Source organism: Mesoplodon bidens (genome assembly GCF_964165515.1).
Source record: "Mesoplodon bidens genome assembly, chromosome: 18".
In the NCBI taxonomy this organism is placed as follows: domain Eukaryota; kingdom Metazoa; phylum Chordata; class Mammalia; order Artiodactyla; family Ziphiidae; genus Mesoplodon; species Mesoplodon bidens.
In genome coordinates, this window is record NC_138175.1 from 57,773,277 (window position 1) to 57,834,224 (window position 60,948).

General features: G+C 55.9%; 7 protein-coding genes and 1 long non-coding RNA gene across 31 annotated transcripts; 5 read left to right on the forward strand and 3 right to left on the reverse strand.

Annotated features, from left to right (window-relative positions):
* Window positions 1-355: 355 nt before the first annotated feature.
* FIZ1 (FLT3 interacting zinc finger 1) lies at window positions 356-5,641 on the reverse strand (the record flags this gene model as incomplete). 4 transcript variants are annotated; one of them, XM_081215752.1, is made up of 4 exons in its annotated part: window positions 356-2,651; window positions 3,566-3,929; window positions 4,429-4,500; window positions 5,433-5,493. In XM_081215752.1, 2 exons carry the CDS (start codon window positions 3,887-3,889, stop codon window positions 1,452-1,454), a joined length of 1,524 nt encoding a protein of 507 aa, XP_081071878.1. In that variant the 3' UTR covers window positions 356-1,451. The 4 variants fall into 4 exon arrangements, with proteins under 4 accessions (XP_081071878.1, XP_081071877.1, XP_081071875.1 ...); XM_081215751.1 differs by having other exon boundaries at window positions 4,262-4,500; XM_081215749.1 differs by lacking the exon at window positions 4,429-4,500 and having other exon boundaries at window positions 5,433-5,641.
* On the forward strand, window positions 3,092-9,009 carry ZNF524 (zinc finger protein 524). 5 transcript variants are annotated; one of them, XM_081215753.1, is made up of 2 exons: window positions 3,092-3,123; window positions 7,954-9,009. In XM_081215753.1, exons 1-2 carry the CDS (start codon window positions 3,103-3,105, stop codon window positions 8,776-8,778), a joined length of 846 nt encoding a protein of 281 aa, XP_081071879.1. In that variant the 5' UTR covers window positions 3,092-3,102; the 3' UTR covers window positions 8,779-9,009. The 5 variants fall into 5 exon arrangements, with proteins under 5 accessions (XP_081071879.1, XP_081071880.1, XP_081071882.1 ...); XM_081215754.1 differs by lacking the exon at window positions 3,092-3,123 and adding an exon at window positions 4,529-4,618; XM_081215756.1 differs by lacking the exon at window positions 3,092-3,123 and adding an exon at window positions 5,592-5,646.
* Window positions 9,010-10,602: 1,593 nt separating this feature from the next.
* On the forward strand, window positions 10,603-20,713 carry ZNF865 (zinc finger protein 865). Of its 10 annotated transcripts, none has more exons than XM_081215907.1 (3): window positions 10,603-10,731; window positions 11,716-11,866; window positions 17,129-20,713. In XM_081215907.1, the coding sequence occupies exons 2-3, from the start codon at window positions 11,851-11,853 to the stop codon at window positions 20,299-20,301; spliced, it is 3,189 nt and encodes a 1,062-aa protein (XP_081072033.1). In that variant the 5' UTR covers window positions 10,603-10,731; window positions 11,716-11,850; the 3' UTR covers window positions 20,302-20,713. The 10 variants fall into 10 exon arrangements, with proteins under 10 accessions (XP_081072033.1, XP_081072038.1, XP_081072037.1 ...); XM_081215912.1 differs by lacking the exon at window positions 11,716-11,866 and adding an exon at window positions 16,263-16,443; XM_081215911.1 differs by lacking the exon at window positions 11,716-11,866 and adding an exon at window positions 16,355-16,443.
* A 3,131-nt stretch (window positions 20,714-23,844) lies between these two features.
* ZNF784 (zinc finger protein 784) lies at window positions 23,845-26,063 on the reverse strand. Its single transcript, XM_081215992.1, has 2 exons — window positions 25,970-26,063; window positions 23,845-24,764 (listed from the first exon to the last, which is right to left on the reverse strand). Exons 1-2 carry the CDS (start codon window positions 26,045-26,047, stop codon window positions 23,874-23,876), a joined length of 969 nt encoding a protein of 322 aa, XP_081072118.1. The 5' UTR covers window positions 26,048-26,063; the 3' UTR covers window positions 23,845-23,873.
* A 20,731-nt stretch (window positions 26,064-46,794) lies between these two features.
* ZNF581 (zinc finger protein 581) lies at window positions 46,795-56,038 on the forward strand. Of its 5 annotated transcripts, none has more exons than XM_081217444.1 (2): window positions 46,795-46,870; window positions 53,871-56,038. In XM_081217444.1, exon 2 carries the CDS (start codon window positions 53,890-53,892, stop codon window positions 54,481-54,483), a length of 594 nt encoding a protein of 197 aa, XP_081073570.1. In that variant the 5' UTR covers window positions 46,795-46,870; window positions 53,871-53,889; the 3' UTR covers window positions 54,484-56,038. The 5 variants fall into 5 exon arrangements, with proteins under 5 accessions (XP_081073570.1, XP_081073572.1, XP_081073569.1 ...); XM_081217446.1 differs by lacking the exon at window positions 46,795-46,870 and adding an exon at window positions 46,912-46,955; XM_081217443.1 differs by lacking the exon at window positions 46,795-46,870 and adding an exon at window positions 52,914-53,163.
* ZNF580 (zinc finger protein 580) lies at window positions 46,805-52,842 on the forward strand. 2 transcript variants are annotated; one of them, XM_081217448.1, is made up of 2 exons: window positions 46,805-46,870; window positions 51,885-52,842. In XM_081217448.1, exons 1-2 carry the CDS (start codon window positions 46,853-46,855, stop codon window positions 52,413-52,415), a joined length of 549 nt encoding a protein of 182 aa, XP_081073574.1. In that variant the 5' UTR covers window positions 46,805-46,852; the 3' UTR covers window positions 52,416-52,842. The 2 variants fall into 2 exon arrangements, with proteins under 2 accessions (XP_081073574.1, XP_081073575.1); XM_081217449.1 differs by lacking the exon at window positions 46,805-46,870 and adding an exon at window positions 48,531-50,658.
* Window positions 56,039-56,215: 177 nt separating the features above from the next.
* Window positions 56,216-60,537, forward strand: CCDC106 (coiled-coil domain containing 106). 3 transcript variants are annotated; one of them, XM_081217442.1, is made up of 6 exons: window positions 56,229-56,580; window positions 57,221-57,299; window positions 57,444-57,551; window positions 57,638-57,814; window positions 58,928-59,140; window positions 59,658-60,537. In XM_081217442.1, the coding sequence occupies exons 2-6, from the start codon at window positions 57,266-57,268 to the stop codon at window positions 59,972-59,974; spliced, it is 849 nt and encodes a 282-aa protein (XP_081073568.1). In that variant the 5' UTR covers window positions 56,229-56,580; window positions 57,221-57,265; the 3' UTR covers window positions 59,975-60,537. The 3 variants fall into 3 exon arrangements, with proteins under 3 accessions (XP_081073567.1, XP_081073566.1, XP_081073568.1); XM_081217441.1 differs by having other exon boundaries at window positions 56,216-56,584; window positions 57,221-57,551; XM_081217440.1 differs by having other exon boundaries at window positions 56,216-56,580; window positions 57,221-57,551.
* Window positions 57,545-59,045, reverse strand: LOC308606500. Its single transcript, XR_014013833.1, has 3 exons — window positions 58,920-59,045; window positions 57,900-58,011; window positions 57,545-57,744 (listed from the first exon to the last, which is right to left on the reverse strand). It is a non-coding gene; the product is annotated as an uncharacterized lncRNA (long non-coding RNA).
* Window positions 60,538-60,948: the final 411 nt, after the last annotated feature.

Consider the following 60,948-nt stretch of genomic DNA (forward strand, 5'->3'; position numbering starts at 1 on the left):
CAAACTTGGTTGCCTGGGAGACAGAGTCTAAGGGGCGGGGCCTCTTCCTAGGGGTAGGACGTCTGTAAAGAGTTTGGTTTTCAGGGGGCGTGTCCTGTGGGATTGAAGGTTTCTAAAGGGCGAGTCTGGTCCTAGGGGGCATGTCCGTCCATTGGAGGTGGTAGTTAAGATGCAGGGTTCCACTTAGATGAGATCTAAACCATCTCTGATATGAAAAGGGTCTTGCACCGTCTAAAGGACTCGAAATTTCTCAGGTGGAAGGAAAGATCTGCCTCTATTTAGGAGGCCTGTCCTAAATCAGAGGGGGAGGAATCCCCACCTACCTAAAGCCAAGGATCAGAAAATGAGACGGCAGTGGCTGACAGGACAAGGTTTATTGGGGTCCAGGAGACACTGGGGAGTGGGACAGGGGGCAAGGTCGAGGCTCACAGGGGGAAACCCCCTAGCCAAATCCCCCTTCCCCTTGCGGTTGGGAAGAACACAGAGACAAACTGACAGAGATGGAGAGAAAGACCAACAGGTGCTACAGCAGAGCGGGAGGGATACCCCAATGTCCCCCACCTCCCACTCGTGAGTTCACATAATGCGGAATGACGTGGACCTGCCCACACGCTAGAGGAAGGGAAGGAGTGTCTGCCGTGTGCGTTCTAAGGAGGGTGGGGCGCAGGTGGCAGCCTGGACCAGCCCATTCCAGTGGACAGGGCGTGGGGGTATGTGTATCTGGATCAGTCCATCCTACTGGGCGCAGGGATTTTGAACCAGGCTATTCTAGTTTTTGGGGTGGGGGAGATGATTAGATCCATTCCTTAGTAGGGGAGGGAGACCTAATTGGGGAAGGGGGTGAGGGCAGGGGGCGACTACCCTGGTCCTCTTTCCGCGTAGGGAATAAAGTCGGGGGAGGGGAGAGGCAGATTCCGGCTCTATCCTTTATCTGGGGGCACCAGTGACTCTGGTGGGTAGCATTTGGAGGGGATCCAGGGAAATCCGGGGACATGGTCCCCGCCCCCCCATTCTCCGGATCAAGGTCGTCGGAATGATGGCTCTTAGGGAGAGGGGCAGTCTTCCCTTGGGGGAGGGGTGCCCATCTTTTATTATTTGGGCCCTCAAGATGAGAAGTACTTGTGGAGACTCATTCCTAGGTCCCGCAGCTTAGGAGCCTACTGATTTGTGGGTGCTCAGCACGTATTCCAGGGGCCTGGAGCTTAGGAATCTCTCCATAGATCCGAGACCCTCGAGCTGAGGCATCTCTCCGTTTATTCACTGCCCCCCAGCTCAGGGGCCTGTGTGTTTGGCGGCTCCATGTCTCCAGCCAGGGTCCCCTCATCTCGGGGCCCGTGTCTGGGTCTGGAGGGCCGGGGCTTCCCTCGTGGTCCCTAGGTCTCTTGGCCCGGGCCCTGAGTCCAACCCTTGGGACGGGTGGTCTAGCGGAGGGCTCGCACGGCCTGGCCACGTCAGTCCATGCCCCGGTGCAGCTTCAGGTGCCTGGAGAGGTTGCTGAGCGTGATGAAGCCCTTGCCGCAGATGTGGCAGGGGAACGGCCGCTCGGTGCCATGCAGCAGCCGGTGGCGCTTGAGGTAGCACTCGTGGCGGAAGAACTTGCCGCACTCCAGGCACGGGAACGGCTTCTCGCCCGTGTGCACCAGCACGTGCCGCTCCAGGTCCCGCGGCGAGCGGAACAGCTTCTCGCACTCGGAGCAACCGAAGATCTTCTTGCCGCGGCCCGAGCCGGACGCAGGCTCCCCAGACGCGGGCTCCCTCTCCGGGGCGGGCGCCGCCGCCTCCTCCGCACCGCCTCCCTCGCCGTGGCTGGCGCGCCGGTGCTCCTCCAGGGCCGCCAGGGCCGCGTAGAGGGCCCCGCAGTGGCCGCAGCCGTAGGTCGCGGGGCGCGAGTGCGCCTCCAGGTGGCTGGCCAGCGCCGCCGCCGACGCGAAGAAGGTCCCGCAGTCGCACTGGTAGAGGGTGTCTTCCGACGGCTCGGCCGCGGCCGCGGGCGCAGGGGCCTCCCCGCCGCCCTCGGGGAGCAGCCCCCCCAGCTCGGGCACGCCGCCCCCGGCGCGGCCCAGGAGCAGCCTGCCGTCCCAGGCCGGCTGAGCCTCGCCCGCCTCCGCAGCGCCGCCCTCGCCGGCCTTCTCGGGCCCGGCGCCAGCCCCGGAGACCCAGGCCTGCGCGGGAGGCGCGCCCGGCCCCTGCAGGTCGTGGGTCAGCTTGTGCCTCTCCAGCAGCGCGGGGGCGTTGAAGTCGCGCTCACAGCGCGGACACTTGAAGGGCTTCACGTCGGTGTGCGCAGCCCAGTGGGCTGCCAGCTCGCGGCCCTGGTCGAAGCGCCGCGCGCAAGCACCGCACGCGAACGGAGGCAGTGAGGCCGCCGCGGCGGCCGCCGCCTCCGCCAGCCCCCAGCTCCCCGGGCCCGCGCCTGCACCCTCTGGGCCCTCTCCGCCGCCAGCCCCTGCGCCCCCGCACACCGAGCAGGGCCCCACGTTGCAGCAGACCGAGCAGGGAGCGCTCAGGGCGGGCAGGCCTGGGCCGGGCTGCAGGGGGGACGGGAGCACCCCACGGTGCTGGCGCTTGAGGTGGCGGCCCAGGCTGGAGCGCGAGGAGAAGCGGAGCTCGCAGACTAGGCAGCAGTAGGGCTTCTCGCCAGTGTGGACGACCTGGGAGGGCAGGAGGAAGAGCCCACCGTCAGGGCTGAGGGTCTAGCCCGCGGGACTGATTCTTGGCCTCCCAAAGAGATGCGGAGGAAGCTCCCTGCCAGGTCCACAGGGCCAAGATCTAGCTTCAACCCTCTCATTCTCGTTCTCTGCTTCCGGCCACGTTAGCATGCTTTTGGCCCCTCCAGCCTCAGGATCCTTGCACATGTTGCTCCCTTTGCCTGGAAGGCTGTTCCATGGTGGATTCCTGCTCTTCCTTCAGGTCTCAGCTCAAATATCACCTTGCCCTGACCTTCCCCCACCTTGTGTGGTAGCCCATAGCTCTCCCCTCTTTACTCCTACATATCAGATGGTTATTATTGCTGTTGTTGTTTTAACTTCCTTCCCAACGCTTCTCCTTTTTCAGATCATCCTTGCCTGTGTATCTGCTTTCTTGCTGATTGTCTACCTGGCTATGGACCACTCGCAATGGAATGTAAGTTCTCCGAAGGCGTGGACTTTATTGATTTCACCTTGGTATCCCAGGTGTTGGGAGCAGGGAAAACATTCAATAGGTAATTGCTGAGTAAAGGAATTAAGTACATACGTGGTAAATCTATCTTTAAAAACGGTAATGGAATGATGAGCACAAAGTTTTGCAGACGCTGGCATATGAGAAGGGGCACGGGAGAGGGGAGGTGCATAGCGGTGGGGCACATGTACTATGAATGTTTTAGTTCCTGGGTTGGGTGGAGACTGAAAGAGAAACAACTCATGCTTTGACTGGTCAGGGTGCTTCGATGGAGAGGGAAGGCGGGAGGTAGGGAGACAGAAATTTTCTTAGGGGCCAGCTGTCTGTTGCCCATAGTGGGTCCCCGGGGCTCCAAGGGCGAGTCCAGCCCAGGGAGGCCAGCTTGGGGCCGGCCTGCAGGACTCACCTGGTGGTGCAGCAGGCCGGTGGAGTCTCGGAACCCCTTGGGGCAGGCGGAGCAGCGGTAGGGCCGCTCGCCGGTGTGCGAGCGCAGGTGGTTGGCCAGGTTGAAGCTGTGCTTGAAGCCTTTGCCGCAGCGCGGGCACGCGTGGGGTTTGAGCGCAGTGTGCCGAGCGAAGTGGCGCCGCAGGTCCGAGCGGTAGCGGAAGCTCTTGCCACACTCACTGCAGTGAAACGGGACGCGGTGGGCAACAGCGGGCGGAGCCGGGACCGGGGCCGGGGCCGGGGCCGGGGCCGGGGCCGGGGGCGCTGGCAGCGGGCCGTCATCCATGGTGGCGTGGCGTGAAGGCAGTGGCGGGTGGGGGCTCTCTCTGGAGCGGGGAGACATGGAGTGGGGTGAGGGACCACGTCCCCATCAGCCTCCCCCTATCAGGCTCCTTGGACTCACAGACCTGTGAGGCCCGGCCTACTACCTTCGAAGCCACGCCCATCTACCCAAGCCACACCTACTGCCTTTTAAGCCCCTCCCACTTTCCTACAACCGCTTCCACCACTCATCTATCTTCCTAATCACTTCCAAGTCACTTCTAAGCCACTGAATGCTTTTAAGCCTCTCCCCTTCTTTGTGAATGAACTCCCGCCCAGCTCTAAGCCCCGCCAAATGTGGTTAAACCCCGCCCACTCGTGTTCAGGTCCCGCCTACCCCTTTCAAAGTCTCCACGTTGTTTCTGAAGCCTCTTATATGCCTTGACAAGCCTCTTCCCCTCTGAAAGCCACTCCCACTCTTTTTTGAAGATGAAAGTCATCTTCAGATGAAGATTGACGACATTCTTAGCCAATGACAGTATGAAAATTTGGGGCTAAGCGCACCTGAGTCAACCTTCCAGGGAGACCAGGACTAGTCCTGGAACCTTGGATAAAGCCAACTGATTCTCCTTCCATCTGCAAAATAGGAATAATGGGAGGACCTACCTCGTGGAGTGGTGGTGAGGACTAAGCAAATTTGTGGCCATGCATGCGGCGTGCTTACTGACGCTTGTGCACAGCAAAGACTCAACACGTAAGCTGTTTTGATCACCACTATCTGCTAAGTTCCTCCGAGTTTCCTCTTGAAGTCCCCCATCTCTTCCCCACTAAGATCCGCCTCCTGAACCCCACTCAAGTTTTCCTTTAAACTCAGCCTTTAAGTAAACCCCTTCCTTTCCAAGACCACCTGCCACTCTACCTCTCTTGCCATCTCAGCCCTTCCTCTGACACCCTCCCCATCCTAAGTCATTTCACCTGCAATATAAAGACTCCACTACGACGCCCCAAATTACACGCTTAAACCCCACCCCGCTATGTCCACCACTTCCTGAAAGCCACATCCCTAGACAAACTCCACCCCTTCTACTTTAAGCTCCTCCCACCTCCACACTGAAACCCTTTACCCCCCTCTGCCCCAATTAGGACCCTTCAACCTAGGGGCCCTCCTGCCATTCTCACTGAGCCACGCCCCTTTGTAAAACCTCACCCCTTTGCCTAAGCCCCTCCCACTTTCTACTCACAGTCCCGCCCATTTCCACTCTAAACCACGCCCACCTATTGCTCCGCCCCAGCCACCACTAAGCCCCGCCTCCTCCCCACCCAGTCGCCCGCGGGACTGAGCCCCCCTCCCCAGTCAGCTCGAGGACCCAGGCCCCTGGAGTCGGCCTTTTGTACCCCTCCCCCCTGTCCCTAAAAGGTGCGGCCCCGGGCGCCCGGGGCGGGGGCAGGTCAGGCTAGACCCGCAGTCGGGCGAGTCCACCTTGCTCGTACGGAGCGGGGGTTCTGGAGCCCTGAGGCGGCCCCGGGAGGCCGGGAAAGTCAGTCGGCTTTCCTCTTTAATTACTTACACCTCCCTCTGGGCGCCGACATTTTGGGCAGCGGGGGTAGCGTCACTTCCACCCGGGGGGCCCCTCGACTTCCGCCTCGGCTCCCTTCTCCCCCGCACTCCCCCTTTCTCCCGCCTTCTTGGCTTCCCTCCTCCCCGCCGCCCTCCCTTCTCTCTCTTTCCCGTCCCTTTCCCAGCTACTGGAGGTTCGAGAAGCCAGGGTGGCGCCATCTTGGGTGAGGGCATGGAGAAGGGGCGGGGCTTAGGGTGGCCCCCGGCGCCATACAGACTAAGGGCAACAAGCTCAGCGCGCGCGGCCTCCTCCCTGCGGTATCGACGCTGGCGGGTGTTAACATAGATGAGGGCTGACATGATTCCCTTTTCGCAGCCTCAGGCTCCTCCTGGGTAGGATGTAGAGTTGCATCAGGAGGAGAGAGAAATCGAAGTTCGCTGATCTGCGATAGAGATAGGAGGATAGAGCAGGCTCCATCTTGTGCTTAGGCTTCCAGTGGGCTTTGAAGCTAATCAGGAGCCATGTTAATTACGGGAATGAGGGGCCATTTTCCCGCTCTTTATCCTTTCGGTACCTTTCTTTGATTGGGTCACCCGGCTGGGTGCTTTGTGGGAGGAAAGACATTTCTGTGTGTTTGCGATGTGTTGGTGGGGTAATTTCCCGTTCGGGTCCAGCGAGGGCGACGGGTGCGCAGGCGCGGCTTGCCGACGGGGATGTGACCGGCTCTTAGGACCCAGCGGGTCCCCTTTGTGCCCCGCGGGCGCGGGCCCGACGGGGAGGGGAGGGGAGGGAGGGGCCAACCGGCATCCGCTCCGAGGGGCGGGGCAGTCCCGCGCGCGCGCGCCGCCGAGGGGCAGGGCCCCCTCGCCCCCGCCCTTTCCCACGCGCCGGCCCCGCGCCCCCGCGCGCGCACACTCGCGAGTCCAGGCGACATGCAAATGAGGTACCCAAGAGGCGGGGGGCCCGGGTTGGGGGAGAGGAGCGGAGGGAGGGGAGGCCCGGGGCCGCGCGCTCCTGGAGCGCGCCCCCCACCTGCTTCTGCTCTTGCGCTCGCTGAAGCGCGCGCGCCGACCTCGCGCCCCGCGGAGCCGGCCCGCCTGGGCGCGCGCGCGCAGACCCCCTTCCTGGCGGCCCTCGCCGTCCGCGGCCCGGCGCCGCTCATTGGCCGCCGCCCCCGCAGGGCCCGCCCCGCGCGGTCGGTGCTCACGGGCGCGCGCCTGCACCCGGGTGGAGGAGGGCGAGGGTCAGGGGCACCGTTCCAGAGACCCGTGTTCTAGTCCAGGCAACCCCAACCGAGCGAGCCGTGTGATCATGGAAAAGTGGCTGCCGTTCTCTGGACCTTAATCTGTGTGCTTGTTCCAGTGGGGTGCAGTGGCACCTGTAACCCCTAATCCTAACTGCACCTGTGCTCTCCTCCCCCTCCACTTTATTACTCTCCAGTCCCATGGTCCCAGACTTTGCTGCTGATGGTAGTGTTGGTGATGGTAGTTCATTTGGTGCTTACTATATATATGCCGACCGACAAGCCTGCTGTATCCATTTTACAGAGGTGGAAACTGGCTCAGATAGGCAAAGCCACTTGTTAATGAACGGTAGAGCTGGATTCAAACGCAGGACTAAGGGACCTGTGATGTCCTTTGGGTCCACTACCGCTCACTCCCTGGGCCACTGGGGTCCATGAGATCAAGTCTTGGCCCTGCCACGTACCGCCAGAGGGAGCTTGGGCAACTGATTTGACTTTCCTGTGCCTTGGTTTCCCCATTTGCAAAATGGGCGTGATATACCCTTACTCAGAGAGTTGGTGTGAGGCTTAGCTGCTCACCGTGATAATAAGAGCTAATATCTTCTAAGCACTTCCGTGTACTGAGCACTTTATGTGCGAGTGGGTGGAAATATTCATCCTGTTTTGCAAAAGGCTTAGCTGACGCTCAGAGAGGTGAGCACCTTGCCCAAGGCCACCACACAGAGAGGAAGTAACAGACTCAGGAATTGAACCCAGAACCTCTGGCTCCAGAGCTCACACTCTTTAACAGCTCTGACATATGTCCACATCCACAACTCAGGGGCAAACATCACCTGGGACCAGTCCCTTTCTTCTTCCAGTCCTGACCCCCCTTCTCTCCCTCTGTCACTTCTGTCAGAAGGAGGGACAAAAACATTTCTGAGGCCTCTGTAGCTCTTCTGTTTGATGGGTTCTCTGTTTTGAGGATCGAAATACTCGCCTGCACCCTCAGTTGGACTCTATCCTCCTTGGAAGATTTTTCTGTATTTTGGCTCAAGTTGACTCTGAATGTCTAGGAGGGGTTAGGGAGGTCTGGGAGACACCTGTGGGGCTCAGGGCAGTGCCTGTTTACCAACTGGTACAGAATTATCTTGCTATTTTGCCCACTAGCGTGGCTTTAATTGTGCGTCCAAGTGAATGTTGGCCACGCCCAGGTCGACAGACTCGGACCCAGGGATGGCGAGGTTTTGGGGGACGAGGGCGCTCCATACCCTCCTGCACTGACGGCTACCCCTTCTCTCCTCTTAGCCCGGCTCCAGTGCCCAGACCCAAGCCCCCCACTGCTCAATGGACACCCCCAGCCCAGACTCGTGGCCTTCGCCTTTGCCCGGGGAGGAAGAGAAACCTCTGGCCTTACCTCCTCCTGTTCCCCGGGGCCGCCGAGGCCGACGTCCCGGGGGGGCCACCTCCTCGAATCGGACTCTCAAGGCCTCCCTCCCTCGCAAGCGGGGCCGCCCCGCCAAGTCGGGGCAGGAGCCCCCACTGGCACAGGGGGTGACAGCCCCGGTGGGCAGCGGCGGTGGCAGTGACCTCCTGTTGATCGATGATCAGGGTGTGCCCTACACAGTCTCTGAAGGGTCAGTAGCAGGCGGGCCCGAGAGCTCTGGCCCTAAGAAGGCCCCGCACTTCTGCCCCGTGTGCCTTCGGGCCTTCCCCTACCTCTCCGACTTGGAGCGCCACAGTATCTCACACTCAGAGCTGAAGCCGCACGAGTGCAAGGATTGCGGCAAGACCTTCAAGCGGTCCAGCCACCTGCGGCGGCACTGCAACATCCATGCCGGCCTTCGGCCCTTCCGCTGCCCGCTCTGCCCCCGCCGCTTCCGAGAGGCGGGCGAGCTGGCCCACCACCACCGCGTCCACTCCGGGGAGCGCCCCTACCAGTGCCCCGTCTGCCGGCTGCGCTTCACCGAGGCCAACACGCTCCGGCGCCATGCCAGACGCAAGCACCCCGAGGCCATGGAGGCACCCCTGGGTCCTCGGGACCCAGGACCTGAACCACCGTGGGACGACGAGGGTATCCCGGCCACGGCAGGGGCCGATGAGGAGGAGCTGGAGGGGAAAGAGCTGGCTTGACCCCCACCCCCGGCCACCGCTCCCCAGGCCAGGTTTAGGGCTGGGCGTTCAGCTGGCACTGAACCTGGGCAGGGAAACTGGGACACACTCTTGTCTGGTAGTCTTCCTGTTGTGGGAGAAGCTCGAGGGTGAGGACGTCCACTTCTGGGTCCTGCAGCCTTCTGCCACCCTCCCTCGGACTGACAGGCCTGTGGAGGCAGGGGCTGTGGAAATAAATTTCTGCCTACTGGCTTCCTGTGTGTGTTCCGTGATGATCCCAGGGCTGGCGCCCCTTTTCTCCTCCCTTCAAATGTTCTTTCCCGCTGCACCGCCCCCTTGTCATGTGCCTCGTTAGCTTGGCGCTAAAGACTGGCTTAGGGGAAGACTTTGCCGCTTCTCCCATCTCCAGTGGACCTCAAAGCACTCCCTCTGAAGATCCACTCTTAAGTAAAACATTGAACCTTCTGTGCAAACGTGACTCTAGGTCCCCCGCCAACCCCCGGCGCCGTTCTAACCAGATTCCCGGAAATTCTGCAGCCACCACTTTGGCCCATCTCTGTCCTGGCACTGTTTGCAGAGAAACACTGAGTTGAGGGTTGTGTGCGGGACTGACCACTTTGGTAGGGCCGGAGGGGCGGGGCTAAGGACTCATGAGGCGGGGCTGAGGCTGAGGGGCGAGGCTTGTAGGGCAGTTAGGTGAGAACTGGGCGGGGCTGGCTGAGCTGGCTTGGGGCTTAAGGAGGTGTAAGGGTTGGCGGGCAGAAACTGAGAGCATTTAGAGGGAATGGATAGCGTTTATCTGAGGGGAGGGGTTTCAAGGGGAAACTGCAGGAGAGCAAGGTGTTAGGAGAGGTAGGACTTGAACTGTTAAGATGCTGAGCGGTGGGTATGACTGCTATGCAGGCCAAGGGGAGAAAAGGGGGTACCTAAGAGGAGTAAGGAAGGAAAGGCCCTGAGAGAGGGGTCGCTTAGGAGGAAGAGCTGAATAGAATCGGGCTTAGCTGCTTGAGGTGGGGCCGAGTTAGGGGCGAGGCTTACAGAGAGTATACGAGAGGGGCCGCGTAAGGTGTGGTAAAGCTGTGGTTCGAAACTTCAGCCTGCATCAGAATCACCTGAAGGGTATTTTAAAAACCCAGGTCCTTAGGCCCCACCCCCAGGGTCTCTGATTCCGGAAGTCAGAGGCAGGGGGATCTGAGAATTTACATTTCTAACAAATTCCCCTGGTGATGCCAATGCTACTGGTCTCCAAACCATACTTTGAGACCCACTGACTTCAGAGAACGCTTTGCAAGTTCGAGGCAGAATTAATTTAGCATGAAAGTCATGAGAGAGGTGGGACTTAAATGCTATGGACGGAAGGGGCGGGGCTTAGACGCAGGGGCGTGGTTCTGCCTAAGGAGCTCTGAGAGGAGGGGCTTATGAGGGAGAGCTGGAGTTCTAGAGATTAGGGGATTGGAGGCGGGGAAGAACAGGGTAAACTTCACGGGGCTGGGTCGAGGAGGACAGATTCTGAGACAATGGGTGGGGATTATGATAATTAAGCTCTGAAATAGGCGTGATTCGGGGACCAGGGTGGGGCTTAAATGTGAAATTTACACGAGGGGCGTGGCTTAACAGGATGTCCGGAGGATGTGGGCGGTGTCCTAAGAAGAGGCGGGCGCACAGGACGCAGGCGCACTATGCTCAGCTCAGCCACAGGAAGCGGCCGGGTCTTCCCCCGCCTGCTGTCCCGTGCCAACGCGCAGGCGCACTTCCCCTTCCCGGTCGCCGCCGCCGCCTCCTCTTTCCGCTGCTCCACGCCGGCGCCGCGGAGACGGGCGCGATTTCCGCTTCCGGGCGGGCGGGCAGGCGGGCGGCGCGGGGCTGCCGGGGAGGGGGAGGGGGCGGCACTTCCGGTCGGGCCCTCGGGTCTCCCCGGAGCGGCGGCGCCTCCTCCGCCTCCTCGGCCTCCTCCCGGCGGAGACCCCGGCGCCGGTGAGTGACGGGGCGCGTGGCCGGGGGTCCCGGGGGCAACGTGGGCGGGGGGCCCCGCCCTGGCCCGCCCTGGTCCCCAGAACGTTCCCATCAGTGCTTCTCCCGCCGAGCCCTCGCCGGGGGCCCCCCAGTGACTGCTCCCCCAAAAGACTACTCCAGATATCTCCCCATTAATGCCCCATGTAGGACAGCTGCCAGAGCGCCCTCATTCGTGGCGATCCCCCCAACTGCTGCCAGGGCCCCCCACTAAGGCTTTCTCATAGGATCCCTTCTACATACTCCCCCCCCCCCGTCATTGCTTCCTCCAAGACAGCCCCAAAAATGCCACCGGCATTGCCCGTCCCCATGCAGGGCAGCTGCCCGTGAACCCTCCCTTTAGTATCCCCTGTAGGTTGCCTCCAAAGAGGGTGGCATTAGTGCTTTTCGGCAGATCTGTCTCCCATTATCTCTGTCTACACACAACAGCCCCCAAAGCTCCTAACCAGCACCCCCCCAACGCCCCCTTCATTAGTGTAAAAATACTTTGCATCCTGGTCAGTGGCCAAGAATGCCTTTTTTCCTTCTCCAATTCCCCCCCCCAATAATTCCCCTTGAGAATAATCCTTTCAATCACCGACACCCCTCACCCGTCCCCCCCATAAACAGCTCCGTCTAGAGTTGTGCTCTCACACCCACATCCTCTCCCCCTTTAGGTAGAAATAGCTGCCAGTTTAGCCCCAGGCTCCCATGAAACACTCTCACCCCACCCTCCTCCGGGTCAGCTCCTGTCTGCTGTCTTCCCACAGAGCAGTGCCCTACGTGAGGCTTTACCTCTCAGGATGCTGTCTTCCCCTGCCCCTGACAGCTCTCATCCTGACCTTCCACTTCCCACTCCCTTCTCCTGGACTCCCTGAGGAAGACTCCCAGCTCCACTAGGCCATGACTTCTTTTTTCCTTAGACATTCATTCATTCGCTCTTTACAGAATGAATATTCACTGTTCTAGGTCCAGGACGTATATCCATGAAAGAGAGAGACACACACAGTCTTTGTTTTGTGGGTCTTTACAGTGTAGTTGAGGAGACATCAAAAGCAAGCAAACAAACAAGACCAATGCTGTTTTCTGGGTTTTCTGAGTCTTATGAGCTACTTCAGAGGTGAAACCTGAATTAGCAGAGGCAACTTCGCCATGTAAAGATGTGGGTGAACTGTTCCAGGCATCCAGGCAGAGGAAGAGCACGTGCAAAGGCCCTGAGGTGGCCGTGATCGTGATGATCAGAGGGGCGGCAGGGGAGGCCAGTGAGGTTGGAGCAGAGGAATTGAAGGGAAGAATGAGGGGAGAGAAGGTTTGATCTCATAGGGCCTTAGAAGTGAGGGCATTGTGATCAGTCACCTGGCCTTTGTCAGCTCTACAGAGCCCAGAATGTTCTTCATTTGTTCATTCTTTGTTCGACAACTGTTTAATGAACACCTATACACACTGGGGATGCAGCAGAGAACAAAACAGACAAAAACCCCTGTCTTGGTGGAGTGTATATGCCAGTTCATGGTGCACAAAATTAAAAAGCAAACTACAAATGTTTGTGTGAAGAAAATACAGTAGGATAAGGGCATAGAGTTACAGGGGCTGCGGTGTCAGAGGGCGTGGCAGGAAGGCCTCTTCCAAGAGATTCCTATGATCCTCTTGTCACCCCGCCCCCCCCCCAGAAAACCACACACCAGAAAGTTACACCTGTGTGTAAACTCCTCTCTTGGACAGCTGTGGCCCACCAGGGGGCTGCCTTACTGCTCCCCTCCCCTGAGAGTGAAATGGTTACAAGGATGAGCCCTGGATCCCACCAGCCGTCATACCTCTGAGCAAACTATTCCATTTCCCAGGCTTCATTCATTCACTTATTTAAAAAATACTTGAGACAGGCCCTGTTCTAGGTCCTGGGGATAGAGCAGTGAACAAAACAGGTACAAAATCTTGCCTGCTTGGACCACCCCCCCCGCCCAGAGCGGGAGCCCAACAGCAAGAAGACAGACAAACAGACCATATGGTTTGTCAGATGATGCTGACAGGAAAGGAGAGAAAGGAAGGGGGCTGGGGTGAGCAGGAGTGTTGGTTTGGGTGACAGGTTACAGTGGTCTTGGAGCGCCTCCCTGAGAAGACAGCATCTGAGCAAAGACGTGGAGGAGGTGAGGGAGCGAGAGCCTTCCAGGCAGAAGCAACAGCCAGTGCAAAGGCCCTGGATCAGGAATAGAGCTGGCACGTTGGTGGAGCAGCCAGGAAGCTGCTGGAGCTGTGGAGGTCATCTCTGACCCGCTTTAAGATGGTGTCACTGAAGGTTTTGAGTGGAGGAGTGACAGTGACATGGTTTGGCCTTAGTCCTCCTGTCTACTAAATGTGAACAGTAGTAATGCTTATCTTATGAGTCTGTTGTGAAGTCTGCTTGAGACAAGCCACATAAGACGCCTAGTGCGGTGCTAGTTAGCTTCAGTAAATGCCAGTGGCTAGTCCTGGGGCTGAGTGCCAGGGAAGTGGATGGGGCAAAGTATATTTCCAGTATAAGGTGGAGAGAGGGCTTTCCTTTATTTTGGAGAGAGAAATACCCGAAGACAGCATGGGAATTCCCTGGCGGTCCAGTGATTAGGACTCCACTGCTGTGGGCCCGGGTTCGATCCCTGGTCGGAGCTAAGATCCCACAAGCCACGCAGTGCGGCCAAAAAAAAAAAAAAAAAAAAGGAAAGACAGGATGTTGTAAGGGTAACAGCGCGTACTCTGGAACCCCACTGCTTGCCTTCAACTCCTGGCTTTGCCACTTGTTAGTGGTATGACTTTAGGAGATTAATTGACCTCTCTGGCCCTCAGTCTCTTCCTCTCTAAAATGGGGTTAATAATCCTAACCATCTTTTAGGGTTATTGGGAAGATTCATTGAGTCGACACATGTAAAGGATTTAGGAGGGTACTGGGCATGTAAAAAGCACTTGGTTCAGTGTTACATGTTACTATATGTTACTATTATTGTTATTACAGACTAGAGTTTCATCACAAGGCAGCTTTGTCGTACCAGAATGGCCCACAGTTCCTGGCATCAGAGAGACCTGGAATCTCATACTTGCTTGCCCCTCCACTGGCTACATGACCTTAGGGAAATGACCCCCACTTCTCCTCAGTTTCCCTACATATAAAATGGGTCCAGTAATGGTACAGCACTATTATCAGGCATCAAGGTGATGGTACATGTGAAGCTGGTCAGACAATAAACACGAGCTGTCATGACTGCGAACGCGGTTGCTGTGGGACTCCTGCCCCTTGGGAGGGGCTCCCCCCATCACACCACTCTGTGCATGAAATCCATGGCACATCTCCCCTTAGAAAGGTAGCAGTTTGAGGCTCGGGTCCCCTGAGAAAGGAAATGTCTCTCATTTACCATTGGAAATAATTGTGGGCCTGAGCAGTTGTGTCCCCCAGTAACACCCCCTGTGCCTCTCCCAGCAGCAGTCCTTCAGCAGCTGCCCACCTGCCCTTGGGGCCCTCTTTGTAACATCACTTCCACCAGAATTCATTCTCCTGGGAACACCCTGCCAACATTAGCTGCATCTCCACTAAATGTCCCCCTTCCTCCCTCAGGTAGATCTGGTCAGCATAGTCTCATCCCTTCACTCATTCAACAAATACGTATCAGTAGACATTTACAGCTATAAATTTATCTCTGAGCACAGCTTTAGCTGCATCTCCTGTTTTGGTATGTTGCTTTTCCATTTCTTGTTCATCTAATTTCCCTTGTGATCTCATTGTAGACCCTCTGGTGATTTGGGAGGGTGCTGTTTAATTCCCACATTTCAGCAAATATTTATCAAGTACCCACACTGTGCCAGGTGCTGTGCTAGGTGCTAGGGGCCCAGTGGTGAACAAGACAGGCCAAGTCTTCACTCTCTTAGGTGAGGAGGCCAGACAGTAAATACATAGCAAAGGAAATATATGCAATAAGTTGGTGGCAATGACTGTGGTGAAAACAATGCAGCAGGATGAGGGGCTGGTGAGCGGTGGGGTTAGAGGTATTCCCTCTCTTGGAGATGACACCTGAGCAGAGACCTGAAGGAGGCACGGGAGGGAGCCTTGAGGTCTGGGGAAGAATGTTCCAGGCAAGAGGGAACGGCCTCACCACATCACTTCTCCATCTGTTCAGGATGGTAAATACCTCCCCCAGCCACCTGGCCCCTTCTATGAATGTCCCTCATAATGCGGACAGCACCCCCAAATAAGGCTCCTGTCCCCACAGTTCCACCCTCCCCTTCGTCCTCCTCAGGGAACAATCCTGTATGTGTGTGTGGTGGCGGTGGTGGTAGTGGTGGGGTCCAGCCACAAACTTGCTCTGTGACCTTGGCCCAGTCACGTGCCCTCTCTGTGCCTCTGTTTTGTCAAATGGGGATAACAACAGTCCCTGTGTCATAGTCTCATAGAACTGTGGTGGGGATTCAGTGAGTTCGTGTGCGTGACCTGCTTGGAAGGGTGCTGGCCTGTGGGAAATGCCCCGGTAGAGCTAGCTGTTAACATGTGCTCTGATGGAGGCGAGCCAGGGCGGGGCTTCCTTCCTGGGACCCCCTCCCCCCATGCCCCACCGTAACACCCTAATGCTCCCCTACTCCGTGCACCCTTGCTCCATGTACTTTCTCCCTGTCCCCCAGCCCAGTCCAGCACTGTCTGCCAGAGTCAGGTTCTGCCCACAGGCTTCCACGAGCACCCAGGCTCTCCTCTGCTGCTTCCGGAGATCAGCTTAACTAGGGGAGTGTGAAGGCCATAGGATGTTGAGTCTCATCCAGGGACACCCAGAGCTGGAGGCTAAAGATACTGACCTCTGGGCAGGGGAGGAGGAGGCACTCTCCTTTCACCTGTCTGGGGAGACAGTCAGCCAGATGGATGGGGGCTGATGGGCCCTGGCGTTGGTAGCCCCCGCTGACCCCTGTGGTGGGCTGGGCGCAGAGCCAGGCCCCCAGCGAAGGGGGATGGCGGCCAAGAATCATGGCAGACCTTGTGGGCCCTCCTCCCACCGGCCCGCCACCCGCTTAGTGGAGGCGTTGCCCGAGGTCCCTGGTGGGTCTGAGGCTCAGATCAGTTGCAGGAGACGAGGTTGGGGGGGTGGGTAGACAGACATGGACAGCTGCAGCCTGAGAGTCCTGTAAAGGAGGCGCCCAGAGAGTAACTGCCATCCTGGAGGGAGCAGGAACCCCGCCCCCCCAGGGGCGAGGACAGGAACCCATGCTCCCGGAGCATCTGCCGTCAGGCTCCTCCCAGCTGTGCGATGTCACTGGAGGTACAGATAGCTCCAGGGGCTGAACGAGCTCTGCCAACGGCTGTGTCTCCTTACCTCCTATTTCAGCACCCTTAAGCCCCCCTGCCTTCTGGGGGTCACCGCCCCCTTTTAGAAGTGGAGAGGGTGTGGGTCAGGAAGGAGACGGGACTTGAACCCAGGGCCAGGGCCCACGTGTTTCCTGCTGTGTCAGGCTGCCCAGCTGCGCTGCTGAACTTGTTCTTCCCAGGCAAGCAGAGTCTCCTTCCTACCTAGTAAGAAGAAGAGTACAAGAATGCCCCCTCCCCACACTGACTTCACCCCAGCTGTCCTCATTGGTCCTGACTTTCTCTTCGTGCTACTGGCAGTGAGGGTGCTAACCAGAACCCCGTCCAGCGTGCCGGGAAGCATCCACCGTACACACATAGCTCGCTGGAGCCTCACGGCAGCCCTGGAGGTAGCGATGTGCTCCGTCACCTTCATTTGTAGATGAGGAAATGCAGGCACAGAGAGGCTCGGGAACTTGTCCGTGGTCACACAGCCAGAGAATGGCAGGGCTTAGACTCAGATCTGGCATTCTGGCTCCAGAGGCCACCCTCTTAACCGCTCTGATGGAAACTTATTATCATTTGACAAGGCAAAACCTGACGGGATTGAGAGCAGGGGGCTGGGGATAGTGTGTGTGTGTTGGGGGGGAGGGGGCTACAGAGCAGAGGGCCTGGGGGGACCCAGAGTGGAGGCCTGAGAGAGTGTGCACGAGGGACGGAGAGCAGAAGCCAGGGATGCTGGAAGAACTAGAATCTGAGGAGAGGAAGTCGGGGGCCTGCAGGGTCTGCAGGATGGATAGAGATGTGTGAGAAGCCTAGAAAAAAGGGGAGAGAGAGAAGGCATCCGAGAAACAGGAGGGGGACGAGGAGCGAAGAGGACTCAGAAAGGGGGCAGGCCAAGGGGGAGAGGTCAGTGGGGCCAGCGGAGCCAAGAGGAAGGCTGGCCCGTGGGGTGGAAGGACTGAGGGCGGGGCGAGCAAGGCTGGACGAGGAGGGAGCCGGCTCTCGAGCCCGTGGGTGTGCGTCTTCCAGTGCCCGCAGCTGGGGGACCCCGCGCGAGGCCCTGCCTCCTCAGCCCCGTCCTCCTCTCTGCAGGGTCCCCCATCTCCCACCCGCCCAGGATGGAGGCCAACGCGGCGGGCAGCGGCGCCGGGGGCGGCGGGAGCAGCGGCCTAGGGGGTGAGGACGGGGTTCACTTCCAGAGCTACCCCTTCGACTTCCTGGAGTTCCTCAACCACCAGCGCTTCGAGCCCATGGAACTGTACGGGGAGCACGCCAAGGCGGTGGCGGCGCTGCCCTGCGCCCCCGGGCCCCCGCCGCAGCCGCCGCCGCAGCCGCCGCCCCCGCAGTACGACTACCCGCCCCAGTCCACCTTCAAACCCAAGGCCGAGGTGCCCTCCTCATCCTCGTCGTCCTCGTCGTCCTCTTCGTCGTCGTCCTCCCAAGCCAAGAAGCCCGACCCGCCCCTGCCGCCCGCCTTCGGGGCGCCCCCTCCTCCGCTCTTCGATGCCGCCTTCCCGGCCCCGCAGTGGGGCATCGTTGACCTCTCGGGACACCAGCACCTGTTCGGGAACCTGAAGCGCGGAGGGCCGGCATCCGGGCCGGGGGCGACGCCGGGGCTAGCTGCCCCCACGGGGACGCCCGGGCCGCTCCCCGCGCCCTCGCAGACGCCGCCGGGCCCCACCGCGGGGGCGGCCTGCGATCCAGCCAAGGACGACAAGGGCTACTTCCGGAGGCTGAAGTACCTGATGGAGCGGCGCTTCCCCTGCGGCGTGTGCCAGAAGTCCTTCAAGCAGTCCTCGCACCTGGTCCAGCACATGCTAGTGCACTCGGGGGAGAGGCCATACGAGTGCGGCGTCTGCGGCCGCACCTACAACCACGTCTCCAGCCTCATCCGCCACCGCCGCTGCCACAAGGACGTGCCGCCGGCCGCGGGGGGCCCGCAGCAGCCAGGCGCGCCGCTCCCACCGCTGGGCCTGCCCGCGCCCGCGCCCGCCGCCGCCGCCACCTCGGCGTCCTCCGGCCCCCTGGCCACGCCCGCCGCCCCCGCCGACGGCAACGCGACCCCCGCCGCCCCTGCGGGTCTGGGGGTGCCCCCTCCGGCGGCGGCGGTGGCAGCGGGGGGCGGCGACGGCCCGTTCGCCTGCACGCTCTGCTGGAAGGTGTTCAAGAAGCCCAGCCACCTGCACCAGCACCAGATCATCCACACGGGCGAGAAGCCCTTCTCGTGCTCCGTGTGCAGCAAGAGCTTCAACCGCAGGGAGAGCCTCAAGCGGCACGTGAAGACGCACTCGGCCGACCTGCTGCGTCTGCCCTGCGGCATCTGCGGGAAGGCCTTCCGCGACGCTGCCTACCTGCTCAAGCACCAGGCGGCCCACGCGGGCGCGGGCGCGGCGGGGCCGAGGCCCGTGTACCCCTGCGACCTGTGCGGCAAGTCCTACTCGGCGCCCCAGAGCCTGCTGCGGCACAAGGCGGCCCACGCCCCGCCCGCGGCCCCTGATGCGCCCAAGGACGCGACGGCCTCCGTCCCGCAGCCCCCGCCCACCTTCCCCTCGGGACCCTACCTCCTACCCCCCGACCCCCCGGCCACAGACAGCGAGAAGGCGGCCGCGGCCGCGGCGGCGGTGGTGTACGGCGCCGTGCCCGTCCCGCTCCTGGGCGCTCACCCGCTGCTGCTCGGCGGGGCCGGTACCAGCGGGGCTGGAGCCTCGGGCGCCAGCGTCCCCGGCAAGACGTTCTGCTGCGGCATCTGCGGGCGCGGCTTCGGGCGCCGCGAGACCCTGAAGCGCCACGAGCGCATCCACACGGGCGAGAAGCCCCACCAGTGCCCGGTGTGCGGGAAGCGCTTCCGCGAGTCCTTCCACTTGAGCAAACACCACGTGGTGCACACCCGCGAGCGGCCCTACAAGTGCGAGCTGTGCGGCAAGGTCTTCGGCTACCCGCAGAGCCTCACCCGCCACCGCCAGGTGCACCGGCTCCAGCTGCCCTGCGCCCTGGCCGGGGCCGCCGGCCTCCCTGCCAGCCAGGGCGCGGCGGGGGCCTGTGGCCCGGGCGCTTCGGCCACGTCCGGGGGCGCCGCCGATGGACTGAGCTATGCCTGCTCGGACTGCGGCGAGCACTTCCCGGACCTCTTCCACGTCATGAGCCACAAGGAGGCGCACATGGCGGAGAAGCCGTACGGCTGCGACGCCTGCGGCAAGACGTTCGGCTTCATCGAGAACCTCATGTGGCACAAGCTGGTCCACCAGGCTGCTCCCGAGCGCCTGCTCCCGCCCGCGCCCGGCGGCCCGCAGCCCTCGGATGGCTCCAGCAGTACCGATGCGGCCAACGTGCTGGACAACGGGCTGGCCGGGGAGGTGGGGGCGGCCGTGGCGGCGCTGGCAGGGGTGTCTGGGGGCGACGATGCGAGCGGGGCGACGGTGGCCGGGGGCGGCGGGGCCGCTGGTGCGGGCCCCGAGCGCTTCAGTTGTGCCACGTGCGGCCAGAGCTTCAAGCACTTCCTGGGCCTCGTGACTCACAAGTACGTGCACCTGGTGCGGCGGACCCTGGGCTGCGGCCTCTGCGGCCAGAGCTTCGCGGGTGCCTACGACCTGCTCCTGCATCGCCGCAGCCACCGGCAGAAGCGGGGCTTCCGCTGCCCGGTGTGCGGCAAGCGCTTCTGGGAGGCGGCCCTGCTGATGCGCCACCAGCGCTGCCACACGGAGCAGCGGCCCTACCGGTGCGGCGTGTGTGGCCGAGGCTTCCTGCGCTCCTGGTACCTGCGGCAGCACCGCGTGGTGCACACGGGCGAGCGGGCCTTCAAGTGCGGCGTGTGCGCCAAGCGCTTCGCGCAGTCGTCCAGCCTGGCGGAGCATCGGCGGCTGCACGCGGTGGCCCGGCCCCAGCGCTGCGGCGCCTGCGGCAAGACCTTCCGCTACCGCTCCAACCTGCTGGAGCACCAGCGGCTGCACCTGGGCGAGCGCGCCTACCGCTGCGAGCACTGCGGCAAGGGCTTCTTCTACCTGAGCTCCGTGCTGCGCCACCAGCGCGCGCACGAGCCGCCGCGGCCCGAGCTCCGCTGTCCCGCCTGCCTCAAGGCCTTCAAGGATCCTGGCTACTTCCGCAAGCACCTGGCGGCTCACCAGGGCGGCCGGCCCTTCCGCTGCTCCTCCTGCGGTGAGGGTTTCGCCAACACCTACGGCCTCAAGAAACACCGCCTGGCCCACAAGGCCGAGGGCCTCGGGGGGCCTGGAGCAGGGACGGGCACCTTGCCCGGGAAGGATGCCTGACCAGGGCGGGGGGGTGCTTCCCATCTGCCACTCCAATCAGGTGTCCCCTTTCGGACTCGCCCCTTCGGGAGGCTGATCAGACTCTTTCCCCTCCTCTCTTTGTCCCATCCATCCTTCAGAACTTCAGACAGACTAGCCTCCTTCAAGGCCCATGTCATGCAAACGCAAGCCTGAACCACTCCCGTCTGGACCTCTCTGGCCCCCTTCTCCTCCTATCAAGACTCTGAACTTGATCCTCCGTCCAGCCCCGTTTTGTAGCCCTCATCAGCCCCCTGCCCCAGCAGCTGTTCGGTCCCCCAATAAGCTTGGTGGAGATGGGCCTGAACTGCCCCTCCCCCTTCCTTTGGAATCTGGCCGGACAGTGGAGTACGAGCAGTTTGGGAGGGCACAAGGGGGGACTGGGCGCTCTTGGTTCGTGGGGGTGGGGGGCGGGTGGCAGACGCGGCTTGTACAGAGCGGAGAATAATAAATCTTATCAACAGGGCCGCTGGAGTCCTTTCTTGCCTCCCAGGGGGAGGGGATTAAGCACTGACAAACCGAAGGTCGAGAACTTTTGTTTTCCTGGGATTTCAGTTTCCTGACACCTCCTGCCTCACCCTCGCTCTCTCTGCTTTTCCTCCTTCAGCTGGTAGTTACCACGGGTTCACCATATCCAGGCTCTAGGCTTCCAGTCGGGCAAGTGGGAGATGAACAAAACAGGTAAGTCGCTGTTTTCGGGAACTGACGATGTGCCTGGACTCCTTCGCCTTCAAGAAGCTTTTGGCATTTGTTCACTCAGCCAACATTTCCCCAAGGCCCCTGTCTGCCAGGTCCTTCGATGGACTCTGGGGAAACATGAATTGGACGTGTTCCTTGCCCTCGAGTGAGATGGAAAAGAACCGGTAAGCCATTACTGGGTTCCAGCCTTGTGCAGACGCGTGTTTATTATACAGCTCGCTCATAGTAACCTCTCCCTCCAGGGTGACGTAGGGGAGCTTCAAAAGCCCTTTCACAGCCCTCATTTTGGTTCTTGGAACAGTGAAATATATGACCTGCAAGGTTCATGTAGTTATCCTACTTGTCGGAAGAGGATGCTGAGGTCGTAGAGAAGAAAGAGGCTCCAAAGATACCTAAGAAGTTCGTGGTAGCACTGGGACTACAGTCCGGGGTCCCTCAATACTGAAACCTGAAGACAAAGCCGGTTCAGGGGGCACTGCCTGGGCGAGTCCGGTTTGACCCACGAGAGGGCGGCAGTGTGGCCACCATGCTCTAAGGCTGGAGATCCAGCAGGCGACAGACCTCGTACCAGGGCTCAAAAGTCACATGGATGTGGAACACCATAAAGGACATGGAAGTTTCACCGGGGGCTGAGAGCATGGAAGAGTCACTTTATCAGACTAGGGGACTAACCGAGCTTCCTGGAGGAGAACGATGCCCGAAGGACGACAGAGCCACAGGAGCTTGCCAGGTAAAGTGGGCAAAGAATTCCAGGTGGAGGGTTTTGTGTGTCCAGCTCAACCCAGCTGTTCCAGAGAATTTCAAATAGGTTGGTATGGTTTGAGAGGCTGGTGGTAGGAGACTGGATCCTGAAGGGCCATGAATTCCAAATAGCGGAGCTTGGGTGATCTTGTGGGCTGGAAGCTGGGGCTGGAAGCTGGCAGCTGCTGGATATAAGACACTGACACATTTGGTTTAGCCCATACATTTAAGAAAAGAAAAGGCTGAGTTAGTTGCCAACGTTTGAAAATCAAGAGATTTTACATAATAGGAACTAATTCAGCTTCTGAAAAATTTGGAAGATCTAGCAACACAGCCTGCACCCTCCCAGGACCAAGCAGCCGTGGCTCTCTTTGGACGTGGCATATATTCTCCAGTTTGCTGCCATTTCCCTAGCGTTCTCAAATCCCAATGCTGGGCCCAAGTGTCAGTGGTTCGATCTCACCTCGCCGGTCCTGGTGTTTCCCCTCAAACCCGGCCACCTCCCTCACTTAGTTACACTGCCACCACAGTTCCTGTAGGCACTCACATTTGGAATCCCTTCTCACGGCCACAAGGAGCTGTGGGTTGGTGACAAGGTTGGGATCTGAGTTTTGGAAGGATGGATCCACGTGGCCACAGTATGGAGAATGAAGCGGGCAGGGCGTGGACGTGTGAGACCACTGTCGGCTTGGTCTACAAGAGTAGTGATGATGAAAAGAAGCGTTCAGATTCCGAAGACATTTGACTCAACAGCGGGAAATTGATAGGGAGTCGGATAAATGGATGGAGGATGAAAAAGACTCAAGGAACCTGCCAAGGCTTCTAGCTTGGGTGGTGATGCCAGTGATGGGAAACATGGGCGCTTCCTTGGTAAAAACTGAATTCTGTTCCCCTTATGAGTTGTCTGTGGGACAGCTTATGGGGGTGTTGGGTGGACAGGAAGGGGTGCGAATCCAGGGCTCTCCCTTCTTTAGTATCCTGACACAGGAGTCCCTTTGTTTTGCCAAACTTCCCTGACCCCCAATCCCAGAGCTGAACGATATAGCTTCTTTGAGTAGCCGGAAGCTGTCCACCCCCTTCTAAAGATGAGGAAACAGAGGTCTGGAGAGAGTTGCAACTCACTGCCGGGGCCAGGACCACAGTGTGGCCCTTCTCCCCCCAGCCCTGGAACACAAGACCAACATAGAGAAAACCCTTCATAAAGTCCTTTAATGGGAATAGAACTGGAGGCTTCCCACCTCCAGCTTCTCCTCTGCCCAACCCCCCAGTGACCCAACTCCTGTTCCCCACCCGCCCGACGCCAGCCAGGCCACCACACTGCCACCCACCAACCATTCCTCGGCATAGCTTGGGACCAGGCTGTAAGCCGTTTGCTTCAAATTGGGAGTGAAGCTAATTAGAGAAACTTGAGGCTACTTCGTAGACCTGGGGGACCATGGGCTCTGAGCCTGAAGGCTTAGGAGGGGGATGTTTGGTGACTGTCCGTGGTCTGGGCTTCCAGTTGCCTTGGAAGGAGTCTGGGGGGCTCGGGGACGGGCCACGTGGGAGCACGGCTAGCAGCTCCTGCAGTCAAAATTCTTAGGGTCAGGCTTCCATCCTTGCGACCTGAGCGCTCTTGGCTATGACTTGGGGACCCTCTGGCTTCGAGGTGATGGGGTCCCAGTCTCTTTAAGGAGGACCCGGTGGGCGTCTTCTGCCTGAGGACGGGTAGGCATCCCATGGTCAGTGCAATCCAGTGAGGTAGGCAAAAGGTTCCATCCTGGACCCCCTCTGCAGTGCTCAGCTCTGCTGCCGCAAGCTGTGTCTTGCGCAAGGACAACCCGTCAGGGGGGCAAATGGGGCAATGAAATCGAGCCCGTGTTCCTTGCACTTCGCTGGGCATCCACAGGGCTGCCTCTTTGCCTTCCTCTGAATCTCAGGCAGGTGCTGTGTGGTTTGTGAGCGTCCTAAGCCCGCTTCTCCCTCTGCTCGCCCACCCTGGCCGCTCGTTGCCATCTCCGTGGGCTCTTATGTCACCTCTCCCCCAACCTCTCCCCTTCCTCCCCTGCCTCCGTCTCCCACCCACCCCTCCCCTGCAACCTGCCGCCGACCTCCCACGTTGCTGCTCTCCCGGACTACTGGTCGATCTCCACCTTCACTTTGGCGGTCTCCCCACGTCCCTCTTCCAGAGTGTTTCCTGCCCCACACCCACTCCCTGACCCGTCGGCCCCCGATGCCAGCTGACTTCCAGAGTCTCCCAACCCCGGTCCTGGCCCGTGGAAGTGGGTGCGCTGATGCTTTCGGAAGTTGGAGGAGTTGTTGAAAGTGCGATCGCAGAGGGTGCAGCGGAAGGGGCGCTCGCCAGTGTGGATGCGGGCGTGGCCGCTGAGCACCGAGGACTGGGTGAAGCCCTTGCCGCACACGCCGCAGTGGTAGGGCCGCTCGCCCGTGTGCACCCGCTCGTGGTCTCGCATGTCTGAGGAGCGGCGGAACGGCTTGGCGCAGAACCTGCAGGCGAAAGGCTTCCCCACCGCCGCGCCTGCGGCCGCCGCAGCCATCACCACCTCCGACCTCTCCTGGGGCACCCCCGGCCGCTGTTCTCGAGCCGCCGCCGCCTCCGGAGGCCTTTGAGAGGTCCCCGGCTCCACCCCGTGTCGGTGCTGGTGCCGCAGCAGAGGTGCCAGGGCCTTGAAGGCCCGGGGGCAGAGCGGGCAGCGGTAGGGCCGCTCTCCCGTGTGCAGGCTGTAGTGGGCACGGAGGCTGGCGGGGCCTGGACAGCTGTGGCCACACACGTGACACCGGCTTGGGTCCCCACCCTGCCCACCACCCTCAGCCCCCGCCAGGTGGCCGTGTTCGTGGAACAGCAGCTCGGAGACCAGCCGGAAGACAGCTGGGCACAAGGCACAGTGGAGAGAACCTGGCTCCGGGGGCTCAGGTACCAGCGTGGTGCCCGTCACCCTCACCACCTGGATCTCGATGAGGTCACTCGGGGGCGTGGCCGGGCGGCTGTCATCAGGCACCAGGACCTGGGTGAAGGGGGGGGAAGAAACAAGGAGCCTGTGGACTCTGCCTCAAGGCCTCCCCAACATGCCTTACTAAACACACTCTGTACCATACTGAGCCCCTTAATTTCTAGATTCGGCTCTCCTTCCCCAGAGATTCTGCTGTGACCACCAAGACGTCCCCTCCTGTCCAAAATATATCGCAGATCCAGCCATTTCTCTCCTCCAACCCACTTACAATTAAGCCAATCATTTCTTGCCAAGCCCCCTGACCCTCTGAATGACTCTGTTCCTACGCCTGCTCCCTTATAACCCACCTCCCCAAAGCAGCCCGAATGACCTTTTGAAAACGGAAATCAGACGGCAGTCATTTTTCCCACTCAAAACCATCCCACGATTCCAACTGCTCTTAAAATCCAAAAACGCCATCTACTATCCATCATGATCCGGCTCCGGCTTATCTCTCTGACCCTAGTGTAAATATAAGCCGGCACACAGCTGACTTCTCTCGTCTAAATTTAGCTTCCCTACCCCCCAACTCTATCGGCTCACTCTTTTTTATAGAACGTAACACAGTAAGTCTCGTCTATTGTCTCTCTTCCCTACCCAACTGCAAGCTGCAAAAGAATACAGCTTATGTGTCTCATTCACGTCTCCATCTGTCTAGCCCAAGTAGGAGCTGAGTAAATGTCTATTGAATGGATGGTTGTCCTCAGATATTCTCCCATCCTGAGTGGGGTTCCAAGGTCACCTGGAGCAGTCATTTCTCCCCCCAAATCCTCCCCTGGGCATCAGGACGCATCACTCAGACCCTTGCAGAATCATCCCCCCACCCCAACGTGCATGCCCCAACCGTAACCCCACACCTTTGTCTTTCAGGGTCACCTTCCCAACCTCCCACCTTAGAATTTCTGAGGCCCCGCCCTCTGAAGGCTCCGCCCCCTAATTAGACAAACTTCATCCCTGGGACTCCTCTCTCTGGACCTATCCCCAGCTCAGATTTTCCGCCCAACCCCCTCCTCAGGCTCCACCCCCCACTCAGGCACCGCCCCTCCACCCTCATAGGCTCCGTGCTAAGCCCCACCCCTCGCCCGCCCCGAGAAGCACCGCCCCCAGGGCCGGAGCCCTAAATACCTTCCCCGCCCCGCCCTAAGCCCCGCCCTGGCCCCGCCCCCCCGCGCCCTCCTCCCGCCTCGAGATCCCCGCCCAAGCCCCTTCCTCGCCCGCACCAGGTCCGGAGGCTCCGGGGATCTCGGCTCCGGGGCCGCTGAGCTCGGACTCGGGGGCTCCGGGCGCGCAGCGGCCATCTTGTGCCCAGGCCCCGCCCCCGAGGACAAGTGATCGCTCCGGGAGGGGGCGTGGCCTGGGCTGGCGTCAGCGCCTCGGCGCAGGCGCACTGGAGGACGGGCCGGGGCTTCCCGGGAGCCGGGTCTCCCCCTCCCCGGGGAGAGAGTGATGAATTTCTTCCTAATTACCTGTCAGTTCCCGTAGGAGACAGCCTGCGTGGGTTACTGGGTGGCTGCGAACTAATTCGAATTTCTCTTTTTAACCTATATGAGTAAGCTCTGTCAGTCAGTTGACACTGACCAGAATTGTATAACCTTTGTTCTCTTTTCATGTTACACATTTTTGTGGTCACCTCCTCTGCATGGCTCGTGATAACCTAGTGAGGCAAAGTTTATGAATGTAAGGTGTTTAAAGTCCGTTTGCAGAAAGATATTCAGCAAACAGCAACACTGGTGATACTGGGACTTATTTGCCAAAGTCCTTAGGTGGTGTGACGTTTGGGAAACGCTTTTTTTTTTTTCAGCCACGCGCAATGGCATGCGGCATCTTAGTTCCCCGACCAGGGATGAACTCGTGCCCCCTGCAGTGGAAGTGCGGAGTCTTAACTACAGGACCGCCAGGGAAGTCCCGGGAAACGCTCTTTTGGAGGAAAGAGCCCAAAGACTGGCGGTTTTCGGCAGCACCAAGGACAGGGCTGAGGTCTTAGCCCTCCAACTGTTAATTTCATGGCCTGGGTGCGTGACCTTGGAGAGGTCAACATACTTCTCTAGACTGTGCCTGCATTTTCTCATGTACAAAACTGTAGAGGGTTGTAAAACCTAATAAGAAAGAGATATGCAAGATCTTTGGAACAACCTTAAGTTGTTTTCTTGGCAGGGCAGGGTAGGAGATGCTAAACATGAAGGTCATTCCTAAATTCTCTGTTTCTCCTTATGGGAACGTGATAAGATTGCATTTTCCTTTGCGGTTAGACGTGGCCATGTGATTCCCTTTGCCCAATGAACTATAAGTGAAACCAATGTGTGTCAACTTCAGCACAAGATAAGAGCCAGCAAGCTGTTCACCACTTTCCATCCAGGCTGTTCTGTGTGTGGAGATCTATTGGGTGAAGTGAAGTTTCTATCAGCCTGAATTCCAGAGTATGTATCTACAGTGACCAGAAACTGATGCTCATCTTCCTTGGATATATAGCATTTAAAATTATCATTTGTTTGATTAAAGCCACCGAGCTTTGGGGTTGTTTGTTACTGCAGCAGAACCTATTGTATCTTGTCTGATAAACCTAGGGAGTCTTTTTTCTTCTTTTTCTTTTTTCTTTTGGCTGCATTGGGTCTTTGTTGCTGCAGGTGGGCTTTCTCTAGTGGTGGCGAGCAGGGGTTACTCTTTGTTGCAGTGTGTGGGTTTCTCATTGTGGTGGCTTCTCTTGTTGTGGAGTACAGGCTCTAGGCACGTGGGCTCAGTAGTTGCACGCGAGCTCAGTATTTGTAGCACATGGGCTTAGTTGCTCAGCGGCATGTGGGATCTTCCCGGACCAGGGATCGAACATTTGTCCCCTGCATTGGCAGGTGGATTCTTAACCACTGTTCCACCAGGGAAGTCCTAGAGAGTCTTTTCTTAATTTTATTTTGAACCATTTCTGTATACAAAAATTATTTGGAATCATATAAATGGCTCCCTATCCTCACTAATAAACTTAGAAGACTATACAACTTTACAGAAGCAGTCTAAGCCCTCTGTGTACCCCCCATCCATTTTCCTCCCTCCCTCCCCTAAGGTTATTAGGTTTTGCATTTTCTGTTTATCATTCCCACATATGCATTCCTATTTCGCTACATATCTGATACAACGTGATATTGTTCTGCGTATGTTAACATGTTTAGGATAAATGATATCATTTTAGTGTAAGCTTCTCTAACTTTTTGCCCCCTCGACATTGTTTTTTATATTTGTAAACATGGATACCTGTAGTCTAGTCACTCATTGTCAATGCTGCTGTGATAACCCACTGGTGATGATGCCATAGTACATTTTTTCATTCTCCTGTTGAAGGACATTGGGTTGGTTCCAATTTTTTTCCTTTTTATTGAAGTATAGCTGATTTACAATATTGTGTTAGTTTCAGGTGTACAGCAAAGTGATTCTGATATACATATATATATGCATATATACATATATATTCTTTTTTGGATAGAAATATTCCTTTAAACATTTTTTCCATTATAATTTATTACAAGATGTTGAATATAGTACCCTGTGCTATACAGTAGATCCTTGTTGGTTATTTTTTATTTTTTAATTTTTTTGCTGCAGAAAGCTTTATTGTTTCCCTTTGGCCCAGGGCTCGGAGAGGGCTCCAGGGCGGTTAACAAGCTGCCCAGTGGCTGCAGGGACAGGCTGCAGGCAGAAGCCCTGACCCCAGAGGGGCTCCTCACAGGCCGCTGGGCTCCAGGGGCTCCTAGTGGTGCCTGGGGCTGAGCCTTTGGAAGAGACACTCGCCCAGCCCAGCCTGGGGGCCGAGCAGCCTGCGGAGGTTGGTCAGGTGGTCGCCCATCTTCTTGACGAGCTTCACCTGCTCATCCAGGAAGTGGCTCCAGGAAGTCCAGAGGTGGAGTCTGCGCGGGGAGAACCGAGGGTCTGCGGACCCACAGGGCCTGGCGCAGGTTCTTCTCCGTCAGCCGGGCGGCTTCCACGGCGTCCTGGGCTTTACCCACGGCTCCTGGGACGGCTTCGGCACGTCCTGGAAGAGGGCGCGGCCACAGCGCTGCTCTTGCCTTTTCCAGTGACCTCGGGCCCTCCGGCTTCTCCTCGGTCAGTTCGCGAAACGATGTCTCACGCCCCCGCGAGCTGCTGCGTCGGGTCGAAAGAGAAGCGCAGAGACAGGTAGGTGTGGGAGAGCGGCTGATGCACGTTACCAGGCGGGTGACGGCGGCCTCCACCTGGCGGAGTAATTGTGACGAATCTGGGAGCTCATGCTTGGTCGGCAGCAAGGAGCTAAGCTCAGTAAATGGTGTTGGCTGGTCCCGGAGGCCGAGGAGAGCTGAGTGGGTGATTCCAAGGTTGTGACTGGAAGAAAGCTTGGAGGGTGGTCAGAGTCTGGAGGAAGGGGCGCCCTTGGGTCTGTTCAGTCCCAACACTGGGGAAGCAAGAGACACATGCGTGGCCAGCGCGCTGCGGGTTGTCTGTAGTACTGTGCATCTGCTGACCCCATACTCCCAATTTATCCCTTCTCCCTTTCCCCTATGGTAACCCTAAGTTTGTTTTCTATGTCTGTGAGTCTGTTCCTGTTTTGTAAATAAGTTCATTTGTACTATTTTTAAGATTCCTCACGTAAGTGATACTGTATAATGTTTGTGTTTCTCTGACTTACTTCACTTAGTGTGATCATCTCTAGGTCCATCCATGTTGCTGCAAATGGCATGACTTCATTCTTTTTTATGGCTTAATAGTATTGCATCATAGGTATATGATGGAATATATGATGGATATATGATGGATATATATGTGATGGAATACTACTCAGCCATAAAAAAGAATGAAATATATATATATCTCACAACTTCTTAATCCCATCATCTGTCGATGGACGTTTAGGTTGCTTCCATGTCTTGACTATTGTAAATAGTGCTGCTATGAACATAGGGGTGCATGTATCTTTTCAAATTTGAGTTTTCTCTGGATATATGCCCAGGAGTGGGATTGCTGGGTCATATGGTAATTCTATTTTTAGTGTTTTGAGGATCCTCAATACTGTTCTCCACAGTGGCTGCACCAATTTACGTTCCCACCAACAGTGTAGGAGGGTCCCCTTCTCTCCACACCCTCTTCAGCATTTATTATTTGTAGATTTTTTTTTTTTTTTTTTTTTTTTTTTTTTTTTTTGTGGTACACGGGCCTCTCAGTGTTGTGGCATCTCCCGTTGCAGAGCACAGGCTCCGGACGCGCAGGCTCAGTGGCCATGGCTCACGGGCCCAGCTGCTCCGCGGCATGTGGGATCTTCCCAGACCGGGGCACGAACCCGCGTCCCCTGCATCGGCAGGCGGACTCTCAACCACTGCGCCACCAGGGAAGCCCCTATTTGTAGATTTTTAATGATGGTCATTCTGACCAGTGTCAGGTGGTACCTGAATGTAACCAGTTTTTGATGATTACAAATGATACTGCTATGAAAATTCTTGCTTACATCTCCTTGAACCCAGATGGGAGTTTTCGCTAAGTTATATACCTGAGAGTTGAGTTGCTGGATCAAAGAACAGGAACATCTTCAACTTCCATCTTCAATTTGGCAGATATCACCCAACTGCTCGTCATAATATCTCCACCACCTACGAGCTGGGAAATCTTGGGTAAGTTCTTTTTTTTTTTTTTTTAAAGGAACATTTATTTATTTATTTATTTATGGTCTGCATTGGGGTTTTTTTTTTTTAACATCTTTATTGGAGTATAATTGCTTTACTATGGTGTGTTAGTTTCCGCTTTATAACAAAGTGAATCAACTATACATGTACATATATCCCCATATCTCTTCCCTCTTGCGTCTCCCACCCTCCCTATCCCACCCCTCTAGGTGGTCACAAAGCACCAAGCTGATCTCCCTGTGCTATGCGGCTGCTTCCCACTAGCTATCTATTTTACATTTGGTAGTGTATATACGTCCATGCCACTCTCTCACTTCGTCCCAGCTTACCCTTCCCCCTCCCCGTGTCCTCAAGTCCCTTCTCTAGTAGGTCTGCATCTTTATTCCGGTCTGGCCCCTAGGTTCTTCTGACCATTTTCTTTTTTTTCTTTTATTTGTTTTTTTAGATTCCATATATATGTGTTAGCATACGGTATTTGTTTTTCTCTTTCTGACTTACTTCACTCTGTATGACAGACTCTAGGTCCATCCACCTCACTACAAATAACTCAGTTTCATTTCTTTTTATGGCTGAGTAATATTCCATTGTATATATGTGCCACATCTTCTTTATCCATTCATCTGTCGATGGACACTTAGGTTGCTTCCATGTCCTGGCTATTGTAAATAGAGCCTCAATGAACATTGTGGCACATGACTCTTTTTGAATTATGGTTTTCTCAGGGTATTTGCCCAGTAGTGGGATTGCTGGGTCGTATGGTAGTTCCAGTTTTAGTTTTTTAAGGAACCTCCATACTGTTCTCCGTAGTGGCTGTACCAATTTACATTCCCACCAACAGTGCAAGAGGGTTCCCTTTTCTCTGCCCACTCTCCAGCATTTATTGTTTGTAGATTTTTTTGATGATGGCCATTCTGACTGGTGTGAGATTATATCTCATTGTAGTTTTGATTTACATTTCTCTCAGAATTAATGATGCTGAGCATTCTTTCATGTGTTTGTTGGCAACCTGTATATCTTCTTTATACAGGTTGGAGAAATGTCTATTTAGGTCTTCTGCCCATTTTTGGATTGGCTTGTTTGTTTTTTTGTTATTGAGCTGCATGAGCTGCTTGTAAATTTTGGAGATTAATCCCTTGTCAATTGCTCCATTTGCAAATATTTTCTCCCATTCTGAGGGTTGTCCTTTCGTCTTGATTATGGTTTCCTTTGCTGTGCAAAAGCTTTTAAGTTTCATTAGGTCCCATTTGTTTATTTTTGTTTTTATTTCCATTTCTCCAGGAGGTGGGTCAGAAAGGATCTTGCTGTGATGTATGTCATGGAGTGTTCTGCCTATGTTTTCCAAAAATATGGAACGCTTCACGAATTTGTGTGTCATCCTCGCGCAGGGGCCATGCTAATCTTCTCTGTATCGTTCCAATTTTAGTATATGTGCTGCTGAAGGGAGCACTGCATTGGGTCTTCGTTGCTGTGCGCGGGCTTTCTCTAGTTGCGTCGAGTGGGGGCTAGTCTTCCTCGTGGTGCACAGGCTTCTCATTGCGGTGGCTTCTCTTGTTGCGGAGCATGGGCTCTAGGGACGCAGGCTTCAGTAGTTGTGGCACATGGGCTCAGTAGTTGTGGCTCTTGGACTCTAGAGCATAAGCTCAGTAGTTGTGGCGCACGGGCTTAAGTTGCTCTGCGGCATGTGGGATCTTCCCGGACCTGGGATCGAACCCATGTCCCCTGCGTTGGCAGGCGGATTCTTAACCACTGTGCCACCAGGGAAGTCCCTCTTGGGTAAGTTCTTTAACCACTCATGGTCTCCAGTGCTTTCCTGGGCCCTGGCATTTGTGCCTTTGTGGCCTCCTTCATTCCAAAAAGTGTATTTAAACTTGTATGTTATATCTGTGTTGGTATAAAGACAAACATAAGCTAGTCTGGATTACATTCTTTTTTCTTCTGAATTTAAAATTAAAATGTTTTTCCTGGGCTCCTAAGAGTGTCCTGGGCCTTAGGCATTGTATGTACCTGCTGTGTCTAATAGAAAGTCAACCTTCTCCTTTGCCTCATCTGCAGAACAAAAATTATAATAGTATTTACTCAACACAGTTAAGTGTAAGGTGCTGTGAGGATGAAATGAGTGATTATGCGTAAAGTGTTTTATGGCACAAAGTAGGCACCATGTATTAGCTACAATTGTTACCAGTTTACACATCCACCACCGATGACTGGGCAGTCGCCTTACTTGACATCTTTAACAATACTTGTCAAACTTCAATTTTTGCCAGTCTGACTTGTGTGAAATGGTATTCCACTGAGATTCTCTTTATTAAATGAGATCTTTCACGGCACAGGGTTTAGAGCGTGAAACTCATCCTCTGTTCTCCCTTCTTTGAGGGCAGAGTCAATTCCATCTCTGCATCCACAGAGAGGAGGCATATAAATACCTCAGTGAATGTTTGGTGAATGAATGAACAGATGAGTGAATGAATAACTGAATTAATGGATATAGAAGATTGAGATATTGAGAATATTAACACTGAAAATATGAAATATTTGAAGAGGAGGGCATAGTTCAGTGGAATGACCATAAGCTTTGAAGTCAGATGCGCCTGGATCCAGATCCGTCTATCCACTTGCTATACAATTTTGGGCAAGTGATGTCCTTTCTCCCTTTGAGAGTGCTACAGTCTAGCGTAATTCTGGGAACCAGATGGTGCTCAGTAATTGTGGATTCCTTGCCTTTTCCCCTCTTGTCTGTTACCCTCAGGGACTGGCACTACACTAACAGTCTGTTGCATGACCTGAGGCTACAAGTCTGGCTACATGGAACCACTAAAAAATTGGCAGTAAGGGTCTTGGACTTGGAATCAGAAGTTGCAGGGGTGCGTGTTAGCCTTACTTCTTTCTGTCCCTGCCTTGAGCACGTCATCTCTCCTCTCTGGACTTGGATCTCCTGTCTTTTAAATGAATTGACTGATAGAGTTACCATATGACCTAGCAATTCCACTCATAGGTGTGTACCCAAGAGACATGAAAATATATGTCCACACAAAACCTTGTAAACAAATGCTTATAGCAGCATTGTTCATAACAACCCAAATGTCATCGACGGAGGAATGGATAAGCAAAATGTGGTGTATATCCATAAAATGAAATTTTATTTGGCCACAAAAAGGAAGGAAGTACTGATACCTGCCACAACATGGAGGAACCTTGAAAGTATTCTGATCAGTGAAGAAGCCCCTCCCCCCTTCCCTTTCCCGACTAGTAACCACTAGCTTGTTTTCTATATCTCTGAGTCTGTTTGTATTTTGCTATATACATTCATTTGTTTTATTTTTTATATTCCACATATAAGTGGAATTTGTCTTGTCGTTTGTCTTTCTCTGACTTAGTTCACTAAGCATAATATTCTCTAGGTCCAGCTGTGTTTCTGCAAATGACAGAATTTCATTTTTTATGGCTGAATAGTATTCCATTGTATATATATACCGCATCTTCTGTATCCTTTTGTCTGTTGATGGACGCTTAGGTTGCTTCCATGTCTTGGCTATTGTAAATAGTGTTCCTATGCACATTAGGGTGCATGTATCTTTTAGAATTAGTGCTTTTGTTTTTTTTCTGGATATATATCCAAGAGTGGAATTGCTGGATCATATGGTAGTTCTATTTTTAGTTTTATGAAGAACCTTGGTACTGTTTTCCATAGTGGCTGCACCAGTTTACATTCCCACCAACAATGTAGAAGCTTTCCTTTTTCTCCACCATTATTACCATTCTCACCATTTGTTATTTGTAGATTTTTTTGATGATAGCCATTCTGACAGGGGGGAGATGATATCTCATCATTTTGATTTGCATTTCTCTAATAATTAGCCATGTTGAACATCTTTTCATGTGCCTGTTATCCATCTGTACGTCTTCTTTGGAAAAATGTCTATTCAGGTCTTCTGCCCATTTTCTGATTGGGTTGTTTAGTTTTTTAATATTGAGTTGTATAAGCTGTTTATATATTTTGGATATTAATCCCTGTTGGCCAAATCATTTGCAAATATTTTCTCCCATTCTATAGGTTGTCTGTTTTGTTGATGGTTTCCTTTGCTGTGTAAAAGCTTTTAAGTTTATTAAGAGAGGGGCAAGATAAGGGTGTGGGATTAAGAGATATAAACTACTATTTATAAAATAGATAAGCAACAAGGATATATTGTACAGCACAGGAAAATATAGCCGTTATTGTGTAATAACTTAATGGAGTATAATCTGTAAAAATCCTGAATCACTGTGCTATACACCTGAAACTGGTATAACATTGTAAATCAACTGTGCTTCAATTTTTTAAAATAGTGAGTGAAGCTGACACAAAAGATCACAGTTTATTATCCCATTCATATGAGATGTCCAGAACAGGGAAATCTATAGAGACAGAAAGTAGATGAGTGGCTCCTTGGGGTGGGAGGTGGAGTGGAATTGAGGGAGTAAGAACGTTACAGCTAAAGGGTACAGGTTTTCCTTCTGAGGGGACGCAGCATTCTAAGGTTGACTGTGGTGATCCTGCACATACCTGTGACGAATTGTACACTTTAAATGGGTGAATTATATGGCATGTGAGTTAGATCTCAATAAAGCTGTGAAAAAAAGAATCAGCTGAGGGGCTTCCCTGGTGGCACAGTGGATAAGAATCCACCTGCAAATGCAGGGGACATGGGTTCGAGCCCTGGTCCGGGAAGATTCCACATGCTGCAGAGCAACTAAGCCTGTGCACCACAGCTACTGAGCCTGTGCTCTAGAGCCCACGCGCCACAACTACTGAGCCCATGTGCCACAACTACTGAGCCTGCGAGCCACAACTACTGAGCCCACGCACCACAACTACTGAGCCTGTGCTCTACAGCCCATGTGCCACAACTGCTGAGCCTGTGCACCACAACTACTGAAACCCGCGCGCCTAGAGCCTGTGCTCCACAACAAGAGAAACCCCTGCTCGCCGCAACTAGAGAAAAGCCCGTGCACAGCAATGAAGACCCAGTGCAGCCAAAAATAAATAAGATTAAATCTTAAAAAAAAAAGAGGGCTTCCCTGGTGGCGCCGTGGTTGAGAGTCCGCCTGCCGATGCAGGGGACACGGGTTCGTGTCCCGGTCCAGGGGGATCCCACATGCCGCGGAGCGGCTGGGCCCGTGAGCCATGGCCGCTGGGCCTGCGTGTCCGGAGCCTGTGCTCCGCAATGGGAGTGGCCACAACAGTGAGAGGCCCGCGTACCGCAAAAAAAAAAAAAAAAAAGAATCAGCTGAACATGATGCTCTTTTAGGATCAACCTCTAATGATATTTAAAAGTTATAAGCCTATATAATAGGTGTATGCATGTTCACTATGTGATTCTTTCAACTTTTCTCTGTGGTTGAAAATTTCTGGGAATTCCCTGGTGGTCCAGTAGTTAACACTCCACACTGCCAATGCAGGGGCCCCGGGGTTCAATTCCCTGGTCAGGGAACTAAGATCCCACATGCTGTGCAGTGTGGCCAAAAGATTAAAAAAGAAAAAAAGAAAATTGTCATAATAAAATGTGGGGTGGAGAGAGCTTGTAGACGACTTTTTAAATCTGATTTTTGAAAACATCAAACCAATCCCATGGACAATTCTTATCAGACTGTAAGCTCCCTGAAGGCAGAGACCACGTCTGTATAATTTCCTGCTGTGTCTCCACCACCCACACTCATGTCTGGGCATTCAGTACTGAATACAGGTATTCAGTAGCCATGTATTGAATTAATGAGTCAATACCTAAGTGTGTGGATGAATAAGAAGATGGTGACTATGGCTGTCTGAAGTCCTAAGCCAACAGTCATCCTTAAATTGTAGATCATCCTCAAGCCTTCCTATTGGGTCTGCAGGTTACAGTAATACTGACAATAATAACTAGTGTGTGTTTGTTTATTTATTTTAAAATGGTATATGTGTTCACTCATTCAACAAACATTTCTTTTTTTAAAAAAATTAATTAATTGATTTTTTTGGGGCTGTGTTGTCTCTGTTGCTGCGCACGATCTTTGCTGTGGCCAGCGGGGGCTACTCTTTGTTGCGGTGCATGGGCTTCTCATTGCGGTGGCTTCTCTTGTTGCGGAGCACGGGCTCTAGGTGTACGAGCTTCAGTAGTTGTGGCTCGCGGGCTCTAGAGCACAGGCTCAGTAGTTGTGGCGCATGGGCTTAGGTGCTTCATGGCATGTGGAATCTTCCTGGACCAGGGCTCGAACCCATGTCCCCTGCATCGGCAGGCAGATTCTTCACTACTGCGCCATCAGGGAAGTCCCACTAGTGTTTACTGAGAACACACAGGGTCAGATCCAGGTTTGTAGGGTGTGAAGCTTGTACAGCTTAGAAATACAAAATGTAAAATACAAAAAAAAGGTATACAAGAGAACATTTATTTAGCATGAGAAACTAAGTTGCAACCAATTACGAAATTCAAAAGGTGACAGTTACCACGCACAGCCCCCAAAACTGAGAAGCACATATAGATAGCATTTTAATTAGTTTACTACCTGACTCAGCTCTGTAATGCTTTCCCTCTATTTTCCTTGATTGGCTTTTTATATGACAACAATATTATAATATCATTTTCTGTAGAGAGAACAGAAAGATTATCTGATCTTTCCTATAATGTGATTGGTCAAAACATTTCTTTACTATTAACTTAAACTTTAATTTCAGATGCACAGTTATTTTAGTATTGTTGTCAAGTTTGGGAAACTTCTAAGCAAGTTTCCTTCACCTATGAATTTAAGGTTGCAGAGTGTTGCAGGCTTTTTTTAAAAAAATATGTTATTTATCCTTTAAAAAACTGTTTAAGTTGAAGCATAATTGATTTACAATGTTGTGTTAGTTTCAGTTGTACAGCAGAGTGATTTGGAGACATATATATATCTATATCTATATCTATTCTTTTTTTTTTTTTTTTTTTTTTTTTTTGCTGTATGCGGGCCTCTCACTGTTGTGGCCTCTCCCGTTGCGGAGCACAGGCTCCGGACGCGCAGGCCCAACGGCCATGGCTCACAGGCCCAACCGCTCCGCGGCATGTGGGATCTTCCCAGACCGGGGCACGAACCCGTGTCCCCTGCATCGGCAGGCGGACTCTCAACCACTGCGCCACCAGGGAAGCCCTATATCTATTCTTTTTTAGATTCTTTTCCCTTATAGGTTATTACACAATATTGAGTAGAGTTCCCTGTGCTATACAGTAGGTCCTTGTTGGTTATCTATTTTATGTATAGTAGTGTGTATATGTTGATCCCAAGCTCCTAATTTATCCCTCTCCCCCCACACCTTTCCCCTTTGGCGACCATAAGCTTATTTTCTATGTCTGAGGGGTCTTTTTCTGTTTTGTATATAAGTTCATATGTATCATATTTTAGATTCCACATATAAGTGATATCATATGATATATGTCTTTCTCCGTCTGACTTCATTTAATATGATCATCTCTAGGTCCATCCATGTTGCTGCAAATGGCATTATTTCATTCTTTTTTATGGCTGAGTAATATTCCGTTGTATATACACGGCCCATCTTCTTTAGCCATTCATTTGTCTCTGGACATTTAGGTGCAAGTTTTTTTTTTTTTTTTTTTTTTTTAAGCAGTGACTAATCTTAAGTACTCTTTGAATTGTCAACACTCACTACCCAGGGAAAGCCTTGTGCAAGTGAGAAGCCTTGGAAGCTTAAGGTTCATTAGCTTCATGGTGAATCCACCTCTGCAGTTATGCTTAACTACTTTTGAGGGAAAGAATTACATCTGCTTTGCTATGTGTTAAGGAGAATCCCTGTAGATCAGGTTGGGAACCAGACTGGAACCTGGATGTGATGGTCCTGCATGCCTCTTTTAGGAGCCTTGCTGTTACTATCTGCTTCACCTATTTTAAAACAGAAAAACCGCTGAGGTTCTGGGAACTGGGAACCAGGAGACCCTGGCTTGATTCCCATTTGGTTCCTGGTTGACTAGTTCTGAGCAAGTTCCTTCCCCATTCTTGGCCTCATTTCCCCCAATCTGTGTAAGGAGGCGGGCATTTCCCGATTTCCTTGTCTGTCTCTGACACTGTCGGAACAAAAATGAAAGAAGAGACAGGAAACTCCTATAGAGAGTGATCCTTTTGGGATCCCACTTATTAGAGGTGGGCCCAAGTGCAAATTAGATCCTTCCTCTCTGGGCCTCGTGTTTCCAGCCAGAGCATTTTCGCAAAGGGTCTGAAATGGGCCGCTTTAGCACAGGGTCACCCCTTAGAAGTGCGGGGTCCCTCCTTTGCAGGGCCTTCCCTAAAAGCACTTCCCCATTGGCAGCCGTTTCCGCTCGGCCTGACCAGAGAAGCAGCTCAGAGGCAGCATGCATCGGTATTGAGCGCGGGGTGGGGGGACTGATGGCCGATTTTGTGGAGTTTAGAGGAGGAGCCGTTAAGTACAGAACTAGGGAGAAGGGGGACCATGGAGAAGTTGGCGGTGGATAGAGAGGCCAGGGTGGGAGGCAAACGAGAGGCAGCGTGTGGGTAGAGGGGTGGGGGTGGGGAACCATAGAGAGGCTGGCCTGGGCTAGAAGGGCCACGGGGTGGGGGGCGGGGAAACGGAGGGAGGTGTGGGGAAGGGAGTTGGCCTCTGAAGGTGGGAACTAAAGACGCAAAAAAGACTCTCTGGTCGAGGGTTGGGGGTTGTGGCGTGTGGTGTGGGGTGTCGGGCCTCCGCGTCTCGCTTAGTCGCTGCCACCGTGCCCTTGAGCAATGAACTCCCTCTCTGCACCTCAGTTTTCTCACTGAAAACTGAACGGATTAACCTCTTAGAGAAATTAAATAAAATCACGTATGAAAGTACCTAGCATAATAATGTCTTTGCACGGACAGTATGTAACACGTGGGAGGTAATGCTAATATATTTTCGCATGTTGACTCCTTTCTGCAGCTCTGAAATTCTTGAGGGCATTAAAATCAGGCATTTGAGCATTAACATCAAGATTTTGGAGGAATTTCTCAATCCCCACCGCCCCTTCCGTAACTCAAGCCTCGTTCTTTCTCATGTAGATTCAGCACCAGACTGTTCCGTAGTCCCCCAGCTTCCACTCTCTAGCCCGCCAACATAAGCAAACAGACCTTTCAAAAATTTGGAACTAATCTTGTCCTTTCCCAGCTCAAAATCCTTCCACAGCAAGAGAGCTTACCGCAAGACAAAAATCCCAACTCCTCTGCCTGGAGTTGGAAGCCCTACATCTAGTGCCCGCCAAGCTCTCCAGCCTCCTCTCTCATCATTTGAGACACACAACGTGTGTCACACCCCCACTGAAACACACACACTTTCATTTCTCCAGGCGCCAGGTCTTAGGCTGGTCTTGCTGCCCAGAGTAACCTTTCCTGGGGGATCCTGGCCATTTTTTCAGGCCTTATTTCCTCCAGAAAGCAACCTCTGACTCCTGCCTACCTCAGGCTCCCAGGCTGGGTGAGGCACCCCTTCAGGCTGCCATTTCCACCGGAATCCCTGTGAAGTCCTCACATGATAGTTCCCTGACTAGCTCCAGACTCTCCTGTGATGCCTGCAGCACAAACTCCATGTTCTTCAGTCTGGTCCTTGTTGTCTCCGGTCAGCATCGTCCCTGGCTGAGCACATGATGCTTAGTCACTCTGAAAGAAGAATAGTTGGGCTGTTTTCTGTCCTGGCTTTTGCCCCTACTTTTCACTCTGCTTGGAACTGCATTCACTGTTCCCAAGGCCTGGCTAACTCTCCTGTCCTCCAAGACTGAACTCAGATGTCACCTCCAGGAACACTTTCCGATTATTTTTCTTTTAGTTTTTTGGCCGCACTGCACAGCTTGCGGAATCTTAGTTCCCCGACCAGCGATGAGCCCATGCCTCTTGCAGTGGAAGCGTGGAGTCCTAACCACTGGACAGCTAGGGGATTCCCAAACTTTCCAATTCTTTTTTTTTTTTTTTTTCCTGTACGCGGGCCTCTCACTGTTGTGGCCTCTCCTGTTGCGGAGCACAGGCTTCGGACGCGCAGGCTCAGCGGCCATGGCTCACGGGCCCAGCCGCTCCGCGGCATGTGGGATCTTCCCGGACCGGGGCATGAACTCGTGTCCCCTGCATCGGCAGGCGGACTCCCAACCACTGCGCCACCAGGGAAGCCCCAAAACTTTCCAATTCTATACTCCTCCCCCAGTTGGGTCATGAGCCCCTTCTGGCCCCCTGGAGTGTGCCCTGTCATTGCACTTATGACCTTACATTGTAGCTGCCTGTTTGTTAGTTGGCCTCCTCTAGATTTGTCTGTCCAGTATGGTAGTCACCAGCCATACATTGGTATTGAGCGCTTGAAATAGGATTAGGCCAAGTTGAGATGTGCTGTAAGGTGGCAGCTGGCCACTACTAGCAAATACTGTTTTGAGAATGGCTGGTGGTGGCCTTGAGTCTGATGCAGTTCGGAAGATTCAAGTTCTCAGTGATGCAGGAACGTGTCTGAAACCACATCTGCAATGGCCACCCAGCTCCATTTTGGATGCCTGAACCATGGTGACTCCATTTTGATTTTTTTTTCCTTTCACTTATTTATCTTTTAAATTAATTTTTATTGGAGTATAGTTGCTTTACAATGTTGTGTTAGTTTCTACTGTACAGCAAAGTGAATCAGTCATATGTATACATATATCCACTCTTTTTTAGATTCCCTTCCCATCTGGGTCACCACAGACCATTGAGTAGAGTTCCCTGTGCTATACAGTAGGTTCTCATTAGTTATCTGTTTTATACGTAGTGGTGTATATATGTCAATCCCAATCTCCCAGTTCACCCTCCTCCCCCCATTTTGATTTTAAATGCGTTCTTTTCTTTAATGGTTAACACAGCTGTACAGTGTACATTTGACAGGCCATAAGACAGGCTGTTCTGGTTAGCATAAAGTTCAAGTCAAATCATGTATCAGCTAGAAGGACTTCCCCATTCCTCAACATATGAAAATTTCTTCCATCATAACTTACATCTTGATATAGAAAAATAAAAGGAAAAACAAAGAATGGTGGCCTCTCCATGACAGATGGGGAAACTGAGTCACCAAACAGAATGGTGTCACACAATGTTTTTCAGATTTCCCTGGAGAAGGGACTTCCCTGGTGGACCAGTGGTTAGGACTCGGTGCTTTCACTGCCTTGGACCTGGGTTCAATCCCTGGTCGGGGAGCTAAGATCCCACAAGCCTCTCGACCAGAATTGGAATCCTACTGTTTCTAAGCTGCCTCATTAACATCTGGGGTTTGCTATGAAATCCGCATGGAATGCCTAATCCTTCTAGACAGTCTGTACTGAGGCAAGAAGGGGCTCTTCATGACTTTACAGGGCTCCTTGTGGGCAGGAGCTCGGAAGCCCAGCCTTCTGGCTTTGCCTTGCCAGCATCTACAGCTAGCCTTGAGGGCTGTTTCACACTCAGGCAACTCTTTCCCTAAAGTTCTTTTAGCTTCAATCCTGTAACTCTAGAGGGCCATAGAACAATTTCCCCATAATGAAGATATTTAGAGATTTTTTGTTTGTTTGCACAGCGCAGCAAGCAGGATCTTAGTCCCCCGACGGGGGAAGCACGGAGTCTTAATCACTGGACCGCCAGGGAAGTCCAAAATGAAGATATTGGGATGAGAAAGTGTAAAGACCTCCCCGCTTTAGGATTTAGGGTGTAATCCTGGCTCTGGCACCCCCTTGCTGTGGGACTATCAACGTCTCACGTAACCTCTCTGGGCCTCAGTTTCCTCATCTGCGAAGCACTAGGACTGAATTTGAGACAGCTTTTTGTTTGAAGTCCTCTTCTCGGGCTGTGTAAGATTGTTTGGGGACGCTGTCCGTCGTTGAGCTTGTCTCGTGAATGTCATCCCTACCTGCTTCTCCCAGGTGCTAAGGTGGGGGCAGACATTTCAATATTTTGGTCTCTGTCGCCCCCAGGAGGCTTAGGAGAGTTCCTTGTCGCAGCAGGTGTGCAATACAGATAACATTTGTTGCCTCTAAGGTAGAGAAAGGCAGGGACTACCTCGATCTGGTTGGCTCATGTTTTTAACCTCCGGAAGCTGGCGTATGGGAGACACTAAACAAATATTTGTTGAATGAATGACAGAGATTCAGGCCAGCGGAACAGAAGGCACTTGGAACCCTTCCTTTGAGGGTTTGTGTTTCCGGCCGGAAGGCTTTCTCGTGAACCCCACCCCTCTCCTGGCTGGTCGGAGCCCTATGGCTCCACTTAGGGCTCCCGGAAGGTTTAATCTCTTCGCCTCCTGTATCCCGGGATCAGACTGTCGGAAGGCCTCTCCTCATAACGCACGGACAGCAAAGGCCATGCCTGGAGGAGGGGTCCAGGAGCACGAGGACGGGGGGCAGCCGGGTGTGTGTGTGTGTGCGTGTGTGTGTCAAAGACCGGACCCGACTGACCCATTGCGGGGACGATTGGGGAGGGTCGAGGAGGTTCGTGTCGGAGGACCCCTCGGGAACAGAGAAAAGGCAGAAACCAGGGAGGCCTTGGTGGGCATGGAAAGGGATGGTGGGGAGGTGGTGGAGTGGGTTGAATACAGACTCTGGAGATGAGAGACTTCTTTCTGGGCGGATGGAAACACTTAATGGTGTCGCAGGACCAGCATGAAAGGAAGAAATCTTGGATCTGGGCAGAAAAAGAAACTCGGAGAGTTTGGGGGAGGTCCTAGAAGAGAAGAGTGATACCCTGATGGGGAGGAATGGAGACAAGGGAAAAGGACACCCTACCCATCAGGGGTTTGAAAGAGGAGACAGAGGGCAATATAGTAAAGCATGGGTCCCACAGATTCTGGGGCGTGTAAGACGACTCTGAGTGCACATCATAGGAATCGATTGATAGATGCAAGAGGCCTGTGCAAATCCCGGGAGCATGGAGATGTGGTAAAGTTAGAAAGTCTAGGGTTTGAGCCCATGGAGAGAGGCCCATGAAAAGTCCCCCAGCCCCTTGGAGAGATGAGGGGTTTAAGGAGTAGGGGGTGGAGGATGACGTAGGTAAGCAAAGATTGGAGGATGCAGAGAGGTCCTCTGGTCATCTCAACCCTTAGCTTACCTCTCTGCACCTTCAGTCAATGCAGTTTTTCCTTCCTTTAGCTGCTTCTCTCATTCAAGGATGACCATGACTGGGACTTCCCTGGCGGTCCAGTGGTTAAGACTCCGCGCTTCCACTGCAGGGGGCGCAGGTTCGATCCCTGGTCAGGAAACTAAGATCCCACATGCTGCACAACGTGCCCCCCCACAAAAAAAGGACGACCATGACTTTATTCTCATCAACTGTGGTTCCCCCGCCCCAGTCAAGTGCTCCTCCCACAAGTTGGCCCTTTCTCCTCCTCCTCTTTCTCTGGGCCTTCAGCCTCTGACTGGACGGGCATACAATACACCTACGCATACACAGTGCGAGTGGAGAAGCCCAATGACAAGCAGGAAGTTTTGCCCAGTGTACAGCTGTCCCGAGTGCCTGCAGGGCTTCCAGAATGCTGTCTGTCTCAAGGCCTATGGCCTCTCACATCTGGTCATCTGGGGCTTCATCTCTGAGACTTGTGGCAAGGCCTTCAAATGCCCCAGCAGTCTTTGCCAGCCTCCGCTCATCCACCGGACTCCCTGTACCTGCTCCTTCTGCCCCCGGCGGGTCAGGCTTGCCAGGGACCTGGCTCAGCACGTCCTGATATATTAGGGCAGACTGAGTCTGCTCCTAATATGGGCACAAAACTGATGCCTTTGGGGAGCCACGTGCTGGGAATCTTTCCCAAGTTGCCAGCGTCCAGCTTGAGAGATGATGGTTGCAGAGCTAGACACTGGCATCTCTAGTGGACAAGGCAACACCCTTTTCTGGGCTGTTCTTGTTAAGACTGAATGATCTCCAGCCTTGGGGTGTGCTGCAAGTCTGTGGGTGGCAGGGGAAGCAGGAGAAAGTAGCAAGAAAGATGCCCTCACCTCCCAGGGCCATTACTTTTCCCCTTTAGCCTTACCCAGGAGGCAGGGACCCTGGGTTTTAACTGCACCGTGTGGGCTTTGTGACTGGTGGGCTCACTCTCTGGCCTCAATAACCCATTTGAAACTAGGGATGAATTCTCTCATCCCTGTCAGCGGCCAGATGGTAGCAATTTGCCAAATCTGCTGAGACATCTGTGTTCTTGTCTGGTTCTTCTTTGTTTCTTCCTCTCAGTTTTAAAACTGGGAATGTCTCGGGATGCATCTCAAACTCAGTCACCTATTTTGTCCTCACCTGTGCCCCCAAGCTCAAGTGGTCACTTATTGATCACCACACACATCCTACTGGGGCTTGAGGAAGCAGCTCAGGGTGATGCAAAAAGAGATGGGCCAGCTCCCATCACACTTCTGCCCCGTGTGCTTATAAACGTGTAAGAGCCTGTTTTACCTCAGGTAGCATCGTGTCCTGCACTCGGAACTCTGCCCCTAAGTGTGTGGCCCCTGTGGGAAGGCATTCAAGCGCTCCAGCCACCGCAGCCAGCACCGGCTAACCCACCTTGGGTGGGATGACCACTTTCCAGGGGGTGGCCCAATGCATCCCGGTGTATTCATCAGGGCAGGACTTCCTGGCTGGCTGTGGAGCCTGAGGCCTGGAGTTCAGGTGTACTCTAGACCCGGATGTCACTTCCCTCCACCACTCCAGCCCTGTGGAGGGACTGGCATCATACAAGCCAGCCCCGACTAGCTGTGTGACCCAGGGCCAGTGACTACCCCTCTCTGGCCTTGGTTTTACCACCAACACGGAGAATGATACCTGACTCCATTTTCTTGCCATGTAACACATTAAATCACAAGGCCTGGGTTTCCTCAGTTGTCCCACCGGCTGAATAATTCTGGCTCTTTGTCTTTGCTGTGTAGCAGCCGACCAGTCACTAGCCCTTTCTGGTTTCAGTTCCTATTTGTAGGTAGACGGTCTATTTTCTCTCCTATTGAAGAGAGTCTTTCTTATTTTAGAACGACTAGTTCCTTCTCCAGCCCAGAAGGATAAGGTGACCTTTTTTTTAAGTGTGGAACATTTTTTTTAAAGTCTTTATTGAGTTTGTTACAATATTGCTTCTGTTGTTTATGTTTTGTTTTTTTGGCTGCCGGGCATGTGGGATCCTAGCTCCCAGACCAGGGATCCAACTCGAACCCGCACCCCCTCCATTGGAAGGCGGAGTCTTAACCACTGAACTGCCAGGGAAACCATAGATAAAGTGACTTTTAAAGAAAAGTCACAACTTTTCGGACAAAAAGACATCCCTTTTGTCTTCCCTCCCTCTGTATCTACCACGTCGCCAATGACTTTATATTGGCTTTTCTCCCCTTATTGCAGAGAAGTGAGGCGGGCAGACACCCGGAACCATTGTTCGTGGGTGTTTGTTTCCGGCCGGGGCTGATTTCTGGGTGCCGCGTCTGGCCGAGACGGAGGCAGGAGTGGGAGCCGTTTCCGGGCTCTCGGAGTCCATCACCCCGCGCGGCGGACTTACTGCGGCCGCCCCTCGAGCCGCTTCCCACCGCGCTCGGACCCGAGAGACCTCCGCACCGCGGGCCGGCGCCGGGAGGTAGGCGCTGAGCTCCGGGCGACCGGAGAGGCCCGAGCGGTGCGTCCGCTGGGTCACTCGCTTAGACTCGCGGGCGCGGGGTGGAGAGGCTTTGAGCTGGAGAAATCCGGAGAAAGAACTTCGTCTACTCGCCCGTCTGTCCTCCCCTCAGCCTCCCAACCTGTACCTTGACCCTGAATCTCTCTGGAGGCCATGGGCCCCTCTCTCCCTAGGGTGGTCCCCGCCCCTAAGCCGGCCCCCTCCTCTTCCTCCACCCCCGCCATCCCCATCCCGCGGCCTCAGCCCGCTTCTCAGGAACCGTCACCTGCTCACTGACGGGAATGGTGTTCCCTATGCGTGCACACGGAGGAGGCCCCTGGCTGGAGCCCAACCCCCACCCCACCCCGCAAGGCTTCAGTTGTCCCCAGTGTTTTCAGGTACTTCAAGAGCTGCCCGCACCGCAGGAGCTACAGCATCTCCCACTCAGAACTCCGGCCCTTCGTCTGTGGCAAGGCCTTCAAGCGCCCCGGCGAGGTATCGCTTCATACGCCAGCTCCCGTTGGGTCGGGCTCACACCTGCCCGCTGTGTTCCGCCGTTTTCAGGATGCCGGGCAGCAGGCGCAGCACGTTCTGGACCACTTGGCTGGAAGGAATTTCCTGGACCATGGAGAGACTGCAGGGGCTCCATAGCATCTCTTGTTTCTGGTACAGAAGGTAGAGGCTGGGGGTTTGGCCTCACTGTTTACTTGCTGTGTGACCTGAGGCTGCCACTCTGGGCCTCAGTTTCCTCATCCTGAAATAGGGAATGGCTTGTGGTTCCCAGCCATCCTGGCCAGGGGTGAGAAACAGGAGTCTCTTGCTGAATCCCTGACTCTGCCACAGCCTCTGTTTATAGCCTGAGATAGATCACCATACCATTCTGGAACTCAGTTTCCCAATCTGTAAGATGGGATAGAATGAAACATCCTTATCAGGTGAGCTGCAAACTCACCTAATACGAAGGTAGCGCCTACCACTCCATCACTTCTTTATAGCAACTGGTGGTGCCTGCTGAGACAGGTGCAGATAACGTTCGTTAGTTTTGATTCTTTTTTAATTGCGGGGGTAGGGCTGGAACACGAGGTGGGAGCCTTTCCTTTGCGGGTGTGAGTTATTGGCTGGAGTGCTTTCCTAGGGCCACGTCCCTAGGTCCCATTAGGGGGCTGTGAGATGCTATGTGGGGCTGGGATGAGGTGGATTGGCTGGGCCACTTCATGAAGGGCTTCAAATCCCAGGGTGAGGAACCTGGGGACTTGGTCCTGAGGGTCACGGGGGCCGTGACAAGATTTTGTGCAGAGGTTACATATGAGACAGCTGTGAGAAGAGTGTCAAGGAGGGCGGGGGCAGTACTGGGGACCAAGATAGCAGGGAGAAGGCTGGTGCAGGGGCCCTGGGCAGGAAGGAGGGGCCAGAGCTGGGGCTTGGGGAGCAGAGGGGGACGTTGAGGGTGGGGGCGGGACGGAACCTGGCGCCTCTGGCTTTGGGGCGTGTAGAAGTGGGGGGGGATGAGGACGTTAGAGGTTCCAGACTGGTGTGGCTGCGGGGCTTCATCATGATCCTGTCCCAAGAGAGAAGCAAGGCTTTTTGTTTTGGTGGGGGGTAGGTAATGCTTTACCTTTGGACGGGGTGACTGAATTCATTCATTCAACCAATATTGAACCGAGCCCCGACCCTCTCCCCAGACCTTTGCTAGGTTCTGAGGGTAGAATGTTGCCTAGGACGGAGCGGGAAAAGCAGGCGGTAAAGTAGCAAATCCAGAAACGAGCGAGACCACTACGGACGGCAGTACGAGAGGCGGAGGGGATGGCCTCACCTGCTCACCAACTTGAGCTCTGATACAAGCAGCAGCCGCTTCAGTGATGAAGGATCACTCGAGTTGAGGCCTGAATGGCCAGAAAGGGGTGTGTCCTTGTGAGGGGCTGGGAGGAATATTCCAGAGGGCAGAACAGCAAACACAAGGCCCTGGAAGTGGGCCAGGTGGGCTGGGCGGCAATGTGGTGACGGCAGCTTCTGAGTTTTATTCCAAGTGCAGCAAGGAGGGTTTTAGGTCAGGTGATGACGTGATTCTGCGGGTTAGCGTAATTATACTGCTGCAGTGTTGCCATAGAGAGAAGGGACTGGGGGGGTGGGGAGGCTGTCATGGTGAGCTGGGGCGGTGGCGGCAGTGGGTTGGGGAGAAGCATGAGGAGCTTGCAGACAGTGGCCATGAGCTCTGACTCAGGGGTCAGTTAGAAGCACGTGCTGTCCAGCGGACGTATGACCTCAGTCTCAATCACATGACCTCTCGGAGCTTCTGTTTCCTCATCTATAAAATAGGTATCTGCATGGCACCTCCCTCCTGGGTCTGCTCTGAGGGTTCAGTGCATTTAGCGATGGCTGGCACCATAGGAAGGGCCCAATAAACGTTGGTCCTTGTCATTATTTCCAGAGTTCGGGGTGGGGTGGGGTGGGGTGGGGTGGGCGTGGCTCTCATGGACAAAGCAAGTTTCATGGGTCTGAAACTCAAGAAAGGGATCTGGGTGGGAGACTCCTGTGGTAGTTGTCTGTGTAGCCCAGGATCTGTGTCGCCCCCTGGGGGAGGGACATTTGGCCAAGTCTCTTGTCACAGCTGGGTGGGAGTGGGATTGAGGGGTGGGAGACGGTGCTTCTGGCATCCGAAGCCTGGAGGCCAGGGATGCTGCTCCACATCCTACAACGTACAGGACAGCCCCCCATAACAAAGAATGATCCAGCCCCAAAATGTCAGTAGTGCCAAAGTTGAGAAGCCTGGTGTAGACAGAAGGTGTAGTTACCCCTTTAAACTGTGCACACCCTCTCAGTTCACCGGTTTCCACTCTCCCTACTGCCCCCCACCCCATAAAATTACAAAAGAGGAAGAACCTCTAGGACAACAGTTTCCAGGAGTGAGCCATGCTTTAAAAAGTGCAGGGGAACAGCTGAAATTAATTTAATAACATACTTAACCCAGTCAGTATACCGAGTGTCATTTCTAAATGTTATCAACATAAAAGTCATTCATGAGATACTTTACACTCTTTTCATACTCAGTCTTCAGAATCTTTTAGGTGTCTTGCATTTACGACACATCTCAGTTCAGACCGGACACATGCCAAACGCTCAAGAGCTATCTGTGGCCAGTGGCTGCCCTTTAAGACAGTACAGTTCTGGAGGATCTTTCATTGAAGCCTTAAGATCACAGTTGTTGGGTCACTTGGAGGTTCCTTGAAGGTTTTCTAAGAAGGCTTCATCAGTTTCAGTTTACTGTTGCCCCATCTAGAGACTTTTTTCCATGGCTGGCAATTTATGTGTGCATTTTCTGGCTTTTTAAATATTGCCCAGTAAAACATTAAGACATATCTGTGATCCAAACCAAATATAACTGTGCCCTCTCTGGCCCGCGGGTCTCCAGTTTGCAACTGGTTGAGGGTGGTTTAGGAGCTGTACCGTAAGGTGGGCAGCGGTTAGATTTAGATTTAAATTAAGAGAAATTAAATGCCATTTAAAATTCAGGTCCTCAAGCCCTAGCCACATTTCTAATGAGCAATAGCCTCACGCGGCTAGTGGCTGTCCCAGTGGACAACGCGCAGATCATAGAACTTTTTCATCATCCCAGAAAGTTCTTTTCGGCAGCTTTCTCGGACGCACCTCTGGCCAAGCCGGGGTCATTGGTCTGGGCGCGACCTTAACGCCGGTTCTCTGCCTTCAGTGACCCCAGCTGCAGCGGCCGCCCCCCCTCTGGTTCCCCCCACGCCACGACCTGCTCGTGGACACGCGCAGCATTCGCTCCTAGTTCACCGCGCAGCTGGAGGACGAGCTGCGGGCGACCCCCGGCGCTGCACTCGACGTTCCAACCTTCCGCGTGCGCCGCCTGCCCCAGCAGAGCCTTCCAGCGCTCTGGCCACCTGGCGTGGTCCGGCGCCGACCGCCGCACTAGGTTCCGGATCTGGCCTGGCTGCCCTGACCCTCTCTGGTCAACGCGCTCCTGCACCAGGACGCGGCCGCCGGACCTCGGTTTCCTCTCTGCGCGCGGGAGCGTCGGGCCCACCGCGCTTTGTGCCGACACCACCCAGACAGTGTTGGTGCTGCTCCTTGCGCCTCAGTCTCCCCCTTCCTCGATGGGAAGAGCCACTCTTGCCCACCTCTGCATCTGGCAAGGTTTGGCCCTCTCGGGCTCTCGGGCTCCCCATTTGCCCAGCCGACAGAAACTTCCCTCTTCCCGCTCTGTTCCTCGTTTGGAAGGGGATGCAGGCGGGTCGGCCAGTGCGAAGAGGACGGAGTGAGCGCGCCCGTTGCTTGTGGGACTTAGGGCAAAGTCATCCTCGCGTAGCCCCGTCTCCTAATCAATCTCTGTCTCAGAGAACGAACTGTTCCCATAGGGGGTGGGAAGGGAGCGGGGGGGCAGGGGGCGGGCTGTGTGGTTCCCGCGCGCTCGGCCCCTCTCCTTTCTCGCGATCCCTAGATACTCAAAAAAAGCGGGCCGTCAGAGCGGCGGGCTCTGGGGCGGCGGAACCTTCTTTGCGGCGCGCGCGTTTCCAGCCGGCGCCCTTTCTCAGGGACGCCGCCGCCCCTCGCGCCCCCGCGCCCCCCGCGCCCGCGTCCCCGGCGCCGCCGGCCCGGAGCTCCCCCAAGCCTCGGTCCCGCCGCCGCCGGCACTCGCGAGGGGAAGCCCGGGCCGCTCGGGACCTCGGCTTGCTCCTCCGGACCCGAGAAGCCACTGCACCGGGTACGGGGGCCGGGATGGAGGGAGGAGCCTGGCTCCGGGACGGCGTGAGGCCGGGCAGGGCTGGGGGAGGGGCTGGTGATAACGGGGATGGGGGTGGGGCTGGGGCACGGCGGGGAAGGAGCCGGGGCTCGGGGGACAGGCAGGAGGGAGTGCGGGAGCGAGGGGTTCCTGGGGGCGTAGCGGAAAGGGGGACACAGGGGCCCTGGGGTTACAGAAGGAAGAGGAGCAGAGAAGCGGGGTGGAGGCGCTGTGCTGGGTACAGCAGGGATAGGAATGGGGACATAAAGATGCCAGATGCATGCAGAAGAGAGGGAGAAGGGGGCTTGGGAGAGGGACTCCGGGGCCCTGGTGTGTGTCACGGGGAGTGAGGAGGCCCCGAGGGATATAGAGAGGAACAGCAAAGATGTCAGTGGCTTATACCTGGGGGCTGGGGAGACAGAGGGACCCTTGGGTGGAGATGTAGCAGGTGGCAAAGTTCATGGACCGTGGGCTACGTAGAAGGCCGGCAGTTGAGACGTCCTAGGTAGGCATACCTGAAGTTTCGAGGACAGGTTAGGTAATGGGAGAGGATGTTGAAACCTTAAGGTGCTAAATGTAGGAACAGGATAGAGGAGCCCTGGGTGAAGAGTGGGGAATTGGGTTAGTGGGGCTCCGGGGATGTACCTAGAGAGGAAATTAAGAGAGGCTACAGCCGTATCCAGAGATGGGAGGCCTTCCAGGGAACCTAGTGGGGATGGAGATCTAGGAGGGTCTGGAGGCCAAGGAAAGGCTGCTGCGGTGGTCCTGGGGGTGGGGGAGAGGATGCAACCTGAGCTGGGGCTAGGAAGAAGAGGAAGCGACCCATTAGAGAAATTCTGGAGGCAAGAGCCCTGGCGTGACATGAAAGAGGCTATGAAGATGTAAAGGGGAAAATAGGGTTGGAAATTGATTGGCTTTTGGGGTGGAGGAGGAGGGAAGTGGCTGGGTGAAGCCCTCTGGTCCAGCTGGGGGATGAGAGGAGGACCCGGGAGGAAAGGCAGGTCGGGGCCCTGAGATGCTGAGCTTAGTTGTAGAAGCCCCTGAAGTTGCTTGATGCAAGTAGAGCGATCTGGCCTAGAAGCCGTTTCTTTTTTTTTTTTTGTAGGGAAGGTAGGCCAGTGGTACAGAGAGGGTAACAAGCAGTGAGAATTGGTACACTCTCCCCAGGAAGTGGCGATTTTAACTTCTCTCCCCTCCGCCGCTCCCAGCTGCCGCTCCAGATGCTGCTGCTGCCGCCGCGGCCACCCCACCCTCGGTCCTCCTCTCCGGAGACCATGGACCCGCCGCCCCCCAAGGCTCCCCCTTTCCCCAAGACGGAAGGCCCTTCCTCCACTCCTTCCTCGGCGGCGGGGCCCCGACCCCCGCGGCTGGGCCGTCACCTGCTCATCGACGCCAACGGGGTCCCCTACACGTACACGGTGCAGTTGGAGGAGGAGCCCCGGGGCCCGCCACAGCGCGAGGCACCTCCTGGAGAGCCAGGCCCTCGCAAGGGCTACAGCTGCCCTGAGTGCGCCCGGGTCTTTGCCAGCCCTTTGCGGCTGCAGAGCCACCGCGTGTCGCACTCGGACCTCAAGCCCTTCACGTGCGGCGCCTGCGGCAAGGCCTTCAAGCGTTCCAGCCACCTGTCGCGGCACCGTGCCACGCACCGTGCCCGCGCCGGCCCACCGCACACCTGCCCGCTCTGCCCACGCCGCTTCCAGGACGCAGCGGAGCTGGCGCAGCACGTGCGCCTCCACTAAGTTACAGACCCGGCCTGTGCTGCCCGGCCCCTCTCTGGGCCACCACGTCTGACCCACACAGCGTCACTCCCACACACATTCCCTTACTCCGCTGAGGTTACTGCCTTACCCTGGGCCTCAGTTTCCCCAACTATCTAAAGGGAGAAACATTCCTTCTTCCCTCCCTCTCTAGCTGTGTGATGTAGACCAAGTCGTTGCCCCTCCCCGTGCCTGGGAGCCAGTCGGAGCCCAGTTTCCGCCCAGCTGTGCTGTGTGAGCCTTTGCAAGCGGCGTAACCTCTCTGAGCCCTGGTTGTCTGCTCCGAAGTGGTGAACGGTTGTCTGCGTGGAAGATTTGACAAAAGCACGGGCACGGTCTGGCTTATTTCTGTGTCGCTCCATTTCCACCCACCACCCTCACCCTTTACTCAATAAACATTCCGCACTCCATTTTAGGGCTCTTATTTGCGTGTGGGGGCGGACAGGGTGAAGCAGGCAGCGGGGTTGGGGGATGGAAACCGGACCATAAGCACCTGGGAACCTTCATCTCGGCCTGTGTTTCTGGCCGGAGCCGTTTCCCGAAGGCCCAGGCGCCCCGCCCCCACCGCCCTCCCCGGGACCCTCTTCTCTTTACCCTGGTCTCTCCCCTTACCCGGCGCCGCCAGCTCTGGGGGGACACCCTGAGGCCACCGACCCGCCGCCATCCTCAACCACGGGAGTAGCCCGGGGCCGTTCCGGAGTCGCCCGGACCCGAGAGGCTGCTGCACCGGGTACGGGGGCCGGGAGGCGGGAGGGAGCCGGAGCGGGCCGTAGGGAGGGGCGGGGCCGGGTGAGCGGGTACCTGTGCGCTGGGCGGGAGGGGCTGTTCCGACGGCTCGGAGGGGGCGCTGCCGAGAACTTGCGTAGAGAAGCTTGAAGGCCCGGGCCGCGGGTGGAACCCTAGAGGGCGCTGGGACACTGCCAGGACTGGGGGGTGGATGGGCGCGGACTGGAGAGAACCAGCAGGTAGCCGGGCGAGGGGAGGTGGGCGGGTTAGGAAATGGGGTTCCCAAAGTGACAGCCCATTTGAGAAGATCTGAGCGCATATAGAGGGGGTAGGAAGTGCTTCTTGGTGGAAAATGTAGGATGGACTGACCCCCAGACTGGGATCAGTGGCGTAGACAAGGGAGAGGCCTGGAGGTCTATTAGGTGGGGCCTGCGGGCAACCTGTGACCTGAGGGGGGCACAAAGCGGAAAGATAAAGAGAGCCTGTGCGTACAGTCGGTGGTGGAACAGAGTCGGAGAGGTTTTTCAAGGAGGGGGTGCGTAGGAGCCTTACAGAGGGTCACAGAGTTCAGGGCCAAAGGACTGGAGAGGAGATGGGGGATGGGGGTTGCAGAATTCCTGAGTAGGTTACATAGAGAGGGGAGAACAGAGCCCGTGGGTCTGAGCTTCCCTCCTCTACTGTAACCTTCTCATCCTCTCTCCCCTCCACCAGGCCTCAGTCACCCCTCCGGATGCTGGTGCTGCCGTCCCCCTGCCCCCAGCCCCTGGCGCTTCCCTCCGCTGAGGCCATGGAGGCGCCTCCCCCTCGGACAGGCGGGTCCCCAGAACCTGGACCTTCCTCTTCCACAGGATGTCCCCAGACTTCGTCCCCTTCGAGGCCCAACCACTACCTGCTCATAGACACCCAGGGCGTCCCGTACACTGTGCTGGTGGACGAGGAGTCTCAGAGAGAGTCCGGGCCCGATGGGGCTTCGGCTCAGAAAAAGTGCTACAGCTGCCCAGTGTGCTCCCGGGTCTTCGAGTACATGTCTTACCTTCAGCGACACAGCATCACCCACTCGGAGGTCAAGCCCTTTGAGTGTGACACCTGCGGGAAGGCATTCAAGCGGGCCAGCCACCTGGCGCGGCACCATTCCATTCACCGGGCGGGTGGCGGGCGGCCCCACGGCTGCCCGCTCTGCCCTCGCCGCTTCCGAGAGGCGGGCGAGCTGGCCCAGCACAGCCGGGTCCACTCCGGCGAGCGCCCCTACCAGTGCCCGCACTGCCCACGCCGATTTATGGAGCAGAACACGCTGCAGAAGCACGCTCGGTGGAAGCATCCCTGAGCCAGGCTGCGGGTACCTCAGGTACCATGGGATTCTGGGGGGGAGCGTGGACTCCCGTCGCCCTCAGACAGCCGGGAGCGCCAGAGGCTGGGCTGCGGGGGCCCTGGACACAAACACAGGACCCCGCCGTGGGGAGGCTGAGCCCTGCCTTGAGGAGTAATCTTCGGGTCCTCAGTGTTTTGGAGATAAGGATGGGAAGAAGACCTCCCATGTACAGAGTGGAGTCCTCTAACCTCAGAGACATCAGCGAGTCCACGGCGGAGCCCTGACTGGAGGGGTAGGGAGCAGAGTGCTGTGTGTGGAAGTTCTCGGGCCTGAAAACCCGTGGTTGGGGGCCATCAGGAATCTGCAGTATCTTGCTGAGGCCCCCCTGCGATGCTGGGGGAAGGGGCCCCAGACCTGCTTCCCACTCCCCAGCCAGGGTCTGAGACTGGACACTCACTAAACACGGGTTCCACTTTGAGCGTGTGAGGTTTTGGGGGACCGTGTCTCTGCCGAAGGCCTAGCACAGAGACTGAGCAAGTGCCTGGCCCGCTTGGGCCTTGGCTTGCCTGGGAGGGTTGGCCTGCACTGGGGTTTGTCCTAGCTTGGCTCCTGACCACCTGTGTCCTATAGGCCGAGTGTTTCTAGATATTTCTTTTTTTTTAAACCATGATCCATTGTAAGAAACATTTTGTATGGCAACCCCGTATAGATACACAATATATGCAAAACAAAGGTTTAACAGTAGTTACCTCTGCCACGTGCAGATCTCTGCATCTACTTTTTTTTTTTGACTGCCAATTCCAGATTTCATTCTACCATATTATCTGCGCGTGAACCTGTAGTTTGAAAAACACGGATCTAGGGCAGGTGCCTCCCCCTGGACGTTTTGACTGAGGCTGCAATTTATCTGTAGTGTGAAGTGGGTAGGAGGGGAGAGTGACACTTTCTAGGTGGCGCAAACATTTAGGTTCTCCCGCTGCAGGGTTAAAGCACTGCTCTCATAAGGGCTGGCAGAAATTCCAGAGCATGGAAGCTACCTGAGAATGGGAGGAGAGGCAGGTGGAGCTGGGCCAGAAGCTGAATAAACATCTGCCTTCTCAATGAATTTTCCTTGCGTGTCGGATTTGTGCCAGGCACTGTGCTGGGCCTCATTTCTTCTTCCGACCTCTTTTTGGGTGGAGGAAAAAAATCATCTGTCTCTACTTCCCAGAGAGGGAAAGAGCTTCCCACCATCTGACTTCAGATAACAGTAACAGTGCCCTGTCTTGAGCTCTCACTGCGGTCAGGCGCTGAGTTGAGCGTTCTGCGTGTCCTATCATCCTATATACCCACAACAAACCTAAAAGGAATTATAATCTCCCCACTTTACAGGTAGACTGAGGCTGTGAAGGAGCGGCCAGGACTGGGATCTAGGTCTGGATGTTCCAAAGCCAGCTCTTAACAACACGGGGGTGACGGTGCGGGGGTGGGGAGTGGTTTCTAGGCCTTTATTTTCGGGGAGGAGTAAATCTCCCTACCCCATGACCCTGAGAACCCTGGGGTCTGGCTGTGCTGAAGCCCAGTGGGAGGTGAAGGAGCAAAGGAGCCGAGCGGGTTGCAGGGGTCCACACTGGCCAGTTCCCAGGGTACCTCTTAAGGGGATCCTCCCTGTGCTTCAACTTTCCCAGCTGTTTCCTACATTTCCCCGCCTCTCCCGGGCCGGACTCGGCGCGTCGTCACCCCCCACTCCCCCACCCCTGGGGACCCCCGGAGCTGCCAGCTCTCTAGGAATTGGGAAATTCGTGACGTTCCCTGCCCAAGCTTCGCCAAGGGCGGGGGAGTGCTGCAAGGGGCCATCGCGCAAGTGCGGCCCCGGCCTCCGCCGCAAACGGCCGGCCTCTTCTGGGGCCGGGGACTCCAGGAGGAGGCACGCCAACTGGCGCACCGGGCGGTCCTGGCGTCCCTACCTCTCCCATTGCCCGGCTCCGAGACTCGCCGCCTCTGCCGCCCTGCCCGCGGGTGTGCAGTCGCTTCCCTCCGCTCCCCGTTATTCTTTGCAGACGCTCCCCGGCGCCGGGCATGGGCGCCGCCGCCGCCGCTGCCGCCGGTCCTCGGGCCGGATTCCGCGCGCGGGTGGGTGAGCGTGGGGCCCCGGCCAGTCCGACCCCGGGCACCTGCGGGCCGTGGGGGTGGTGGTGGCCGTGTCGGCACCTGCGGCCAGGTGCATCCCGCGCTGAGACCACTTGCCACCGTCGCTCCCCCTCCCACCCGCGGGACAAAGGGCGGGGGCGGGGGCGCATCCCCACTCATGACCTTCCCCCGCACTGCGCACGCGCCCAGCTCCCCAACGGGTGCTAGGCCTTGATCGCCCACGCGAGTGCGTGGGGTGCCCGGGGGTGGCGAGGCGCGGCTCGTGGCTTGGGCCCCCACCCTGCGCCTGGAAGTTGGGGTGCACTCTCCCTCCCCCGCACCTCTCACTTCTTTGGCCCCGAGGCGACCCGTGATGAGGGTCTGTCCTATTTCGGCCAGGATGCGCCTGCTCTGTCGACCCCACCGGTCCTCCTTCTTCCAGCACCCGCGTTCTCTAGAGTCGAGGAGTTTGTAACCCCAGGGGTCCTCCCTCAGTCCTGAGGGGTCTGGGTCCCCTCCTCCATCAGACCCAGGAGTCCTGGCCCTCAGCACACCCTCCCGCAGTCGTGAGCCCCAGCTCCCCCGGGATGTCCCCGAGGAGTCCGTCTGTGTTCCTTCATCTGTGGCTGCTGTTTCTGTCCAGTGCCCCTGAGGCTCTCAGCTGCTGGGGTCCGCAGGAGGCCGCACCATGAATGAGCGCAACATTAGCCGGAGGAGGACAGGTGAGGAACTGGACCTTGCTCCACCCTTGGTCCCACAGCTGCTGCCCGTTGTCCCTGCCCTTTCCTCTCCAGGGCTGCGTGGTTGGGGGCTGGTCCATGGCTCCTTGGGACTTCCCTGGGGTGACCCCGGCCTCTCTTTTCCAGTGAAGAAGGACAACGAGGCCTTCGAGATTTCCATCCCCTTCGACGAGACGCCCCACCTAGACCCACAGATCTTTTACAGTTTGAGCCCCTCTCAGGGAAGCTTCGAGGGTGAGTTGGTTGAAGGGGGACTTGAGTCAGGCGGGGGTGCAGGGCCCTGAGGCCTGGGGTCGACCAGGGTCCTCTGCTGTCCCTAGAGCCTCCGGAGGCTGCGTCCCCGACTGTGGCCCTGATGAACGGTGTCAGGGCCCAGCTGCACATGGCCCTGGAGAGGAACTCATGGCTGCAGAAGCGCATTGAGGACCTGGAGGAGGAGAGGGACTTCTTGCGGTGTCAGCTGGACAAGTTCATCTCCTCTGCCCGCATGGATGCAGGTGAGGCCGCCAGTCCCCTCCCCATCTCACTCCTGGGCCCCGGCACCCAGCGCGGCCCTCCTCAGGGACACAGGACCCTTCTTACCCACACTCATCCTCTGGTGGCTCAGGGGGACCTGTCATTTTTGCCCTCTCCTTGCACCTGTGGCCATCTCTGGGGCTCCAAGCCCAGCTTCCTTCCTGCTTGAGTCCTTCTGCTGATGGAGAGGACACTGTGCCCTGCTTGTCCATGTATTCTGAACACTGACCCCTCCCCTTCCCTTATAGGGCTTTTCTCTGCCAAACCTTTAGCTGTGTTGGTGGGTCCAGCCTGTCCTCTCCCCTTCCTGCCGTTCAGCCCCTGGCTGTGGCTCCCTCAAAAGCTTCCGCTTCCCTGTCTGTGAAGTCAGCTGAAAGTCTGGGCAAGGGGCCTGTGTTTTTTTCAATACCTACTTTACTGAGGACCCCTCTGCTGTTGAGCCACCTCTAGCCTGGGTTGCTGGGCCTCCCACCATCCACCCACGCTGATGGGAACCTACCAAGGATGGTCAGGCCTAGGGGCTTCTGGATTTACTCGGTGGGAACCCCAACACTGGACCTCCAAACCCACCCTTCGGAGGGCCCTGCATCAGAACCCCCGCTGCTTCCTCTGTCTGGGTGAGGGTGGGCGCCTGCCTTTCCCAGCGCACTAGACCCAGAGACTAAGGTTTCCCTCTGGGTCTGCACTCCCACCCCCACCCAGGCTTTGCCTGCCTCCCCGCTTATACAGGCCTCACTGGGTCCCCAGAACACCCCTCCTCCACCGTGGGAACCCCACAAAGTCACAGACTGTCCCGAGGTTCCCGGGACTGTCTTGGTCCACTGGGCCCCTCCCCCAGACCTCTTGCCACCAAGTTGAGGAGTGGGCATCCTCAGCCCGTGCCCCACCCCACAGAGATTTGGGATCTCTGTCCCCAAATCCCAGCTGCTTGTGGAACTTCAGCATCTATAGTGCACTTCCTGCCTGTCCCCTCCTTGGGGACCCCTTCCTGGGGACCTGTGTGACGTGCTGTCCGACCCCACCTGGCCGACTCCTCCTCCCTCCCTCCTGGTCGTGAAGTTCACGCATGCGCGTGTCTCCTCTCACCTCTCCAGAGGACCACTGCCGGCTGAAGCCTGGGCCCCGGCGGGCTGAGGGGGACGGCAGAGGCGGGGCTGGGGGCGAGGCCTCAGACCCCGAGTCGGCTGCCTCCTCACTCAGCGGAGCGTCTGCACAAGGCAGTAACGGGGAGCGGAAGCGGCAGCAGCAGAAAGGGGGCACTGGCCGGAGGCGCTTCGGGAAGCCCAAGGCCCGGGAGAGGCAGCGGGGTAAGCGAGGCGCAGGGGGTGGGGGCTCTGGGGCTCTGGGCCGGGGACTTAATGTGTGACCTCCAAGGAGCTCCCCCTTGTCCTCCCAAGCCTTGGTCTCCCCATCAGCAAACAGACCAGACCTGGTTGTGTGTCCCGGCCTCCACGTGTGGTCCTGGTTTACAATCCTGAAATCTGTGTCCACCCTCACTGCCGCCTGGGCCTTGGCCTTCCTGAGTCTTGGGCTCCTGTCAGGAACAGGGGAGGGGGCGATGGCCCAGGTGGGCTGGGAACTCCACCCTTGAGCCCACTCCCTCCTTCATTTTTCCTCCTCATCTCCCTCCCTGGGCTTGCCTTCTCTGATCTTCCTCTGGTCCGACTTCTGTCTCCATTTCTTCCGCCTCTTGTAACTCTCACTGCTTCTCCTCGTTCTCTGTTTTGTCCTCCTGATCTTCCGGCTTCCCCTTCCCACTTCCTCTCTCTGCCCGCCCCCCCCACCCCAATGCCTCTCTCTCGCTCTCTCCCCTCGGCCGTGCAGTGAAGGACGCCGACGGTGTGCTCTGCCGCTACAAGAAGATCCTGGGCACCTTCCAGAAGCTGAAGAGCATGTCTCGGGCCTTCGAGCACCACCGAGTGGACCGCAACACGGTGGCGCTCACCACGCCCATCGCGGAGTTGCTCATCGTGGCCCCCGAGAAGCTGGCGGAGGTGGGCGAGTTCGACCCCTCCAAGGAGCGTCTGCTCGAGTACTCGCGCCGCTGCTTCCTGGCCCTGGACGATGAGACCCTCAAGAAGGTGCAGGCCCTCAAGAAGAGCAAGCTGCTGCTTCCCATCACTTACCGCTTCAAGCGGTGATCCCGCCCCACCTGGCCCGGGACACGCCCCCGGCCCCTCTTTCCCTCCCCCTCCGCCCTCCCGGCACTGGTCAAGCGTGTGTAGGAGTGGTGGACCCTCACGAGGGCATGGGGGCGGGTGGGTGGCCTGTTTTGCGCGTGCCTCTCTCCTTCCCCTCCTGCGGACCGCCACCCCCTTCCCGGGTCTCCTGTATATAGATCTGCCCCTTTGCCTCTCTCATTCCTAGCATCCTCCCCGTCTTCCGCATTCCCTGGGGTGGGGGCGGTCGAAGAACTACTGTCCAGGGGCCGGTTTCTGCCCTTTCCTAGACACTGGCACCCCCTCCCACCTGAGCGGCACCGTCCTGCTGTCACCCGGCCCTTGCTCCTGGGAAAACTGCCGGGACTGCGGGGCGAGGGCACTGTACATACCCCGTTGCCTCCCCCAACCCCGAGGAGAGGCTGGCCCACCTGCCCGCCCTGCAAGGAGCTCCCCAACCGCGTTCCGGGACCGCCCCGAGTCCACGTGAGACAGATAATTATTAAGAGAATTTAAATTAAAAAGATGATAAAATTTGGAATAAACTAGGACCCGGCCTTTTCCTGGGAGGGGGTGGCCGTTGCCGCGAAGACGGTGACGGAGGCTCTGAGGGGTTCCGGGGCACGGATGGTCAGGCGGGAAACGGGGAGGTTGGGGAGACAGGGTGTAATTAGCTCTCCGGAGGCAGGGGTGGGAGGGGAGAAGGAGCTGTGCCCTGGGGAACTCGGAGGGGCAGAGCTCCGGAAAAAAGGCGTGAGCACTACCCGCTGGGCTACTTGGACTAGAGGCACGGCGGCAGGAGGCGGGACTCAAAGAAACCTCTGGCGGAGGCGGCCAACGAGGGGAACGGAGAATCTCTGAGCATAGGCTTCCGCCAGGAGGCGGAAAAGCGAAATTATCTGCCTCCCGGAAGTGTCCGCTACGTCACCTGCTGCGCCTGCGCGGCAGCGGGTGGG

Excerpts from the sequence above, each read along its gene's own strand:
- ZNF865 (XM_081215904.1), top strand. The coding sequence starts at position 14,306 with ATGTCCCCCTTCCTCCCTCAGGTAGATCTGGTCAGCATAGTCTCATCC. Across the intron at positions 14,442-17,128 it reads TAGCTGCATCTCCTGTTTTG|GGTCCCCCATCTCCCACCCG; the intron begins GTATGTTGCTTT and ends TCCTCTCTGCAG.
- ZNF524 (XM_081215753.1), top strand. The coding sequence starts at position 3,103 with ATGGACCACTCGCAATGGAAT. Across the intron at positions 3,124-7,953 it reads TGGACCACTCGCAATGGAAT|CCCGGCTCCAGTGCCCAGAC; the intron begins GTAAGTTCTCCG and ends CTCTCCTCTTAG.
- ZNF581 (XM_081217444.1), top strand. The coding sequence starts at position 53,890 with ATGCTGGTGCTGCCGTCCCCCTGCCCCCAGCCCCTGGCGCTTCCCTCC.
- ZNF784 (XM_081215992.1), bottom strand. The coding sequence starts at position 26,047 with ATGGCCGCTGCGCGCCCGGAGCCCCCGAGTCCGAGCTCAGCGGCCCCG. Across the intron at positions 24,765-25,969 it reads CCCCGGAGCCTCCGGACCTG|GTCCTGGTGCCTGATGACAG; the intron begins GTGCGGGCGAGG and ends CCCTTCACCCAG.
- CCDC106 (XM_081217441.1), top strand. The coding sequence starts at position 57,266 with ATGAATGAGCGCAACATTAGCCGGAGGAGGACAGGTGAGGAACTGGAC. Across the intron at positions 57,552-57,637 it reads CTCTCAGGGAAGCTTCGAGG|AGCCTCCGGAGGCTGCGTCC; the intron begins GTGAGTTGGTTG and ends TGCTGTCCCTAG. Across the intron at positions 57,815-58,927 it reads CTCTGCCCGCATGGATGCAG|AGGACCACTGCCGGCTGAAG; the intron begins GTGAGGCCGCCA and ends TCACCTCTCCAG.